Consider the following 61,338-nt stretch of genomic DNA (forward strand, 5'->3'; position numbering starts at 1 on the left):
CCTTAGCCACAGACTCAGGCTTCCGGGGTCGGGTGTACTTAGTCACTGCCATGACCCTGGGCCCGGGTCTCCAAGTCTCAGGCTCCCACTCCGTGAAGTATTTCCACATTGCCACGTACAGGTCTGGAGCTTGGGGTTGGGGAGGTTTATCTCCCTGCGCTACATGGACGATCATCAGTTCCTGTGCTTCAACAGCGCCAGGGTGAGTCTGAGGGATGTGGATGAAGCAAATGGACCCGTCGGACGACTGGTAGCAGAACACGTGGATCTCCAGGGAGAATGCACAGAATTACCTAGTGGTCCTGCTGAACCCGGGTGGCTACTTCAAACAGAGCGAGTGCGGTCTCCACACCATCCTGAGCATGTTCGGCTGCAAGGTTTCCCCCGAGCTCACCTTCAAGCGCAGGTTTGACAAATATGCCTATGAAGGCCACGACTACCTAGTCTTGGATATGGAGACCTCTACGTGGACTGCGTCGGTACCCCCAAGCTGTGAACACCAAGTGCAAGTAGGAGGAAGAGAGGAGCTACAGGGAGAGAAATAAACCATATCTGGAGGAGTGTGTGCTGTGGCTGAAGAAGTACCTGGAGATGGGGAAGGATACACTGAAGAAGGCAGACCCTCCTTCTAACCCAGTGACCCTCCACACTGCCCCTACGGTGCCAGGCCTAGGACTTTTACCAGGCAGAGATCTCCCTGACTTAGCTGAGAGGTGGGGAGGAATAGCTGCAGGACACGGAGTTCATTGAGACTAGGCCAGCAGGAGATATGACCTTCCAGAAGTGGGAAACTGTGGGCTTGAACTCTGGCCAGGAAGGGAAATATACGTGCTGAGTGCAGCACAAAGGACTGTCTGAGACCCTCACCCCGAAGTGGGAGCCACAGTCCACATCCACCTGGCTCATTGTGAGGGGCATTGCTGTTGTCCTCATCATCATCATTGCAGTCATTGCTGGAGTTGGGATCTGGAGGAAGAAGAATTCAGGTGGAAAACGAGGAGACTATGTTCAGAATGTAGGCAATGACATTGTGCAGGTGTCAGATGTGTCACAGCCAAAGTTTGAGAGAATTCCCTGGTATGGACCTGAGGAAGAAAACAGGTCTCTAGTCCTGGTGTTGTTCCTGTTGACCCCTGACTTCTCTCCCCACCATTGTCCTCTGGGATTCTCATTGGACCCAAGGGCCCAAGGCCAGGGAAGCATCATTAGGGCCCTTACCCTGTTCTCTAAGGCCACCCTCCTCACCTACTTTCTTTCTGCCTATCTCACTCTGCAGAGAGACAACCAGCAGTAAGGGCCATGGAAATGAGCCCTCCTTCACATTGGATGTTACACTGACCTCTGGGATCTTTGCCTGACTGCAAAAAGAGCCTAATGAATTATTGTTCTTGAATCTTCAGCTTTTCTCCACAATCTCAGCTGTTCTGCACATTTGGGTGGGGGATTATGGGAGACAGGATGACAAGGTGGAGATGTTCTGGACATATGAAGGGGAAAATAAATGAAAGTTTGGAGAAAAAAAATTAGTAGGACTACTTCTTCACCTATTTCCCCAAGTATTCTATATAGTATTGGAATTAATTTTTCTTTAAATGTTTTATAGAATTCACTTGTAAATCCATCTGGCCCTCGATATTTTTCCCTAGGGAGTTCAATGATGGCTTGTTTAATTTCTTTTTTTTTTTGAAATGGGGTTATTTAAGTATTGTATTTACTCTTCTGTTAATCTGGGCAATTTATATTTTTGTAAATATTCATCCATTTCACTAAGATTGTTAGATTTATTGGCATACAATAGGACAAAATGGTTCCTAATTTTTGTTTTAATGTCCTCTTCATTGGTGATGAATTCATGCTTTCCATTTTTGTTACTGGTAATTTGGTTTTCATTTTTCTTTTTTTCTTTAATCAAATTAACCAAAGGTTTATCTTTTTTCATATAGTTCAATAGTTTTCTTAATTTTAATTTTATTAATATCTCCTTTGGTTTTTAGTATTTCTAATTTGGTATTTAATTGGGGGTTTTTAATTTGTTCTTTTTCTAGCTTTTTTAGTTGCATGCCAATATATTGATCTCTTTTTCTATTTTATTCATGTAAGCATTTAGAGATATAAAACTCCCCTAAGAACTGCTGCTGCATCCCATGAGTTTTGCTATGTTGTGTCATTATTGCCATTCTCTTGGATGAAGTTATTGATTGTTTCTATGATTTTTTTCTTTGACCCATTCATTCTTTAGAATTAGATTTTTTTTTTTAGTTTCCAATTAATTTTAGTCATTCTTTTCATGGGCCTTTACTGCATATAATGTTTGTTGTATCATGATCTGAAAAGGATGTAATTAATATTTTTGCCTATCTGTGTTGTATTGTGAGGTTTTTATGCTCAAGTACATGATAAATTTTTGTGTAGGTGCCATGTACCACTGAGAAAAGGCATAATCCTTTCTATCCCCATCCAATTTTCTCTAGCAGTCTACCATGTCTAACTTTCAAAAATTTTATTCCCCTCCTTAACTTATTTCTTGCTTATTTTCTAATTAGATTCACCTAGTTCAGAGAAGGGGAGATTGAGGTCCCACACTAGTATAGTTTTGATATTTCTTCCTGTAACTCCCTGAACTTCTCCTCTAAGAATCTGGATGTCATACCACTTGATGCATATATGTTTAGTAATGATATTATAATGTCTTTTAGCAGGATGCAGTTTCATTCTTTATCTCTTTTGGTTAGATCAATTTTTGGTTTTTCTTTGTCTGAAATCAGGATTCTTACCCCTGCCTTTTTTTTATTTCAGCTGAAGCATAATATATTCTTCTACAGCCTTTTATCTCTACCCTGTGTATATCCCTCTGTTTCAAATGTGTTTCTTATAAACAACATATTGTAAGATAATTTTTTTTTTTGTAAAGCAATTGGAGTTAAGTGACTTGCCCAGGGTCACACAGCTAGTACGTGTCAAGTATCTGTTCTGAGACTGGATTTGAACTCAAGTCCTCCTGACTTCAGAGCCAGTGCTTTATCCACTGCACCACCTAGCTGCCCCAAGATTATGGTTTTTAATCTATTCTGCTATTCACTTCTATTTTATGGGAGAATTCATCCCATTCACAGCTGTGATTACTGTCTGCGTATTTCTCTCCATCCTATCCCCTCATTTTATGCTTTTCTTTGTCGTTTCTCCCTTTCCCTTCTCACTAAAATTTTACTTTTTACCACCACTTCCCTCAGTCAGCCCTCCCTTCTATTAGCCCCATACCTTTTCTTTCCCTTTTGCCTTACTCCTTCTTTCATCCCTTCTATCCCTCCTCCCTTTGAGAGTATATTTTCACCATGGTCAAATGACAGTGTGTTAGATATGTCTATGATTACAAACAGGCCAAAGTGAATGCTGACTAATATAGTCAATAAGATTACACAATTATTGCACAAGTCATTTCTTGATTACTTGACACATCAACTTTAGGAAAGTGCTGAGGAAGGCAGACAGCTTGTTCAGGGTGAGGCAGGTGAGGCAGAACATGTAGACCACCTCACTGAGGATGTAAAGCAATGAAAGGAGAGAAGAAGACACCCATTTGAAAAATCTGCTTCACATTACAATAGGTATTTCTCAGGTCTTAAATCATAAACAAAATTTCAAAAACTGAAAATCAAATATGTAGCTTCCTTTGAACAAAATTACATAAATTTTATATTAAAAATAAAAGCATATGAATTCTGAAAATCAGCCTCTCACCTTATATAAGCAGGAGTTCTTTACCTTTTGTGTATCATGGACCCCTTTGGCAGTCTGGTGAATTCTCTTTAATTCTCAGAATATTATTTTTAAATTAATAAAAGAAAAAACCTAGAGTTACAATGAAAACAAATTGTATTGAAATAAATTTATTTTCTTCCTCATCTAATATCTCAGTTCCCCTGAAATCTATCCATCTACATACAGAGCACAGGTTAGAAATTCACAGTACACATTAAAATAATGAAATATTTTATAAAAATATTTACTTTAACAATATTATATTAATGACAATAATAATATTTATGGCACCTACAATTGCTAGACATTGTTCTAAGCACTTTATAAATATCTCATTTGATCATCACAACAACATTGGGAGGTAGTAGGTATTAAAGTTGAGGAAACTGAGGCAAACAGAGGTTAAAATACCTTGCAAAAGATTATAGTTAAAAATTTCTGAGGAGTTATTTTTTTCATATTTTTCCAGTAAAGTATCAGATCCTCTACTTTATTTACACATTGTTCTTTGTACCTTAGTATATTTTCTTTTATCTGTTAATTTATTTAATTTTAGTTTTCAACATTCACTTCAAAAAGATTTTGAGTTCCAAATTTTCTCCCCTTCTCATCTCCTCTTATCCCAAGATGGTGTGCATTCTGAATACATCTTCCCCTAAACTCCCCTCCCTTCTATCTCCTCACCCCACTTTCTCTTGTCCTCTTCCCCTTTGATTTTCCTGTAGGGAAGGATAGATTTCTATACCCCATTGCTTGTATATCTTATTTCCCAGTTGCATGTGAAAACAATTTTTTTTAATATTTGTTTTTAAAATTTTGGGTTCCAAATTTTCTCGCTTCCTCCCTCCCCACCCACCCTCATTGAGAAGGCAAGCAACTTGATACAGGTTATACATGTGTCCTCATACAAAACACTTCCATAGCAGTCATGTTGTATGAAAAACTAAGTATATTTGCCTTCAACCTGTCCCGCCTCCCATTTATTCTGTTCTCACTTTTGACCTGTCCCTCCTTAGAAGTGTTTGCTTCTGATTATCCCCTCCCCAAATATGATGTCTCTGAATCTGCCCTCCCTGAATCTGCCCTCCCCTGTATCATCTCCCTGCTCTCTGCTCTCTTCTCCTCTCCAAGTCCCTGTAAGGTAACATAGATTTCTATACCCAATTGAGTGTGTATGTTATTCCCTCTTTAAGCCAAATCCAATGAGTATAAGATTCACTCATTCTGTCTCACCTTCCCCCACTTCCCCTCCACTGTAAAAGCCTTTTTTGTCTGTTTTATGTGAGAAAATTTACCCCATTCTACCCCTCCATTTCTCCTTCTCCCAGTATATTCCTCTCTCACTCCTTAATTTTGTTCTCCAGATATCACCCCTTCATCTTCAACTCACCCTGTGCCCTCTATTTATCTATCTATCTATCTATCTATCTATCTATCTATCTATCTATCTATCTATCAATCTATACATACATATACATTTTTTTCCTCCAACTACCCTAATACTGACAAAGGTCTCATGAGTTACAAATATTATCTTTCCATGCAGGAATGTAAACAGTTCAACTTTAATAAGTCCCTTATGTTTTCTCTTTCGTGTATACCTTTCCCATGTTTCACTTGAGTCTTGTATTTGAAAGTCAAATGTTCTATTCAGCTATAGTCTTTCAATCAAGAATGCTTGAAAGTCTTCTATTTCACTGAATGTCCATTTTTCCCCTGAAGAATTATACTCAGTTTTGCTGAGTAGGTGATTCTTGGTTGTAATCCTATCTCCTTTGCTCTCTGGAATATTATATTCCTAGCCCTATGGTCCCTCAATGTAGAAGCAGCTAAATCTTTGTTATCCTGATTGTGTTTTCACAATCCTTGAATTATTTCTTTCTGGTTCCTCACAATATTCTCCCCTTGACCTGGGAACTCTGGAATTTGGCTACAATATTCCTAGGAGTTTTTCTTTCAGGATCTGTTTCAGGAGGTGATCAGGGGATTCTTTCAGTTTCTATTTTGCCCTTTGGTTGTAAAATATCAGCGCAGTTTTCCTTGATAATTTCTTGAAAGATGATGTGTAGGCTGTTTTTTTTTTTTGATCATAGCTTTCAGGTAGTCCAATAATTTTAAAATGATCTCTCCTGGATCTATTTTCCAGGTCAGTTGTTTTTCCAATGAGATATTTCACATTGTTTTCTATTTTTTTCATTCTTTTGGTTTTGTTTTACAGTATCTTGATTTCTCATAAAGTCACTTGCTTCCAATTGCTCCATTCTAATTTTTAAGGAATTTTTTCTTCAGTGAGCTTTTGAACTTCCTTTTCCATTTGGCCAATTCTGCTATTTAAGGCATTCTTCTTCTCATTGGCTTTTTGGACCTCTCTTCATCATTTGGATTAGTCTGTTTTTAAGGTATTATTTTTTTTTTATTGTGCCTTATTTATTAAAGGACAAAAATGTACAGAAGCTCAGCTTGAAAACACTTACAGATCTTTAGTTGAAGGAACTGTACATAGTAGAAATTTAGTAAGATTTAATAACATTTAAAATGTGTCATAACTCAAAATTTTTCCTCTGTTTGACTTTCTTCCTCCCTGATCAATCCCAATTGATGAGTAAAGAGTTGCTTATTAATAAACTCACCCTCCTAAAATACTAGGCCACAGGTTCTTAACCTTTTCTGTGTCACAAACCTCCTCTAGCATTCTGGTGAAATCCATTGAGTAAATCCTTTCTCAAAATAATGCTTTTAAATGCATAAAATTTAAAAAGTATGTAAGATGACAAAGGAATCATTATATTAAAATATAATTATTCAAAAATAATTTTAAGTCCATAGAATCCCTAGGTTGAGATTTACCTTGTTAGACACTATATGAACAATTTTCATACCATTATTGCTATATCCCCAAAAAAAGGGAAAAAAAAGAAGCAGCTTTAGCCTTCTGGGACTGAGGAGCTTTAGACAGGAAATTATATAAATCCTACAGCTTCACTTTGTATTCACGTCTCTTGTCCTTCCCTATATATGCTCCTGGGCCTTTGATTTTCTTGGTAACTTCCCTGATCATTCCTTGAGTACTTATGTAGTGGTGATGGTTTCTTCTTTTTCAAGTTTTGGTACATATGGGGCATTACTTTTTCAATTCTTCTTATTCCTACATCTCTCAACCTTGTTCCACAACTGTATAGTCAAGTCAGCAAGGATTTACTAAGTGCCTACTATGTAGCATGCACTGTGGTAATTATTGGGGCTTCATATACACGTAGAGATATCCATTATGTGCAAGGATTCTGCTACTATCATCTCCGTTACTTGTATAACATGTAAGTAACATATGTACCATATATATGTTACATATATAATCTAAGATATTATTTTCTTCAGTATTTTGGGGGTGTCTTTTAGCAAGCTGTTGACTTGTTTTTCACTATTTTCTTGCATCACTCTCATTTCCCTTCCTGGGTTTTTTTTTATGTTTTAATGTATTTTTATTTATTTTTGTTAAATATTTCCCAATGACATTTTAAATTATTTTTTTATTTTTAACATGTGTTTTGAAAACTTTGGGTTACAAATTTTCTCCCTTCCTCCCTCCCCACCCACCCTCATTGAAAAGGCAAGCAATTCCACACAGGTTACAGGTATGTAGTCATGCAGAACACTTCCATAGTAGTCCTGTTGTGAAAAACTAAGTATATTTCCTTTCATCCTATTCTACACCCCATTTATTCTATTCTCTCTTTTGACCCTGTCCCACCTCAGAAGTATTTGATTTTGATTCTCCCCTCCCCCAATCTGCTCTCCCCTCTATCTACCCCCTGTTCTCTTGTCCCCTTCCCCCTTATTTTCCTGTAGGGTAAGATAGATTTCCATACCCCATTGTGTAATTTATTCCCTCCTTAAGCCAAATCCTATGAGAACAAGATTCACTCATTCCTGCTCACTTTCTCCCATTTCCCCTCCACTGTAAAATCCTTTTGATGTTTGTTTCATGTGAGATAATTTACCCCATTCTACTTCTCCCTTTCTCCTTCTCCCATTATAATCTTCTCTCACCCCATAATTTTATTTTCCAGATATCATTCTTCAATCTTTGACTCACCCTGTGCCCTCTATCTATCTATCTATCTATCTATCTATCCATACAGACATATAATTTTTTCCCTCCCACTACCCTAAGACTGACAAAGGACTCATGAGTTACAAATATCATCTTTCCCTGCAGGAATGTAAACAGTTCAGTCTTAATAAGTCTCTTAGGATTTCTCTTTCCTGTTTAACTCTTCCATGTTTCACTTGAGTCTTGTACTTGAAAGTCAACTTTTCTATCCAGCTCTGGTCTTTTCCTCAGAAATGCTTAAAAGTTTCCTATTTCACTGAATAACCATTTTTTACCCTGAAGCATTATACTCAGTTTGGCTGGGTAGGTTATTCTTGGTTGTAGTCCTATCTCCTTTGTCCTCTGGGATATCATACACCATGCCCCCTGTACCCTTAATGTAGAAACTGCTAAATCTTGTGTTATCCTGATTGTGTTTCCACAATACTTGAATTGTTTCTTTTTGACTGCTTTCAATATTTTCTCCTTGACCTAGGAATTCTGGAATTTGGCTATAGTATTCCTAGGAATTTTCTTTTGAGGATGTCTTTCAGGAGGTCATCAATGGATTCTTTCAATGTCTATTTTGCCCTCTGGTTCTAAAATATCAGGGCAGTTTTCCTTGATCATTTCCTGAAAGATGATGTCTAGGCTCTTTTTTTGATCATGGCTTTCAGATAGTCCAATAATTTTTAAATTTTCTCTCCTGGATCTATTTTCCAGGTTAGTTGTTCTTCCAATGAGATATTTAACACTGTTTTCTAATTTTTCATTCTTTTGGATTTGTTTTACAATGTCTTGATTTCTCATAAAGTCACTAGCTTTCAATTGCTCTATTCTAATTTTTAAGGAACTATTTTCTTCGGTAATCTTTTGGAGTTCCTTTTCCATTTGGCAATTTTACTTTTTAGGGCATTCTTTTCTTCATTGGCTTTTTGGACCTCTTTTGCCATTTGGGTTAAGCTATTTTATAAGGTGTTATTTTCTTCAGTATTTTTTTGGGTTTCCTTTAGCAAGCTGTTAACTTGCTTTTCATGATTTTCCTTCATCACTCTCATTTCTCTTCCCAGTTTTTCTTCTACTTCTCTTACTTGGTTTTCAAAATCCCTTTTGAGCTCTTCCAAGGCCTGGGATTGATTCATATTTTTCTTGGAAGCTTTGGATGTAGGAGCTTTCACTTTGTTTTCTTCTTCTGGTTGTATGTTTTGATCTTCTTTGTCACTAAAATAAGATAATATAGTCTGACTCTTTTTGCGCTGCTTACTCATGATCCCAACCAATTCCTTGAGATTTAAACTCTTTGTTAAGGTAAGAATCTGCTTCCAATGTGGAGAATGTACTGTCCCAAACTTCAGGGGTTTGTATAGCTGCTTTCAGAGATACTTCTAGGGATCTGAAAATTTTCAGTTCTTCCAAGGTGCTATGATAAAGGGTGGGGTGTTTCCTCTCCACAGCCACAACAAGCTCCACCACACCAGCATTCCTCCTCACCCCAGGACAGCCCCTAAGAACTGTGACCAAGAGATTCCTGCCTCAGCACTGGCAAAGAGATCCTTACAATCTCCCTCTGATCAGCCACTCGATTCCCCCTCAGTCTGTGGCCTGGAAGCTTAGGAGGCAGCCACTGCCCTAGGGGTGGCTGAGACCTAGCTTCTTCTCTCACAGCAGTCACAGACTTTTCCTACTGACCTTCTAAGTTGTCTTTGGCATTCATGGGTTGAGAAGTCTGGAAACCACCACAGCTGCCTGCAATTCTGTCCTCTGAGGCCTGCTCCAGGCTCTCTGTGGCCGGCACACCCATGCTTAACTGTGCTCCTCTCCCTGCCCAGTGAGGTATACCTTTCTAATTAGTCATCCAGGTTGTCTTGGGCTAGAAATTTGTTTTACTCTGTTTTTTTGTGGCTTCTACTGGTTTAGAATTTGTTTAGAACCATTTTTGTAGGTGTTTGAAGGGGCTTGAGGGAGATCTCCAGCAAGTCATTGCTTTCCCTCCACCATCTTGGCTCCGCACCCCTAGGGTATTTGTTAAGGTGGGTTTTTTTTTTCAGTATTTGTTTTGGGTCTCCTTTAGCATCACTCTCAGTTTTTCCTCTACTTCTGTTACTTGCTTCTCAAAATCCTTTTTGAGCTTTTCCATGGCCTGGGATCAAATCATGGATGTAGGATGTAGGATGTAGGATGTGGGATGTAGGATGTAGCATGTAGGAGATTTGGCTTTGTTGTTTTCTTCAGGTTGTATGTTTTGATCTTCTTTGTCACCAAAGTAAGAAAATATAGTCTGATTCTTTTTGCACTGCTTGCTCATGATCTCAGCCAATTACTTGAGTTATACACTCTTTGTTAAGGTAGGAGTTTGTTTCCAGTGTGGAGAATGTACTGTCCCAAGCTTCAGGGGTTTTGTGCAGCTGTTTTCAGAGATACTTCTCGGGACCTGTTAATTTTCAGTTCTTACAACGTGCTATGATCAAAGGTGAGGTGTTTATTCCTTTCCTGGCCTGTGCTCTAGTCTATAAGTAACCAGAAGCACTCTTTTCTGTCTTGGAACTGTGAGGAGAATTTCCTCTCCACCTCCACTACAAACTCCACCACACCAGTGCTCCTCCTCGCTTCAGGACTGCCACCCAGAACTGTGACCCAGATCCAAGCATGGGCAAAGCAAGAGAATCCAGCACCAACAGAGAGATCACTGCAATCTCCCTCTGATCAGTCACTTGATTCCCCCTCTGTCTGTGGACCAGAAGCTCTGGAAGCAGCCACCACACCAGGGTTGAGTTCTGGGAATGGGGTTGGAACCCCACTGTGCTTCTCTTTCAGCACTGCAGAAACAGACTTTTCCCACTGACCTTCTAAGTTGTCTTTGGCCTTCATGGGTTGAGAAGTCTGGAAACTGCCACAGCTGCCTGCGATTCCATCCTCTGAGGCTTGCTCCAGGTTTGCTGTGCCCTGTCCATGCTGAATTGCGCTCCTCTCCCTGCCCCACAGGATATACCTTTCTGATCAACCATTCAGGCTGTCTTTGGCTGGAAATTTGTTTCACTCTGTCTTTTTGTGGGTTCTTCTGCTTTAGAATTGTTTAGAGCCATTTTGTGTAGGTATTTGAAGGGGTTAGGGGGAGAGCTCAAGGAAGTCACTGCTTATTTGGACCTATGCCCAAAGGGCTATAAAAATGTGCATACCAGCAATAGTACTTCTAGGGTTATGTCCCAAAGAGATCACACAAATGGGAAAAGGACCTACATGTACAAAAGTATTCATAGCAGCTCTTTTTGTGGTGGTAAAGTATTGGAAATCGAGAGGATGTCCATCAATTGGAGAATGGCTGAGCAAGTTGTGGTATATGAATGTGATGGAATACTATTGTGCTATAAGAAATGATGAACAGGCTGACTTCAGAAAAATCTGGAAAGACTTGTATGGTCTGATGCTGAGTGAAGTGAGCAAAACCAAGAGAACATTGTACACAATAACAGCTATGTTGTGTGATGACTAATATTGATAAACTTAACCCTTCCTGGCAATACAAGGATCTAAGACATCTCCAGAGGCCTTGTGATGGAAAATGCTATCCACACCCAAAGAAAGAACTATATAAGCTGAATTGTTATTTTTTTTCTCTTCTGTTGAGTTTTGTTTGCTCTTTTTGATGGTTCCTCCTATTGTTTTTAATTTCTACTTACAACATCACTAATGTGAAAATATGTTTAATACAAATGTAAATGTATATCCTATATAAGATTGTGTGCCATCTTGGGGAGGGTGGTGGGGAGGAAGGGGGAGAAAATATTTTAAACTCAAAAGCATATGGAAGTGATTATTGATAAATCAAAATAAATTTACAAAAAAAGGAAGTCACTGCTTTTACTCTGCCATCTTGGCTCAGCCCCCTTCCCTTCCCAGTTTTTCCTCTACTTCTTTTACTTGCTTCTCAAAATCCTTTTTGAACTCTTCCATGGCCTGGGACTGATTCATATTTTTTTTGCAGGCTTTGGATGTAGGAGCTTTGACTTCATTGTCTTCTTCTGGTTGTATGTTTTGATCTTCTTTGTCACTAAAGAAAGATTCAATGGTCTGACTTTTTTTTGTGTGCAGCTTGTTCATGATCCAAGCCAATTACTTGAGTTATAAACTCTTTGTTAAGATAGGGATCTGCTTCCAGTGTGGAAAATGTACTGTTCCAAGCTTTGGAGGTTTTGTATAGCTGTTTTCAGAGATACTTCTAGGGACCTGTAAATTTTCAGTTCTTCCAAGGCGGTATGATCAAGGGCAAGGTGTTTACTCCTTTCCTGGCCAACCACTTTTTTCTGCCCTGGAAATGTGAGGAGAATTCCCTCTCTCCAGCCACCATAAGCTCCACCACTCCACTGCTCCTCCTTGCCCCAGCACCACCACCCAGAACTCTGACCCAGATCCAAGTATGGGCAAAACAAGAGAATCCTGCCTCAGCACCAAGAAAAGAGATGTCTGAAATCTCCCTGTGATCAGCCACTTGATTTCCCCTCAGTCTGTGGCCCAGAAGCTCTGGAGGCAGCTGCTTCCCTAGGGTTATGCCAGGAATCAGGGCTGGGACCAAGCTTCTTTCTCACCACAGTCACAGACTTTTCCTACTGACCTTCTAAGTTGTCTTTGGTGTTCATGGGTTGATAAGTCTGGAAACAGCCTCAGCTACCTGTAATTCAGTCCTCTGAGGCCCGTTCCAGGTTTGCTGAGGCTTGTTTTGCCTGTGCAACCACACTGAACTGCATCCCTCTTCCAGCCTGGTGCAATAAACTTTTCTGATCAACCATCCAGGTGGTCTTGGGCTGGAAATTTGTTTTACTCTGTCTTTTTGTGGGTTCAGCTGCTTTAGAATTTGTTTAGAGACATTTTTTACAGGAGTCTGGGGTAGAGCTCAAGGAAGTCACTGCTTTTACTCTGTTATATTGGCTCCACCCCTCTGTCTAAGGAGTTATTTGAACTCAGCTTTTCTGACCCCATGACCAGCACTATATCCACTGTGCCATTTAGCCACCTACTAACTTCATATGTGTGTGTGTGTGTGTATCACCAAAACATGATAATTTAACCGTATTTCTTCAAAAGTAGAACAAAGATAAGAGTTAAACACATATTCTAGGGATTTGTTCAATGTCAAAAGTCAATTTAAATTCTTCAAATTCTTCAAGGCCTGAATTATATAGATGATTACTCAGTTTTCTATGTCCCTTTGCCAATGTAGGCCTAGATTAAATTATTTACCCCAAACACACCTAACTATACACTAAATTGAAATTTAATAGTATCATTATTACATATTAATAAACAGAGACTTTAATGATTTTTAAAAGACATTTATAAGGGTATGGAAATATCTATCTATTATATGGTAGCTAACCTTAAGCTGATATATTTTTTTTATAATTGTATGATATTTTGTCAATACATATTTAAATTTTACACATATCCAGTTATAGTATACATAATTTGTTATCAAATATCAACTATTAAAATATATTTGGGGGAGCCTTAATAGTTTACCCATCAAAATATTATTGTCTTTGCTAACAATTGTCAGAAAGAAGTTGCATTAATAAGACAAATTCTTCAATGAATATTATAGAAATGTGAATAAATAACTTTATATTCTTCATATTTTTATATTATCCTTTTACATACATCACTTGAAATAAATGATTTAAAATAATTACTTTATTACTTAATAGTACAGAAATCATAGTAAATATATATTTTAAATTAACTCCTTTCATTTAAAATATACAGAGATACACATCTTTATATATTTAGAGTTACTCTTCATTAAAAAAACCTCCCACAACTACTTCCTATATCCTAACTAAACAACAAAAAGACTGCACTCTCTCCCAACTACAAACAATTAAAGTCCATCAAAATCCCCACATTACCCAAGCCCAAACTGCATTTGTAAAAAAAACATATTTTCAAAGACGTTTTGATTTCACCATTTTAAATTCATTATATTCAAACATTAAGCCAAAGATACTTCTACAAATAGCTGATCTAACTCTGCTATACTAATGAATAAAAGTGTTCAACATTGTCTGGATCTATTCATTTAACTGGATTAAACATACATAATCCAATTGATGCTGTGGTTGAATATGTGTGAAGGATTTACTTGAAGTAAAAACTTGTAGATCTGGTCATGAGCTACTTATTTAGATAACTACCCCTCCTACAACATTAGAACCCCAATGTGCTTCAAAAATACCATTAAAGAAAAAAGTGGAAAGAAAAAACATTAATACTTAAAACAAACAAACAAAAACTAGGGTTGTTCATGCTGCATATTTTTGTTACAATAACAACTATTGCTATAGATAATGACTAAAATATTCAAATTCCTTGCCCCAAAATATCTGTTGTTGAGTTTATATCCCAAGGATGTCAATGACAAAAGGAAATGCACCATATATGCCAAACTATTTATAACAGCATGTTATCTACTAGCAAAGATCTGGAAACCAAGTATATACCCATTGATTAACGAATGGCTAGAAAAAGTGTGGTACATGAATATAGTGGAGAATTTCTGTGCTGTAAAAAATAAGAACCTGGTGAATAGAGAGAAGTATGAGAAGACTTGTATGAACAAATATAAAATGAAATAAACAGAAGTAAGAAAATAGACATAATGAAAATAGAATAACAGCAGCAAAATAGATTAAACAGCAGACCAAACTTGGAAGAAGAGATATGAGAAGGCGTCTTTCTCACTTCTTTAGGAATTTGGGGGATTGACAAGTGTGGAACACTATATATCACATCAAAACTTCTCACTGTTTTGGTGGTTTGATTTAAATTTATCTGTCTCTGTCTCTTTGGCTATCTGTTGCTCTCTTTTTTTTCTTCATTACAAGTAAGAGTTCTCTAGGGAAAATACATTTGGAAATACTATTATCCCTTCCATAATCATGGGGGTTAGTGGTTCAGTGCCCCCATGAGCTTGAAAATCCACATAACATCCCTTTGTACCAGAGAATAAGTCTGAATTATTATAGTATTAAAAATAATATATGTTGACATTATATAATACTATACTTGGATTTTATACATTTCTGAGTTTCTAAATATTTTCTGTGTCATCAATGTGTTGTTTGCAGCTTCTACACAACCCCCTCAAAATTCACGTTTAATTTCTTATGTTGACCTGCAGTATATCGAAACCAGGATGGTGAAAGTCACTGTGTGGAAGAGATAACTGTATTGATGGTATTTTAAAAAGATATAAATAAAATATATCTAAGAGGAAAATAGATTAAAAAGAACTGCTGAGGCCACAGAAGTTGAGGCACTCACTCAATCATTCTCCACTAAAAGATTCTTCTCAGCTCTGGACTTGTGCTCATAGCCTGGATTCTGTCTTGATGTCCTAATACGATATGTCCTAAAATGAGGAGTCAGGTTTTTTTCTTTTCAAACTATTTGTCTCTTTATGCAACCACCCTATAATCCTGGGTAAAGTTACTTGATCATTTTTCTCATGTAAATGGTCTCTTCAAAAGGAGTGCTAGAAAATGGGCTAACCAGGTTAAGGGTAACCAACAGGCCTCAAACCCATCAGTGAGTTAGGGGGATGTGCACATGAAGACTTCCCCCTGCAGAATGTATAGATGAGAACAGTTTGTTACAAGGGCCATGCAGGTCATTAAAGCAGGTTCTAGGGAGTACTAAGAGCTTGGTCAGACATCAAAGACACCAAAGTCATCCCCTGCATCCCAGGCCATCTCCAAACATCTTGACTTTTATCCTGCTACTGGACTTCGATAAGTCTGGAAGAGAGAGTGAGGCTGATGACTTCATACAACTCTGCCTCACTTAAATCCAATTCATGCTCAAGTCAAAATACTATGCTATGATGTCATTGGTCTTCTTTAACAATGAATGATGAACAAGTAGAAAATGTACTTGATGTACAACATATATCAGGTTTAGAGCAGATATTCATTTCATTCACATACAATAAATCTTTAACCCAAGCGAATCACAAGTGTCCATTAGTAAATATGTAAACAAGGAGTAGTATAAAGTTATAACTATTGTTCCACTTCCCCCAGGAGACTGAAATGTAGGACATAAAAACATGAAACATTGCAGAATTGGCCAATTAATATTTCACATTAATTTTAGCTCTATCCTATCCCAAAAATTCCCCCTAGGTTCATGTCCTTTTTCAAACCAGGTTAAAGTTTAAGTTTATTTACCAGTGATCATCTCTAAAACATTCTATTGTAGAATACTTCTCATATTTCTAGTCACTCCAACTGAGGGAATCAGGGAATCCAGATTGTCTAAGCTTACAATGTTATATCAGAAGCTAGGCACATCCATCTTAAGATCACTGTTTAGTCACCTTGCTCAAGAAGAAAATGCAAAACTTAAGAGTCATTTGGGGTCCCAAAGGCCTGATTTCTGTCATGTGAAAGCAGCTACCATGCTGCCATGATTGGGGAAGGAAATTGTCAGACATCACTGACAGTTGTGAGAAGGAGAGACACTTCTCTCACCCTAATACCTTCTGGTAGAGATGAGATTCCACAAAGCTATACTCTACCTTCAATGGGCCCCAACTGCTTACAGAGATGGCAGGTATACTTTTAAAAATATAATTAGGCAGCGTACCTAATCCTTTGTCAACCAATGCTGAGCTCTTCTTCTAATTAAAAAGTATACTTCTTTACATTTCATCCCCCTGGTGTACAGGTAGAAAGGTGGGTTTAGATTTATTTTTGTATTTCATTTTAATACAGTAACACTTTCTCTCTAATAACTGACCCTTACTTTCTGTCATTACAACAGCAAGGCTGGAGCTACGAATACCATCCCCCCCCATATCACACACACATATGTGTGTGTGTAATAATTCTATTCTGTCTTAATACATTTTAATCCCTTACTAAGGTTAGTAGGGTAGGTTATATTGGAGTTATATAGGACTGTGACTTTTTCTCACCATAATAACTAATGGGAGAGACTGACAATCCCACTCACATGCATTCAGTTAAAGCTCAACACATATTGTTGTTTGTACCAATTCAAAACCCAAGAAGGTTGTTGTGAACCAAGTGGGAGGTCAGAATCCTTCATCACCTATTAAATTCCTTAGTCGTTGTTACAGGACTATGCCCCAAAACAGATTTTGTACATGTTTAGATTCTTGAGTTAATTGGTGCTTTGTGGTATACAGTAGGGTTTGTGGCTTTAGGCTACAGATTTGGTGCTTAGATGCTTCAGGCTATCAGAAAAAGGAAAACTATGTAATATAGTATTATATTCTCCTGAGCCTGAAACTAAAAATTGAATTGAGCATTTGGTTTACTCTAACTTCTCTGAAAATATATATATATATATATTTTTTTTTTTCTGTTGTGCTTCAACCTATTGGAGATAATTTGCTCTCATGCTCTGCATTGCAGACATCCAAATATCCCTGCCTTTGTTTACTTATCTAACTGTTATACTGTCATAAACAAGAATTTTTAGAATCCATCTGATTCATGAGTAGATTTTATACTACCCAAAAATGCTTTATAAATTTTAAAGTGCTATAAAAATGTGAGTTATTATTATTATCCATTTTATTATGGCAATTCAGCAAAAAAATTTCAGGCAATCTGGGTGTATTGCATCAGACAGATAAAATCAAAATGATAGGCTGAAATTTTTGCTTGTTGACATTTTATTTGGACATAAGCTAAATTTCTTTCCCTTGATTTTTAAAGACCTGTTTTGTTTTTTAACTTTACCTAGGTGGTTATTTATTTGTAAAATTCCAATTTATATTTTTCCATATCAGTTACTGGGGCCATAAATGAAGTATAATTTTAAAATACCTAGAGCTGCACTTAGATACATTACAGGTTTGCTATTAAATGGTATTCCTGGATTTATGTACAACTACTCTAATATAATCAGCCAGGTGGAACAGTGGATAGAATGAAGAGTCACAAAGACCTGAGTTCAAATTTGGCATTAACCACTTGCTGCCTTAATCTATGTCTGCTTCAATTTTCTAAGCTATAAAAGAGAAATAATAAGAGTACCTGCCTCACAGTGTTATTGTGAGGATAAAATGAAATTGTATCTGTAAATTACTTTGCAAATCTTAAAGTACTACATAAATACTATGGGGGCAGCTAGGTGGCACAGTGGATGGAGTGTTGAACTTGGAGGCAGGAAGATCTCAGTTCAAATCTGGTTTCATACACTTACCAACTATGTGACCCTGGGCAAGCCACTTGACCCTGTTTGTCTCAGTTTCCTCATCTGTAAAATGAGGTGGATAAAGAAATGGCAAACCATTCCCATATATTTTCCAATAAAACCTCAAATGGGGTCATGGAGAATCAGATATGAATAAAACAACTGAGCAAACAAATTATGTAGAAAATAGAGTTATTCCTCCCCTGCTGTTGCCCTCCAGCTTAAAGCTTTGCTTGTTCGTGATTCTTAAATATACTATGTTAGCTATTCTAACCAGGTCTATGCTCTTAAAATCTGAAAATCCTTCTTTCCTCTTCTTTTGTATTCAATATGTAAATCTTACCAATCTTTTTTTTTTTTTTTGAAGAGGGTGAGATGCAATTGACTTTTACTGGAATACAGAACTCTCAATTCAATGAGGTGACTACTCTGGGGCACTGAAAGGTTAAGTAGGTCAGAGGCAAGATTGAACCCAGTAATGTATGGATCTGGTGTGAGTTTTCTATCTTCTACACCATGCCATCTCTTGCCCTGTCTACTTTCTCAACTTCTCTTTTATAATCCCCATATTCCTAATCACAAGATCAGTATCCTAATTTAGTGTCCTTTATCATATCTCACTTGGACAAGTGCAATAAACATCTTGGCTTCCCTGCCTTCCCCTACTATGAACCCTCTTCACACAGCTGCTAAGATGATTTTTCTAAAGGTATGACTGTTATTCTCCATGCTCAATAAACTCTAGCATCTCCTTCTTATCCTTATGGAAGAAGGAAGACATATATGTATGTGTGTGTATGTCTGTGTGTGTGTGAGTGTGTAATAGTTTTAGTATCTAAAGCTTTTCACAGACAACCTGCTACTTACTTTTGCAATTTTCTTAGATGTTCATCCCCACCAGACACTCTGCACTCCAACTATACTGTATTACTTGTGTTTTCCCACACTCTATCTCCCATCTATATGCCTTTGCACTGGCTGTCCCTCGTGAGGAGAATGCTTTCACTCTTGACTTCTGCCTTTCACAATCTCTGGCTTCTTTTAAGACTCAGCTCAAATATTACTTCCTACTGGAGGTCTTTCCTTCCACACCTGCCTTATCTTATGTCACCCCAACATCCCTCTGCTATATCATTACTATCTAAGTATACCTCCCCTCTACTCTGAATTTATTTTGTATGAACTTAATTACTATCCAATGTGTCTGTATCATTGCATGTGGGTTCCTTTTTTGTATAAAGGACTATATTTTCCATGTGAGTTGGTGATCTTGGCTTCAACTTTACTAGAAGACATATCACCATCCTCCAAACAGATATTTAATAATAGCAGTAGAAATAATAATGAAAATAATAATTTAACAATAGTAATAGCTAACATTTATATGACACTTTTTAGGGTTTGCAAAATGATTTACACATCATTATATTTTAGTGAACCAGTCATTCAGCCAATAAACATTTATTGGCTGTGTGTCTACTATGTGCCAGGGAACTGTGCTAATCACTGGTCTCATAATCAGAGAATGAACTATCATAAAGGAAAAACCAATTGAACTCCTGTAAGGAGTTACTAATATTCAATTACTGCTATATTAACAGTAGCATAACCATCCATATACCCTCTGTGATACTTGGTTGAACCATCCAGTCCCATTCCTGGCAGTGGCAGTAGAACAAAACCTCTTCACTCTCTAATGACAGGGTTTCTAGATCAATATACTACATACAGATGTTTTAACAGCTACAAAAATGCAAATTGTGATTGATATGCATTTTTAGGTTTTGAAAGCATTTTACATATGTGAGTAGAAAAAGTACATTATGCAGAGCTAAAGAATCTGTTTTCAAATCAAAATAGCTCTTCCACTTATTACAGATGTGATTTTGGGCAAGTCACTTAACACTATAGACTTCAGTTTCCTCATCCATAAGGTGTGAGTGCTGTAATTGATGACCTTTAAGTTCTTTTCCAGATGGAAATCTATGTTTTTAAGATGTTTGATCTTGTAACAAACCAATGATGTTAGTCCAATAGGAATAATAAACTTATTTTACAGAAAAGAAAAACAGAAGTTCCTTTGAATTATTTGACCATAAAACTACAAGCACTAAGTGTCAGATAGCATATGACATCAAGCTTGAAATGACTTTTGTGGCACATATAGAAACACAATTAATCCCTGAGATATAAGCCCTGGAGTCTCACCATAGAGTTAATAACTACACCTTTTGGTTCAGAAATTTGATTACTAAGAAGAAATTTGAGTACCAATTACTACTCTGTAGCCTAATGAGAGGGGGGAATGTAAGCTTGGATACTTATAGTACTTAGCTCCATAGATTTTTGTTGTGATTGAATAGGAATCAATGAAGGAAAGTGACAGCAACTCTTAGCTCTGCCCTGTGTTCACCTTGGAACACATGATAGTAACCTTTCCTATGAAAGGAATAATAGAAGGAATTAAGCATTATTAAGTGCATGCTATGTGCCAGTTAGTGTGCTAAGTGCTTTACAATTATTATCTCAGTTGATCCTCACAATACCTCTAGGAGGCAGGTGCTATTGTTATCCTCATTTTGTAGTTGGAGAAATTGAGCCAGACAAAGATTAAGTAATTTGCTCAGAGTCAAATACTTATGTAAGTGTCTGAGACCACATTTGAACTCAGGTCTTCTTGGTTGTAGGCCCAGTCCTTAAACAACTGCACTACCTAGCTGCTTGTGTGGTATAATGGAAAGAACACTGAATCTCTTCTAGAAGGGCTGAGATTAAATCTCACCTCCAACTACTTACTATCTGTGTGACCTTAGCCAAATCACTTCATTTCTTAAATTGAAAATGAAGTATTTGGGGTAAGTGATCTGGGAGATCTCTTCTGATTCAAAAATCCTGTGAACTAACCATGGGGACAAGTTTTCCATGACCTATGAGAATGCTAGTGTCCTTTTAGTAGTCTGTTCCTCCTCAAAGAGGAACTTTCATTTTGAATATTTATGTAGCTTGTTACCATGGATGCAAATGAAACCACACCCTTGGAATATGCTTTTTATTCAAAAGATATGCTAGTTTGATATATATATATATATATGTATACAGAGATTCTTTTAATTCTTAAATGCAGTGAACTTTATAGTAGGCTGCAGTTCCTATATCACCATACAAGCTAATACTCCCTAATGCTTAAATATAGGAAATGAAAAAATAAAAAGCAAATAAGTGACTAAATCTATTCATCAGTTTTAAAGTCCCCACTGTGAATAAATATCAAGTGTAGAAAACTGTCTTTTAAAATTATGAACCTTTTCAGAATCACATTTTCCCTTTACTTTAAAAAAATATATTTTTAAGACCATTCTTTCCAAAAGGTCAGAAAAGAAAAGATCAGTGACTTTGCAAGAGCACTGAATTTACAATTAGTAAGATTTAGGTTGAAATGCCACATCTGGCACTTACTTAGCTGTCTGATCTGATCATAGGCAAATCACTTAAATTTCTCTGAGCCTCAATTTCCTCATTGGTAAAATGATTAATAATCCCCATTTCACCTACACACATTACTTTTTCAAGGATCAAATGATATAATATATACAAAAAACATTTTGCACATTATAAAAGGTTATAGAAATATCAGCTATTACTTTTTAAATCAGATCTGTGACTTATATTATTGAATAAAAACATTTATTAAGCACAGATTATGTGAAAAATACTACACTAAGTACTGAGTTTACAAATAGAAAAACAAGACATCCCCAGCTCTCAAGGAGTTCCCATTCTGATAGGGGAACTCCATGCATATGAAAAGTTTCAGATGGAAAGGCCCTATAACTGTTAGGGTTCAGCTACATCTTTGTTAGTGTTGTGTCCACTAAAACTCATATTTATTCATATATTACAGTGTTTTCTAGTACCAAAAACTTAAGTGGCAAGAATTTGCTTTTCTAGATACTCAATAACTGCTGAAGAGGCAAGAGCAGAATCAGTTGTCAGGTCATATCTCAACAAAGATTGCTTTCCTAAAAGACATCTAGGAGACTGTCCTGGAGACAGAGTTTGTGAGGGCTAAGGGACAAGAAAGGAGGCTGACATTTGAGACTAAACTGCCCATTGATAGCAGTTGGTCATGGTGGACATATCAGGTCCATCTTCTACAAGGGTTGATTGTGCCGGTCCAAACCGTGTACTCTCCTTCTAACAGGAGCAGGCAGCCAGGGTCATAGTCACCGGTCCTCGGAGCCCACCCGGATAAACACAGAGACGAGCCGATCAGGAGGTGCAAACACTCGAACTTTATTCAGAGACCATCACAGCAAGGCCAAGCAGGAAAGCACGAACACAGGAGCAGGAGCAAGCGCAAGCATGCTCCGATCCCTACCACCCCTTAAGTACCTTCCTCGCCCCTCCTCCTCAGCCCACCCACTAGTGACTGGTTGTAGGATCAGATACTGGAAGGGGATGTCTGGGGTTAGTGCTAGACAAAGGGAGAGTACATGACACAGGAAGCTAGACCTAGATACCGGAAGGAGGCATCTGGGGTTAGTGCTGCACAAAGGGAGAGTACATGACACAGGAAGCTAGGCCTAGATACAGGAAGGAGATGTCTGGGGTTAGCGCTGCACCTAGGGAGAGGACTAGACAAAGGGATCTCGTTCTCTGCCATCCCACTCCCACGTGGCACAGCCCCCTGCCTCAGGAGCACGTGCTCTGGCTACTTCCTTGTATCCTGTTCCTTCCCCAGTTCATCACAACTCCACATGGCACAGCCTCCTGCCTCGGGAGCGTGAGCTCCGGTTACTTCCCCATATCCAGTTCCCATCCCAGTTCACCACAACTCCACCTAGCACAGCCCCCTGCCTCAGGAGCATGAGCTCCGGTTACTTCCCTGTATCCAGTTCCTGCCCCATCTTGCCACAACCCCTACTTGGCAGTAGCCAACATCAGACAATGCCTCACAGTTGATAACCTCAATGATGGCTGTGGGGTCCAGGCTGGAAGCAAGGCCAGTGATCTGGGGGTCTTTGCTATTTCCAGAGCTATTAAGCACAAAGGGTTGTATTTCTCCAGACCAGACTAAGTGGACATGGTGATGGTTTGACCTTCCTGGATCTGTTGCTCCCTCAGGATTTCTTGTTGCATCAGCTGTGTTGGATTGACCATTCATGTCTACTGGAAAGGAATTCCCTCTACTAATATAAGTCAGGGTCTGTAATATGATATATAATATCAGAGATTGGCCTGGGACCACTGAGAGATTAATAAGTAATTTGCCAAGAGTCACATAGCCAGGATGTGGTAGAGGTCAGTTTTTATGACTGAAAAGCCAACTCTCAGTCCAATATGGAGGACTATTTTCTTGCTATTATTCTAATCACAGAAACATCAATTGTGCTGTCTTGTTTGAAATAGTTCACAAAGAATTGGTAGAGGGATAAGTTGTTACCTGTATATTATTCTTTAAAAACATTATTTATTTATTTAAAACATTCTTTTATTTTTAAATTTTGATTTCCAAATTCTGTTCTTCCCTCCTACCCCTCCCACATCTACTGAAGAGGCAAACAAATTTGCATAAATTAATTATACATGTGAAATTAAACAAAACATATTTCCATATTGACCATATTACATTTTTTAAGTGAGAAAATTATACTTCAATTGGCACTCCAAGTTCATCAGTTATCTCTGGAGGTGGTTAGCTTTTTTTTTTTTTTCATGTCAAGTCTTTCAGAATTAGCTTGGATCGCTGAATTGATCAAAGTAATCAAATTTTTCCCAGCTGATCATCACTATAATTTTGCTGTTAGTGTGTGCAACAATCTACTAATACTCATTTAACTTTTTATCAGTTCATATAGGTCTTGCCATGTTTTTCCTTTCTGAAACCACTCCCTTGTTATTTCTTATAGCACAATAGTACTCCATCACAATCATATACCACATCTTTTTCAGCCATTCTCCAGTTGAGTATCCCTTCAATATCCAATTGTTTAGCACCACAAAAAGATCAGCTAAAATAATTTTTGTAGATATAGGTGATTTTCCTTTTTCTATTTTCACTTTATGGTACAGACCTAGTAGTAGCATTGATGGATCAAAGGGTATGCAGTTTTATGACCCAAAGAATAGTTACAAATTGTTCTCCAGAATGGTTGGACAAGGAAGTTCTGCTTCTGAGAGCCAAGATGGCTCTCACCCTCCCTTATAGACCTCTGAAATTCCAGAAAATATTGCTCCTGGAAAAACCCTGGAACAGTGAAACAGCAGAAAGATGGGATGCAGCAGTCTTGTGGCCCAGGAAGCTTGGAGGATTAAAGGGAAAGGCTCCTTCCACTTTAAGAGAGAGGGGGCTGTACAGATTGGGAGGCATCCCAGAAAGCTAGGGGAAAGACCCACCTGAGCATATCAGGGAGAGATCCTGAGCAGTAGGTTGATGGAGCAGGCAAGTACCAAGCAGGGTCCCCAAGTGCCTCGGTATGGACAACAGAACCGGCGGACACCAGCTCAGAAATCACAACATACCATGGTGTTCTACAGCAGCCAAATCTCCATTGCCTCAGGAAAACTCTAGGAAGCACAACTCCAAGGGAGAAAGCTCCAGGCTGAGACACATGCTCCAGCAGTGAAACATCTCTGTGCAAGGCCCAAGTGAGCAGAAGCCAAAGAAAAAAGTGCAAGGTCTGGGTGAGCAGGCATCCTCCAGAAGTCCACACTCTCCACCCCTACTCCTGGAGCTCTAATGTTCCTGATTCCAGCCCAACACCAGGCAAGCTGCCAGAACCATACAGCCTCCAATTGCGAGCACCTGAGGCCCCAGTACACAAAGCTACTGACCAGATCACTGCCTCCCAGCACAAGAAGCTTGGGTCAGTGCCCACTGCCCTCCAGCAGGAGAGCTCGATTAAAAAAAAAGTCAGGAAATAAGCAAACGCCATGAGCAAAAAGAAACATACAATGACCATTGATTCTTATTGTGTGGACAGGGAAGATGAAGACAGAAATTCAAACGAGAACAACATGGTCAACGTGCCCACATCCAAAACCTCAAAAAGGAAATGAACTGCTCTCAAGACCAAAAATCCTTCTTGAAAAAACTCAAGAAAAATATGAAAAGTCAAATAAAAGAGGCAGAAGAAAAATTGAGAAAAGAAATGAGATGTATGCAGGACAGATTCAATAGCTTGGAAAAGGAAGGACAAAAATTAACTGCAGAAAACAAGTCCTTAAAAATACAATTGGGATAAACACAAAAACCCTAGATTCTGGGATAAAAGCTCACTATTGGACAAAAACTGCCAGGAAAACTTGAAAATAGTATGGCAGAAACTAGGCATAGACCAAAATCTCACACCATATACTAAAATAAAGTCAAAATGGGTTCATGATTAAGATATAAAGGCTGATACTGTAAGCAAACTGGGAGAGCAAGTAATAGTTAACCTGCCAGAATTATGTAGAACTGAAGAATTCATGACCAAACAGGAGACAGAGAACATTATGAAATGTAAAATCAATAATTTTGATTGTATTAAATTCAAAAAAAATTACACAAAGTCAATGCAACAAGGATTAGAAGGAATATAGAAAATTGGGAAAGAATTTTAACAACAAGTGTCTGTGATAAAGGCTGCATTTCTAAAATATATGGAGAACTAAGTCAAATTTATAAGAATACAAGTCATTCTCCAATTGATAAATGGTCCAAAGATATGAACAGGCAGTTCTCTGATGAAAAAATTAAAGCTATCTATGTCCTATGAAAAAATGCTCTAAATAACTATTGATTAGAGAAATACAGAACAAAACAACTCTGAGGTACCATACCACACCTATCAGATTGACCAACATGACAAAACAGGAAAATGGTACATGTTGGAAAACATGTGGGAAAATTGGAACACTAATGCATTGTTGGTGGAGTTTTGAAATTATCCAACCATTTTGGAGAACAATTTGCAACTATACTCAAAGGGTTATAAAAATCTGCACACCCTTTGACTCAGCATAATGCTTCTAGGGCTGTATCACAAAAACATCATACAAATGGGAAAAAGACCCACATGTACACAAATATTTCTAGCAGCTCTTTTTGTTGTTCAAAGAATTGGAAATTGAGGGAATGCCCATCAGTTGGGGAATGGCTGAACAACTTGTGGTATATGAAGGTAATGGAATACTATTATGCTATAAGAAATGATGAGCAATGGACTTTAGAAAAACCTAGAAATACTTGTATGGACTGATGTTGAGTGAAGTGAGCAGAACCAGGAGAACGTTGTATACAGTAACGTTGTGCTATGACTAATGTTGATAGACTTAGCCCTTCTCATCAATGGAAGGATCTAAGACATTTCTGTAGGTCTCATGATGGAAAATGTTATTCACATTCAAAGAAAGAACTATGGAGTTTGAATGCAGATCAAAACATACTATTTGCTATTTTTCTTCTGTTTTGTTTTCTCTTTTTGTGGTTCTTCCTATTGGTTCTAGTTCTTCCTTAAAACATCACTAATGTGAAAATATGCTTAATAAGAATGTATACATATATAGCCTATATCAGATTGCATGCCATCTTCAGAGGGAGGTGGGAGAGAAGGGAGAGAAAAATTTGAATCTCAAAAGCTTATGGAAGTGATTGTTCATAAATCAGAATAAATTAATAAAAAAACCTATAAAAGCTGTCTACACCTTGAAGCCATCATTGATCTTTAGCGATCAGTTCTTCAATGCTACCTTGAAGTACTCAAAATAAAATCCTTTAAAAAAATTACAATTGGCCAACTTGAAAAAAAAGTACACTGAAGAAAACAAATTAAAAGCAGAATTGGTCAAATGGAAAAGGAGGCACAAAACTCACTGAGGAGAAGACCTTAAAAAAATACAATGGGGCAAATGGAAAAGGAGGTACACAATCTAATAGAAGAAAACAATTTGTTAAAAATTAGAATTGGGCAAATGGAAGCTTATGACTCCGTGAGAAAATGAAAATCAGTCAAACAGAAACAAAAGAATGAAAAAAAAATTAGATGAAAATGGAAATGACCTGGAAAAGAGATCCAGGAGAATCAATTTAAAAATCATTGGTATATTTGAAAACCACAATAAAAAAAAAGAGCCTGGACAGCATCTCTTAGTAAATAACCAAGGAAAATTGCCCTCAGTTTCTAGAACCACTGGGTAAAAGAGGTAGAAAGAATCTACCGCCCAAGAATCACCTACCCAGCAAAACTGAGTATAATCCTTCAGGGTAAAAAACAGTCATTAAATGAAATAGGGGGCTTTCAAGCATTCCTAAGGAAAAGACCAGAGTTGAATAGAAAATATGACTTTCAAATACAAGGCCCAAGTGAAACACGGAAGAGGTAAACAGGAAAGAGAAATCATAAGAAACTTATTAAGGTTGAACTGTTTACATTCATTCAGGGAAATATGATATTTGTAACTCATGAGTCTTTTGTCAGTATTAGAGTAGTGGGAGGGGAAAAATTATATAGATAGATAGATAGATAGATAGATAGATAGATAGATAGATAGATAGATAGATGGATAGATAGAGGGGACAGGATGAGTCAAAGGTGAAGGGGTTATATCTGGAAAATAAAATTAAGGGGTGAGAGAGGATTATACTGGGAGAAGGAGAAAGGGAGAAGTAGAATGGGGTAAATTGTCTCACATGAAACAGACAAGAAAAGGCTTTTACAGTGGAGGGGAAACAGGGGAAGATGAGAAGGAATGAGTGAATCTTATTCTCATAGGATTTGACTTAAAATCTACCTTACTCTACAGGAAAATAAGGGGGGAAGGGGACAAGAGAGCAGGGGATTTTTAGAGGGGAGGGTAGATTGGGGGAGGGGATAATCACAAGCAAACACTTCTGAGGAGGGACAGGGTCAAAACAGAGAATAGAATAAATGAGGCATAGGATGAAGGGAAATACACTCAGTTTTTTACAACATGACTACTATGGAAGTGTTTTGCATGACTACACATCTATAGCCTGTACTGAGATGCTTGCCTTTTCAATGAGGGTGGGTGGTGAGGAAGGAAGGGAGAAAATTTGTAACCCAAAGTTTTAAAAACATATGTTAAAGTAAAAAAATAAAAAGAAAAAAAGAAAGAATCTACTGCTCACCTCCTGAAAGATATTCCAAATTGGAAACGCCAAGGAATATAGTAGCCAAATACCAAAATTACCCTTTCAAAGAGAAAATTCTATGAGCAACCAGAAAGAAACAATTTCATTATCATAGAACTACAGTCAGAATTACAGCAGACCTTGCAGCTTCTTCATGCATGATATATGACATTATATGAGGTAAAGGAGCTTGGATTACAACCAAGGATCAACTATCCATTGAAGCTGAGTGTAATCTTTCAGGGAAAGAGATGGTCATACAATTAAATAGGGGACTTGCAAACCTTCCTGATGAAAAGACTAAAGCTCAACAGAAAATTTAATCTTCAAATACAAGACTCAAGAGAGGCATAAAAACATAAACAGGACAAAAAAATTATGTTATTAATAAGGGCAAACTTTTTACATCCTGCAAGAGAAGGTGTCACTTGTAACTCTTTGAGAACTATATTGTTATTACAAAGAGGTATACATAGACAGAGGAGGTGTGTATAAATTGACTTTGATGTAATAGCAAAAAAATTTAATTAAGTGGGTTAAATTGATCTAAGTAAGTGGATTAAGTGGATCTAATTAAGTGATTGTAGTAAGACAAAAGGAAATGAGGAGGCAGAAAAGGGTAAATTCCATTACAGGAAAAGCCACACAAATTACAGTAGAGGGAAAAATGGGAGGGAGATGAACATTGTTTGAACCTTACTCTCATCAGATTTGGTTCAAAGAGGGAATAACATAATCAGGTATAGAAATCTAACTTTTCCTGAAAAAGTAGGAGAGGAAAGGAGAAAGAAAAGGGAGGGGGTGAATACAAGAGAAGGAAGAAGTAGTAAGGGGAAAGGGGGGGGAAAGGGAGGGATTTTTAAAGGCAAGGTTGACTGAGGGAGATGGCAGTAGAAAGAAAAACACTAATGAGGAGAGAAAGAAGGAAAGGAGAAAGAAAAGCATAAATAGGGAGAAATAGGATGGAGAGAAAGACACAGATAGTAATCATAAATGTGAATGTGAATGGGATGAACTCTCCCATAAAAAGGAAATGGATAACCAAATGGATTAAAAACAAAAATTCTTACAATATGTTGTTTACAAGAAACACACTTGAAACAGAGGGATATATACAGGGTAAAGGGAAAATGCTACGGTAGAATATATTATGATTCAGCTGAAGTTAGAAAAAAAAAAAGCAAGGGTAGCTATCCTGATCTCAGACAAAGCAAGAGCAAAAATAGATCTTTTTAAAAGAGAAAAGGAAGGTAACTACATCTTGCTAAAACACACCAGAGACAATGAAGTAATATCATTATAACAGTATCATTACTAAACATATATGCAACATGTGACATAGCATCCAGATTCATAGAGGAGATGTTCAGGGACTTAAAGGAATAGACAGCAAAACTATACTAGTGGGAGAGCTCAACTTTCCCTTTTCTCAACTAGATAAATTTAACCACAAAATAAAGAAGAAAGACATTAAGGAACTGAATAGAATTTTTAAAAAGTTAGATATGGTAGACTTCTGGAGGAAATTGAATGGGGCTAGAAAGGAATATACTTTTTTCCCAGTGCTACATGTTACTTTTACAAATGTTATCCATGTACTAGGGTATAAAAACCTCACAATTCAATGCAGAAAGGCAGATATTTAATGCATCCCTTTAAAATCATGATACAATAAAAATTATATGTAATAAAGGGCCATGGAAAGATAATTTAAAATTAATTGGAAAATAATCTAATCCTAAAGAATGAATGGGTAAAACAACGAATCATAGAAACAATCAAGAACATCATCCAAGAAAGTAACAATAATTAAACAACATACCAAAACTTATGGGATGCAGCAAATGCAGTTCCTAGGGGAAGTTTTATATCTCTAAATACTTACATGAATAAAATAGAGAAAGAAGAGATCAATGAATTGAGTATGCAACTAAAAAAAAACTAGAAAAAGAACAAATTTAAAATCCTCAATTAAGTACCAAATTAGAAATACTAAAAAATAAAGGAGAGATTAATAAAATTGAAACTAAGAAAACCATTGAACTAATAAATAAAACTAAGAGCTTGTTTTATGAAAAAAAGAAACAATAAAATGGATAAATCTTTGGTTAACTTAATTTCTAAAACGAGAAGGATGAAGGCCAAATTACCAGTATCAAAAATGAAAAAGGCAAATTCATCACCAATGAAGAGGAAATTAATACAATAATTAGGAACTATTTTGCCCAAGTGCATGCTAATAAATTTGACAATCTTAGTGAAATGGATAAATATTTACAAAAATATGTTTCCCAGATAAACAGAAGAGGAAGTAAAATACTTAAATAACCCCATCTCAGAAAAAGAAATTGAACAAGCCATCAATGAACTCCTTAGGAATAAATCTCTAGGCTTATATGGAATTACAAAAAAATTCTATTAAGTATTTAAAGAATATTTAATTCCAATACTATATAGACTATTTGGGTAAATAAACAAAGGAAAAGTCCTACCAAATTCTTTTTATGATATAAATATGGTGCTAATACCTAAAACAGGAAGAGTCAAAACAGAGAAAGAAAGTTATAAATCAATTTCCCTAGTGAATATAGATGCAGAAATTTTAAATAAAATATTAGCTAATAGATTACAGCAACTTATCATGAGCATAATACAGTGTGACCAGATAGGACTTATGCCTGGAATGCAGGGCTGGTTCAATATTAGAAAAACTATCAGCATAATTGATTATAAACCACGTGATCATCTCAATAGAAACAGAAAAAAAAGCTTTTGACAAAATACAACACCCATTCCTATTAAAAACACTAGAAAGCATAGGAATATATGGAGTCTTCCATAAAATAATAACTATAATTTATCTAAAACCTTCATGCTTGCTTATTTGCTTATTTAGCAATAAGAGAAGAAAAAGAAATTGAAGATATTAGAAAAAGCAAAGAAGAAACAAAGTTATCACTCTTTACAGATGATATGATCATATACTTAGAGAATCCTAGAAAATCAAGTTAAAAAATTACCTGAAATAATAAACAACTTTAGCAAAATTGTGGCTATAAAACAAATTCATGTAAATCATTGGCATTTCTATATATTACCAACAAAGCCCAACAGTAAGAAATAGAAAGAGAAATTCCATTTAAAGTTTCTGTAGACATTACAAAATATTTAGGAGTCTACCTCCCAAAACAAACATAGGAACTATGTGAACATAATTACAAAATGCTTTTCACATAAATAAAGTCAGATCTAAATAACTGGAAAAAAAATCAGCTGTTCATGGGTAGGCCAAGCTAATATAATAAAAATGACAATTCTACCTAAGCTAATTTACTTATTCAGTGTTATACCAATCAAACTACCAAAGCAAATTATTTTATAAAGCTACAAAAATAATAACAAGATACATTTGGAATAACAAAAGGTCAATAATATCAAGGGAACTAATGAAAAGAAATTCTGGGGAAGGTGGCTTAGCCTTTCAAGATCATTAATTGTATTATAAAGGAGAAATCATCAAAACTGCTTTGTACTGGCTAAGAAGGAGAGTGGTGGATCAGTGGAGTAGCTTAGGTATGCAAAACACAGCAGTCAAGTACTATAGTAATCTATTGTTTGATAAACCCAAAGACCCCAGCTTGTGGGGTAAGAACTCATCATTTGACAAAAGCTGCTGGGAAAACTGAAAAAGAACATTGTAGAAACTAGGCATAGACCAAAATTTCACACCATATACCAAAATAAAGTCAAAATGCATTCACAATTTAGATGAAAAGGGTGATACTATAAGCAAACTGGGAGAGCAAGGAATAGTTTATCTATCAGATTTATGGAGAACAGAAGAATTCATGGCCAAACAAGAGATAGAGAACATTATGAAATGTAAAATGGATAACTTTTATTACATGAAATTGAAAAGTGTTTGCACAAACAAAGTCAATGCAACCAAGATTAGAAGGAAGGTAGAAAATTGGGAAAGAATTTTTACAATCAGTGTCTCTGAAAAGGTCCTCATTTCTAAAATATATAGAGAAGTAAGTCAATTTCATAAGAATACGAGTCATCCCCCAATTGATGAATGGTCAAAGGATATGAAAAGACAGTTCTCAGATGAAGAAATTTTTCTAGACTGTTTTTTAAATTATTTTTTTCTAGGCTAATTTTTCTAGACTGTTTTTTACTTTAAATTTTATTTCAGGGAGCAGAGTCAAGATGAGGGTGTAAAAGTACTGACTTACTTAAGCTGTCCCCCATACCCCTCCAAATACCTGTAAAAAATTGTTCTAAACAAATTCCAAAGCAGCAGAACCCACAAAAAGACAATGTGAAACAAATTTCCAGTCCAAGGCAACCTGGATGGTTGATTAAGAAGGTACATTGCGTGGGGGGGTTGAGGGGTAGGGATGAATGCAGTTTGGTGTGGACACGCAGGCAAAACAAGCGTCAGGGAACCTGCAGTAGGCCTCAGAGGACTGAATCACGGGCAGCTGTGGCAGTTTCCAGACTTCTTAACCCATAAACACCAAAGACAACTTAGAAAAGTCTGTGACTGTGTTGAGAGAGAAACCAAGTCCCAGTCCCAGTCTCTGTGCAGGGCCTTGGGGCAGTGGCTCCTTCCAGAGCTTCTGGACCACAGACTGAGGGGAAGGGAGGAAGAGAGAAAAAAAGTTTTTAAAACAAATGCTAAAAATAATATTTTCACATACAACTGGGAAATAAGATATACAGGAAATGGGGTATAGAAATCTATCTGGCCCTACAGGAAAATTGAAAGGGAAGGGAATAAGAAAAGGGGGGAGAGAGATGGAAGGGAGGGCAGATTAGGGGAAGGGGTATTCAAAATGCATGCCATCTTAGGGTAGGGGGAGCGATGAGATGGGGAGAAAATTTGGAACTCAAAATTTTGTGGAAGTGAATGTTGAAAACTATAAATAAATATTTTTTTAAAAAAATTTAAAGGATAAAAAAAGAAAAAAAAATTAAAGTTAGGTTCTGTCCATAATAAGGGTAGGGAAGCACAATCTCAAGTTTCAGAGTTTGTTTGTTTTTTTTTTTCTGATGTTTTCATAGTTGGGTCTAGTGGTCTGCAAGTTCTTAGTACTTCCATGGTGGTACAATCCAGGGAGAGGTGTGGTCACTGCCCTCACCTTTATCCTATTCCCTGCAGCTGTAAATGCCAGCACATTTCTTTGCCCTGCAATTGTGACCAGGTCCTCTGCTCTCAAGCAAGCCACAAGCCCTAGTGGTCTTCTTTTACTTGAAACTGGAACAAGGTTCCCTGTTCCCTCCTAACCAAACATAAACACTCTTCTTTACTTTTGAATTGGAACCCAAAACAGAGTATTGGTAATAGAGTTGCAAATCATCACCATGTGCACCCAGTGCTAGTAAAGGGTCCACTGTAATCTCTTTCTGACCATTTGCACTACACCCTTATTGTCTCTAGGCTGAAAGCTTTCTTTCTTTCTTTTTAATGAATAAGTAGCTTTATTTTTTTTATTTTTTTTTTATTTTTAATATGTGGTTTTAAAGTTTTGTGTTACAAATTTTCTCTCTCCCTCCCCACTCACCTTCACTGAAAAGGCAAGCATCTCAGTACAGGTTATAGATGTGTAGTCATGCAAAACACTTCCATAGTAGTCCTGTTGTGAAGATCTAAGTGTATTTCCCTTCAACCTATCTTATCCCCCATTTAGTCTACTCTCTCTTTTGACCCTGTCCCTCCTCAGAAGTGTTTGCTTCTGATTATCCCCTCCCCCAATCTGCCCTCCCCTCTATCAACCCCCTGCTCTCTTGTCTCCTTCCCCCCTTATTTTCCTGTAGGGTAAGATAGATTTCCTATCCCATTGTGTATGTTATTCCCTCCTTCAGGCAAATCTTATGAGAATTAGATTCCCTCATTCCCTCTCACCTTCCCCCATTTCCCCTCCACTGTAAAAGCCTTTTCTTGTCTGTTTCATGTGAGATATTTTACCTCATTCTACTTCTCCCTTTCTCCTTCTCCACATATATTCCTCTCTCACCCCTTAATTTTATTTTCCAGATATCACCCCTTCATTTTCAACTCACCCTGTGCCCTCTATCTATCTATCTATACATACATATTTTTCCCTCCCACTACCCTAATAATGAAAAAGGACTCATGAGTTACAAATATCATCTTTCCCTGCAGGAATGTAAACAGTCCAACCTTAATAAGTCTCTTATGATTTCTCTTTCCTTTTTACCTCTTCCATGTTTCACTTGAGTCTTGTATTTGAAGGTCAAATTTTATATTCAGCTCTGGTCTTTTACACAGGAATGCTTGAAAGTCCCCTATTTCATTGAATGACCATTTTTTTTTACCCTGAAGGATTATACTGTTTGTCTGGGTAGATGATTCTAGGTTGTAGTCCTAATTCCTTTGTCCTCTGCAATATCATACTCCATGCCCTCCAGACCCTTAACGTAGAAGCTGCTAAATCTTGTGTTATCCTAATTGTGTTTCCACAGTACTTGAATTGTTTCCTTCTGGCTGCTTGCAATATCTTGTCCTTGACCTGGGAATTCTGGAATTTGACTACAACATTCCTAGTAGTTTTCCTTTGGGCATCTCTTTCAAGAGGTCATCAGTGGATTCTTTCAATGTCTATTTTGACCTCTGGTTCTAAAATATCAAGGAAGTTTTCCTTGATAATTTCTTAAAAGATGACATCTAGGCTTTTTTTTTTTTATCATGCCTTTCAGATAGTCCAATAATTTTTAAGTACTCTTTCTTGGATCTATTTTCCAAGTCAGTTGTTTTTCCAATGAGATATTTCAAATTCTATTCTATTTTTTCATTCCTTTGGATTAGTGTTACAGTGCTTTGATTTCTCAAATTGTCCCTAGTTTCCAATTTCTCCATTATAATTTTTAGGGAAGTATTTTCTTCAGTAATCTTTTGGTCTTCCTTTTCCATTTGGCCTATTTTGCTTTTTAGGGCATTCTTCTCCTCATTGGCTTTTTGGACCTCGTTTGCCATTTGGGTTAGGCTATTTTTTAAGGTGTTATTTTTTCAGTAATTTTTTTGGTTCTCCTTTGGCAAGCTATTGACTTGTTTTTCATGATTTTCTTGCAGCACTCTCATTTTTCTTCCCACTTTTTCCTCTACATCTCTTACTTGTTTCTCAAAATTGTTTTAGAGCTTTTCAATGGCCTGGGACTGATTCATAGTCCTGGGACAGATCTAAGCATGGGCAAAACAAGAGAATCCTGCACCAGCAGAGAGATCCTTGCAATCCCCCGCTGATCAGCCTCTTGATTCCCTCTCAGTCTGTGGGTCAAAAGCTCAGGAAGCAGCCGTTGCCTGAGGGAATGGGGCTGGGATCCTGAGCTCCTCTCTCACCACCACAGTCACAGACTTTTCCCACTGACCTTCTAATTTGTCTTTGGTGTTCATGGGTTGAGACTTCTGGAAACTGCCACAACTGCCCACGATTCAGTCCTCTGTGGCCTGTGCATCCATGCTAAACTGTGCTCCTCTCACTGCCCTGCATGATATACCTTTCTGATCAACCATCAAGGCTGTCTTTGGCTGGAAATTTGTTTCACTCTGTTTTTGTTTTTGTGGGTTCTGCTGCTTTAGAATTTGTTTAGAGCCATTTTTTATAGGTATTTTGAGGGGTTTGGGGGAGAGCTCAAGCAGGTCACTGCTTTCACTCTGCCATCTTGGCTCTGCCCTGGCTGAAATCTTTTGAAATAACTGCTACTGTTGTTGTTTTAGCTTCACCCAAGGTGCAGAGTTGGTGTTCTTACCATTCTTGGGGCTGACTCCCTCTCCAATATCACAGACCTCTCTTGCCAACACCCTAAATTGTCTTAGGCTGGAAAAGTCTGACCCTGATCTTTTGTTGGCTCTGCCATTCCAAAATTATTTGGAGGGGTATGTTGGGGGAGCTCAACTGGGATTCTACCTGTACTCTGTCACCTTGACTCTGCCTCGCTTGCATATTATTCTTTTAGTAACTCTAAATGAATGTTCAGCAGATTCTTGCAAAGGTGGTTAAAATAACTGCTTTTTTGTGTTTCTTTTTTGTTTTTTGTAATAGTACTAGGACATAAATTCATCTTTTCTAGATTCCCTGAAATCATTCTTGATACAAGTCTGGGAGCAGACAATATAATGGGGGATGATCAATCAATCCACAAACATTTAAATCATAAACATTTAAATTACCTACTATGTGCTAGACACTCTGAGAAGCACTGAATATGTACTTTATCCTATTATAACATGGTTTTGATTTTTTTTTCCTATGTGTCTATATTTGGAAAACTTTTCATTTCAGAGTTTGGAGATTATGACTGTTAGATATCATGAAATCTCCAAAAAATGTTATTCTAATTTTAAAAAGTTTTAACGTTATATGTCTAGAGAATTTTAGACAGAAGACTTAAGATTATAATCTAGCTCTAATACATTTAATTTGTTGAATTCTCAATAATAATTTTGGGTCTACATTTATTTGCTTCTTTATTAAAAAAACAAGTTTCTTATATACAAAATGCAAGATGCCAAGTTGTGTCTTACTGGCTATTGAGAGACAAAAAAGAACATTGGGCCTGAAGTCAAGTAGACCTGAGATAAAATTTGGTATCAAATGCTTCCTAGATTTAACTTCTGTCTGCCTCAGTTTCCTCAACTGTAAAATGGTGATAATAATAGCATCTACCTCCCCAGATTATTGTGAGGATCAAATTAGATCATATTCGTGAAGTGCTTGGCACAGAGTAGTTACTTAAATAGTTGTTTCCTTTCTTCTTATTTGGTTGGTGCTAAATTTTTGCAGCTTACACATTTTCTATTTTTTTCCTCCCCATAATCTACGCTGTTAATAAGTCCAGATTTCTAAAAAATAACAGATCTATAATGTGTATCTCGTGATGGTGCCCTAGTTTTGAACTGCCATCATAAACCTCTCTGTTTATATAAAAGAATACTTATCACAGCCATTTGCTTGATGATTTTTTTGTTGACAGATTGCTGGTTAACTTCATGTGGATGTAATCCTTTTGATTCTACTTTAGGATCTTAGCTATTTCATATACTCCATCTGGAAGTAAACCACTTAAATTTGCATGTCTGTATGTTTTAAAAATATTCCTATAAGTTTTTAGTCTATTTCTTTTGTGTGCTGAGAGTATTTTCTAATCCCATTTTTCCTTCTTTTGGACAAGGATATCTTTATCTTTCTATAGCAACCTTTGCATAATGGTTCCTGTGCTTTGTTATTATACTATGAGTTTTTGTTCAGATACTTCCCCAATCTGCTATAGTTTCAACAGTCCAAAAGTACATGTTAACTTATAGAACTTAATTGATTTAAATGTATTTTCCCATTCAAATTTAATTTCAAAGTACTCTGTTAAATATATAGCCATACTTTTTTTTTTCTCTGATAGCTTTATGCTCAATATATCTTGCCTGGAAGAGACCAATGTAAATATAAGTAGATCTTTCATCATTTTGGGTCTATTTGAACACTGAATTCAAAATTAGGAAGGCAGGTGGTTCAGTTTATAGAGCACTGGGCATGGAGTCAGGAGCACCTGAGTTCAAATCTGGCCTCAGACTCTTATTAGCTGTATAACCTTGGGCAAATTGCTTAACCTCTGTTTGGCTCAGTTTCCTCAATTTATCTTAATAAGGATAATGATAGCATATACCTCCTGGGGTTGTTGTAAGGATTAAATGAGATAATAATTGTAAAGCATTTAATACAGAGCTTGCTACATAGTAGGTACCATGTTACTTAATTATTATTATTATTATTATTATTAAATATTATATTCTTTACTTTCTCTCTTTCTTTGGTATCTTAAGCCAGATTTGAACTCAGGAAGATGACTCTTCCTGACTTCAAGCCTGGAGCTCTATCCACTGTACCTCCTGGCTGCCCCTTGGAATCCATACTTGATCATATTTTAGCAATATGTTAACGTCATATACAGGGAAAAAGTAGTGAGGCTGGTTTAACTGCAACAAAGAGTACTTAAAGGGGAATAACATGAAATAACTGGAAATGTTGAATAGAAAGATAGTGAAGAGTCTTGAATGTCAGGCTGAGGAATTCATTTTTACCCCTAGGGACAATAGATAGCCCTTAAAGATTTCTGCACTTAGTGGAGATATGGTCAGATCAGTGTTTTAAGAATATCTATTTGGAATCTATGTCAATGCTAGATTTGCAGAGGGAAATGGAAGGAAAGAGACCAATTTTGAGGCATATGTAATACTTCAGGTGAGGAGTTAATAAGTACCTAAACCACAAAATAGTAGATATGTGAATGAAGAAAAAAAATGATAGATAAAAAAGAAGCTATGGAGATAGAATGGACAAAATTTGGCAATTATTTGGATACGGGTGTATAGGAAAGAAGAAGAGTCAAGAAGAATGACTCCATTCTTCAGCAAATTAATAGAAAATTTATAGTGAAATCCATAGAAATCGGGAAGGAGAGTTGTTTTTGTTTTTCTTTTTTTTTGTTTTTGTTTTTTTTGCGGGGGATATATAACGTCTTCTGCATTGGACATGTTGAGTTTGAGGTATGTCCACCAGACAGTAAGATGCTACCAAATCATTTATTCAACTGATGTAGTCTTGAAGAACTGAGAAACATCTCTGTGTCACAATAAAGCATCTTAATAGAAGCATTAAACAAAATAGAGTTTTGATTTAATGAAGGTACATGAAACTGCAAAATCATAATACATTAGCTCTATTCTTTCTTTGAAGAAAATATCACTTGCTGGAGAACTTTCCTCCATTCTGCTTTTCCCCAAACCTATTTTTAATATTCAAATCTATATATTGATACACAAAATATTAAATTTCTTATCATAGCCCATGCCTATACACACAAAAGTGTGGGATTAAAAAAGTTTTGATTAGAAATGGCATAGGGACATCTTGATCAGTTACTCAATTTTTAAATCTCAGTCCATGAATGTTGGTTTAGGTCTGTAATCCTTGGCTGAAGGAGACAAAAACTCATAAATTGCTTGAATTTAGGAGTTCTGATCTTCAGTAGGCTTAGCTAATTGGGTATCATTAAGTTCCACACAATTATATCAAGCCAACCCAAGACAACTTGGAAGGTCAGCAGGAAAGGTCTATTACACCTGGGTGAGAGTGAAGTGCAGTCCAACAAAGGTTGTGCCAAAAAAACCCAGATCCAGCAAACCAGGAGGCCTTGGGAGCCACTGAATCTGCAGCATCAGGGGCAGCTGCTACTTCTGGAGCTCTCAGCCCACAGACAGTAAAGTGATTGAACAACTGGTCAGGAGGAGATCACAGGGGTCTTTTTGTTTGCACTGAGGCAGGACTCTATTGCTTTACCAATACCGAGGTCCAGGTCAAAGTCCTGGGTGGCATCTCAAGGGTTTGGGGAAATACTAACATAGCAAAGCTTCTAGCCACAGGGGATGGGGGACCCTCCTCACAGTTCTGAGAGAGAAAAGAGTGCTTTTGGTTGCTTACGGAGCAGAACACAGACCAGGAGAGTAGTAAACTCCTCTTCTTAGATCATGCCATCTTGGAAAAACTGAAAACTTACAAGTACCTTTAAAAGTATCTCTAAAAACATCTGCATAAAACCCCTGAAGCTTGGGAAAATGCACCCTTCACCCTATAAGCAAAGTCCTAATTTAACAAACAGCTAAAAGTCAAGTAATAGGCTAGGAAAATGAGTAAACAAGAAACAAAAATCTCTGACTATAGAAAATTATTACAGTGGCTAGGAAGATCAAAACACAGAAGAAGACAACAAAGTCAAAGCTCCTACATCCAAAGCCTCCATGAAAAATATGAACTAGTCTCATGCCATGGAAGAGCTCAAAAAAGATTTTGAAAATCAAGTAAGAGAGATAGAGAAAAAATGGGAAGAGAAATGAGAGTGATGCAAGAAAATTATGAGAAAAGATTCAACAACTTGGTAAAAGAGATACAAAAAATATTGAAGAAAATAGCACCTTAAAAATCAGATTAGGCCAAATGGCAAAAGAGGTCCAAAAAGCCAATGAGGTGAAGAATATATTAAAAAGCAGAATTGGCCACATGGAAAAGGAGGTCTAAAAGCTCACTGAAGAAAATAATTCATTAAAAATTAGCATGGAGCAAATGGAAGCTAATGACTTTATGAGAAATAAAGAAACAATAAAATAAAAACAAAATAATAATAATAATAATAACAACAAGAACAACAACAACGAACAGAAGACAATGTAAAATATCTCATTGGGAAAACAACTGACCTGGAAAATAGATCCAGGAGAGATAATTTTAAAATTATTGGAATACTTAAAAGCCATAATCTAAAAAAAGAGCCTATACATCATCTTTCAAGAAATTATCGAATATAACTACCCTGATATTCTAGAACCAAAGGGTAAAATAGAAATTGAAAGTATCCACTTATCACCTCCTGAAAGAGATCCCAAAATGAAAAATGTCAAGGACATTATAGTCAAATTCCAGAGCTCGCACGTCAAGGAGAAAATATTTCAAGCAGCCAGAAAGAAACAATTCAAGTATCTTGGAGTCATAATCAGGATAACTCAAGATTTAACAGCTTCTTCATTAAAGGATCAGAGAGCTTGGAATGTGATATTTCAGAGGGCAAAGGAGATAGGATTCTGGCCAAGAATCATCTGCTAAGCAAAACTGAGTATAATCCTTCAGGGGAAAAATACATATTTGATAACATAGTGGACTTTGAAGCATCCTGAATGAAAAAGAAACGAAGTTGAATAGAAAATTTGACTTCCAAACACAAGTCTCAAAAGAAGCATAAAAAGATAAACAGAAAAGGGAAATCATAAAGGACTTAATAAGTTTAAACTACTTGCATTTCTACAGAGAAAGATGATATTTGTAAATCATAAGACTTTTCTCATTGTTATGGTAGTTAGAAGACTATCATATATATATACAGAGGACACAGATGTGAGTTGAATATGAAGGGATAATATGTAAAAAAATAAAATTAAGTGATGAGAGAGGAATATACTGGGACAAAGAGAAAGGGAGAAGGAGAATGAGGTAAATTGTCTCATGTAAGAAAAGGCTTCTACAGTGGAGGGGAAGAGGCAGGAAATGAGGTGGAGTAAGTGAACCTTACTCTCATCAGAATTGGCTCAAAGAGGGAACATACACATTCAATTGGGTATAGAAATTTATCTTACCCTGCAGGAAAGTAGGAGGGAAAGGGGATAAGAGAAGGGGGTTGATAGCAGGGAGGGCATATTGGGGGATGGGGTAGCCAGAAGTAAAACACTTTTGAGTAGGGACAGGGTGGAAGGAGAGAGAGAATAGAATAAATGGTTGTTGGGGAATAGGATGGAGGGAAATACAGTTAGCAATAGTAACTGAAAAAAATAATCTGAAGCAAGTTTCTCTTATAAGGGCTTCATTTCTCAAACATATAGAGAACTGAGTCACATTTATAAAAATAAGAATCATTCCCCAATTGATAAGTGATTGAAAGATATAATCAGTCTTGAGGTTAAGTAATCAAAGTTATCCATAGCCATATGAAAAAAATATTCTAATTCATTACTGATTGGAGAATTTAAAACAATTTTAAAGTACTACTTCATATTTATTAAATTGGCTAAAGGGACAGAAGATATAAATAACAAATATTGAAGTGGATGTGGGGGAAAATGCCGCATTAATGCACTGTTGGTGGAGATGTGAACTGATTCAATCATTCTGCAGGGTAATTTGGAACTGTGCCCAAAGGGCTATAAAACCAGGCATGTCCTTTAAACTAACAATGCTTCTATTAGGTATATAGCCCAAAAGAGAGAAAAACATAAAGGAAAAGTATCTCTATGTACAAAAATATTTATAGTAGCTCTTTTCTGGGGGTAAAGAATTAGGAATTGAGGGGGCAGAGCCAAGATGGTGGAGTGAAAGCAGTAACTTGCTTGAGCTCTCCCCCAAACCCTTCCAAATACTTATAAAAAAGGCCTCTGAACAAATTCTAAAGCAGCAGGACCCATAAAAAGACAGAGTGAAACAAATTTCCAGCCCAAGACAACCTGGATGATTGATCTGAAAGGTATATCGCGCTGGCCTGGGAGAGGTGCACAGTATGGCATGGGCAAGCAAGCCACAGTGAACCTGGAGCAAGCCTCAGAGGACTTAATCACAGGCAGCTGTGGTGGTTTCCAGATCTCTCAACCCACAAACACCAAAGACAACATAGAATGTCGGTGGGGAAAGTCTGTTTCTGTGGTAAGAGAGAAGCTAGGTCTCAGCTCCAGTTCCTGAGCATGGCCCAGGGCAGCGGCTGCCTCCTGAGTTTCTGGCCCACAGACTGTGGGGGAATTGAGTGGCTGATCAGAGGGGGATTGCAGGGATCTCTTTGCCAGTGCTTAGGGAGGAATCTTTTGCTTTGCCCCTGCTTGGATCTGAGTCACAGTCCTGAGAGGCGGTCCTGGGGAGAGGAGGAGCAATGCTGGCATGATGGAGCTTATAGTGGTGATGGAGAGGAAATCCTCCTCACAGTTCCAAGACAGAAAAGAGGGTTTGTGGTCACTCATAGACCAGAGCACAGGCCAGGAAAGGAGTAAACACATCATCCCTTATCATACCACCTTGGAAGAACTGAAAATTTACAGTTCCCTAGAAGTATCTCTGAAAACAGTTGTACAAATCCCCAAGCTTGGGACAGTACATTCTCCACAATGGAAACAGACATCTAACTTTAATAAAGAGTTTATAAGTCAAGTAATTGGCTGGGATCATAACCAAACCTCACAAGAAGTGTAAAACCATAGAATCTTTTTTTTTGGTAACAAAGAAGATCAAAACATACAACCAGAAGACAACAAAGTCAAAGCTCCTACATCCAAAGCCTCCAAGAAAAATATGAATCAGTCTCAGGCCTTGGAAGAGCTCAAAAATGATTTTGAGAAGCAAGTAATAGAAGTAGAGGGAAAACTGGGAAGAGAAATGAGAGTGATGCAAGAAAATCATGAAAAACAAGTCAACAGTTTGCTAAAGGAGACCCCAAAAAATACTGAAGAAAATAACACTTTAAAAAATAACCTAACTCAAATGGCAAAAGAGGCCCAAAAAGCCAATGAGGAGAAGAATGCCTTAAAGCATAAAATAGGCCAAATTCAATAAGAAGTCCAAAAGTTTACTGAAGAAAATACTTCCTTAAAAATTAGAGTAGAGCAATTGGAAGCTGGTGACTTTATGAGAAATCAAGACATTGTAAAACAAATCCAAAAGAATGAAAAATTAGAATACAATGTGAAATATCTCATTGGAAAAACAATTGACCTGGAAAATAAACCCAGGAGAGATAATTTAAAAATTATTGGACTATCTGAAAGCCATGATCAAAAAAAGAGTCTAGACATTATCTTTCAAGAAATTATCAAGGAAAACTGCCCTGCTATTATAGAACCAGAGGGCAAAATAGAAATTGAAAGAATCCACCAATCTCCTCCTGAAAGAGATCCCCAAAGGAAAACTCCTAGGAATATTATAGCCAACTTCCAGAGTTCCCAGGAAAAGGAGAAAATATTACAAGCAGCCAGAAAGAAATAATTCAAGTATTGTGGAAACACAATCAGGAGAACACAAGATTTAGTAGCGTCTTCATTAAGGGACTGCAGGGCATAGAATGTAATATTCCAGAGGTCAAAGGAAATAGGATTACAACAAAGAATCACCTACCGAGGAAAACTGAGTATAATCTTTCAGGTGAAAAAAAAATGGTCATTCAGTGAAATAGAGGACTTTCAAGCATTCTTGCTGAAAAGACCAGAGCTGAATAGAAAATTTGACTTTCAAATTTAAGACTCAAGTGAAACATGAAGAGGTTAACAGGAAAGAGTTCAAATCTGACCTCAGACACATAACACTTAGCACTAGCTGTGTGATCCTGGGGAAGTCACTTAAACCCATTTGCCTAAAAATAAAAGAAAAAAAGGAAAAAGAGAAAAAAAGAAAAAAAGAAATATTTTGTAACATGCAGTTCAAAATCTGAGGGCTCTTAAAAAAGTACAATGAAGTACTGTTGCCAAATGCATGAGCCATTTTTTTCAAAAGAATATTTCATAAAATTCCTTGGCAATATTAAGAAATTGCTGTTGAATATGGCCTAACAGATATATTCTGAACCATATGATAGTTATTTTTGTAGTGATTTCAAAATTACAGTACTATATATATATATGTGTATGTGTGTATACATACATATATATGCATATGTATGTGTGTATATTTGTATATATACATATATATACACACACACATACATATATGTGTATATATGGCTTCACAATAATCTTCTGAGGTAAGTATTATGGATGCTATTATCCCTATTTTAAAATGAGGAAACAGTTTCAGAAAAGCAAAATTTTTTTTTCCATAGTTGCACATCCACATTAGTGATAACTAGACATGGGATTTGTATGTAGTCTTTTAAACTAAAGGTTTGTTCAGCACTTTATACAATATACCATGTTGCCTCTCACTATAGCAGAGTCCTGTTTTCTCTTTAAAAAAAGATTTCTATGAAACAACAAAATGAACTAAACAAAGGATAGTTCTGCTATAACAGTAGTTGAGTGGTACAGTGGAGAAGAGTGTTGAGCCTGAGGTGAGGAAGATCTGAGTTCAAATTCAGTCTCATATTCTTAATAGCTTTTTATCTATGGGCAACTCACTAAAGCTTTGTGTACCTCAGTTTAGTCAGTTGTAAACATATGGATAATAACAGCACCTACCTCCTAGAATTGTCTTGAGGATCAATGAGATAATCTTTTTAAATTGTTTAGCACAGTACCTAGGAGATAGGAGGTACTTAATGTAAACTAGTTTCCTTCCTTCCTGGGTTTTGGATCATCACATATTACATGTTTATTTTCATCCTCAGAACTGTTTTCTTTTGGAGGAGGGGACAGCAGGGGGAATGTGATACTGGAGCACTCCATGATTCCCCACTCATAATTACATCACTTCTCACTTCCATTATGTTGAGTATCAGCTGATCACTTTAGATATGATAGAATTTGCTTCCTCTCCATAAGTGAGAGACTATCTGATGTCATTTGTATTCACCTCGGGCAGACATTGAGCCTCTGCTCATTTCATCAAAGAACTATTTATGAGGCTGTAAAAAAGATGAGTTTCTCCGAATAGTCTCCAAATTAAACTTTTTAAAGTTTAATGTTGGCACACAAGAATAATTACAGTTATAAACCATTAAACATTTAGAGAAAATTTATAGGACTGGAAGGAGAAAATTTACAGCTGTGGCCTAATATAATAAATTTTCACTGTAAAAGCAGTTCCATAGAAACATTTCTATTCAGGACTTTAGAAAAAGAAAATACCTTATTAAGATCACCCAAATACCCATGCAATATACTTGGACATTATTTATATAGAAAGATGAATACCTTTGTAAGATACTGTTAATTAACCTTATAGGAAAGAAGTATTTTATTTTTTTAACATCAGTAAATAAAGTGCTATGAATTCATTTGTAAGGATAAACTACAGACACTGTGGTATCCTAGAAGGCATTTCAGTGCCTTATAATTCCCTGTCTGTTCCTCTTTCCCCCAATTTAAAATGTAGTGAGTATTAAAAATGACAGGGCCAAGTATATCTCTGAACTAAAATCAGAATTTCATTTTATTTTTCTTAGAAAAGCTCTTGCAGTTTAATACTTGAATACTCCAATGAATCTGTGACTTCAAGCATGTAAGTATTCCCTCCAGCTATATAAATTGCAACCCTTCCCTGCCTGCCTATCTTGTATTGCTTTTGTCTATCCTCTCATAATTTCCCCAGAGGAGATCCATCCCAGAGGAGATGCTGGGACTATCCTCACTTTATTTCTGCATGAGGATGTTTATTGCCTGTTCTTCCATTTACTCTTGTTCTTACATTCACCGTTGTTCTTCCATGTGAGCAAATAATTTTTTCCATGTGTATTTCTTTGATGATATTCCTGACAATTATTTTCACAATTCCTCATTTATGTTATGTTACAGACTGCTCATAACTCAAAATATGCCTCTTCACTCTCCATTATGTGTCCTTCAACTTAAAATTTTCAAATATAATAGTGTCAGGAGACATTTTCTTAGTAAACTTCCAAAGCTCTCTCACATCTAAAAGTATATTTGTTGGAGAAGCTTTATGTCTTATTGAACCTAAACCTAGGCCATTTGTCTTAACAGTCAATAGTCATAATCATTCTTTGCAGGTGTCAAGTGATGGGTCATCTAACTTGAAGGTCTAATTGATGCAGTTATTAGGGTCCCTGGGGAAAAATAAAGAAGAAAATAGGTTTTGGATGGTTGTAAGTTGCTTTTTAACAATCCAACCAAAATTACTTTTTTATCTAACTGACTGACTGATCATTTTTTTTCACTTTCCACAAAAGCTTACCTGAGTGTTATGTTTTCTATAAGGTGTGACTATTCCCTTTAGATCAGCTTTGTCCAGACACATAACTAGAGATACCACTAACGGATGTAGTGCATGGAGCATTGGACTTGGAGGCAGAAAGACCTGGATTTAAATCTTCATTAGACATTTATTAGATGGGTGACTTGGGGCAAATGATTTAACCTCTTTGTGTCTCATCTTCTTCATCTGCATAATGAAAAGGTTGGACTTCATGACCTCTAACATCCCTTCTTGCTATAAATAGATGATCCTCTCAACTAAATAGAAGATATACCTCATAATGGAAGAAGTTTTTCAGTCTACTTTCCTTTATTGTTTACATCAGCAAGATCAAATTTAGGCCCATGTCCAAAAACAAATGGAAATTCTTTTGGCAGGCCTGCATAAGAATGCCAAGTAAGACACGAATTAGTGTCTATGTGTATTATGCCACTTAGTGGAATTTTTAAAATCTCCTTAAGAATTCATCATAGAAGAAATAAACATTAGGGAAAACAGAGAACCATGTTTCACATTCAGCAAAGTCAGAATGAACATGACAGGATGTCATCATGTACACTATAAACATAATATCAATATAGGATAGAGATTGGCACTGGATCTGTTACTTCATAGTGTAGGGAACTCCTGAGTAGGGAACCTTCCTCTACCAATATAGATAGACACGTTCTCTGCAACTTACAGTCTTAGAGAGTTACTTAAAATACTCAGAGATTAAATGACTTGTCCACAATCACATAGCCATTTTGTTTTAGAGGCAGGACTTGAACCCAGGTCTTCCTGGCTTTGAGGTCAATCCTTTAACCACTATACTACTCTGCCAGTATAAGAACAAGAACAAGTTGTTTTATTAGATATAAATAGATAAGAAACAAAATAGATAGATAATTAATAGATAGGATAGATAGATAGATAGATAGATAGATAGATAGATAGATAGATAGATAGATAGATAGATAGATAGATAGATAGATAGATAGATAGATTGGTAGATAGATTGGTAGATAGGAAAATAGGTGCAATAGTGTCATGGCAAGACAGTGATTGAATAGTAAGAGAGTTTGGGTTCAAATCTTAGCTTTTGTGCTTATAACCTGTATGACCTTGAACAACTCATTTAATGTATATTGTTCTCCCTAGTTTTCTTATCTATAAATGAATATTTTGGACTTGTTAGCCTTAGAAGCCCCTTCTGTGTCTAGATTTATGGTTCTATGACCATGTTGTCAGAGTATTAATTATAATTTCCTCTTTGGATTTCACTTGTTGTTTGTCCTTCATTCTCAAAGAGGACCAAGACATCAGGAATGTGATGTCATGGCTTGCAAATAATCCCCATATAAAGGACAGTAATCCTAACAGAGCTTTTATCTCTCAGGTATCTGTCAACAACTAACCCCCCCCCCCCACCAGACAGAGTTCCATAACTCAGTATACTTTCACATAAATGAGTTAGACTTAGAGAGTCAGGAGAAATATGGGTTCACATTCCATCCCTGACTCTTGCTAGTTAAATGAACATAGCTGCATAGAATAATAGTTTCATATGGAAGGATTCTTAGGAGCTATGTGGTTTACCTCATACTTGTTTGAGAAACTTGTCTACAACATACCAAATAAGTGAACATAGACTTTGTTAGGATGAACTCACTTTCTCCTTAATCAGTCCATTTCCATTTTGGATACTTCTAGTTTGCAGGGAAAAAAAATACACACACATAAACATATATACATATACATATATATGCATATATATTTACAACAAACCAAATTCTGTTTCTCTGAAACTTTTAATAATTTCTCCTGTTTATGTCCTCTTGGGTCAAGCAAAAGAGGATCATAGCTTCTCTGACTTGAAATCAACTAACCTAACCTTATTATTTTACAGATGAGGAAATTGATTTTCCCAAATTCACACAGTTGAGTTTCAGAATCATAATTCAATATGATTCAAACTTTTTTGACTATATCCATTTCATGTTTTTCTGGAGGATAAGATTGTCTCTTATACAAAATGAGAACAATCCCTCAGATGGTGGGACAGGACTTGCTCCAAGATGTACAGTTGAATGCCAAACTTAGCTGTTACTTCTTGGCCCCAGAATAGAAAGGACACAGGGGAAGCTCTATCTCTCTCTTTCTCTCTCTCTCTCTCTGTCTGTCTCTCCATTGTGTGTGCATGTGTGCCTGTGTGTCTGTGTGTGTGTATGTGTGTGTGTGTGTGCTTGTGTGTAGGTGGGGCATTGGACTGGAGGAGACCCTGACATGCGTTTTCAGTATTTTCCATTGTGGTAACAGACGCTGTAGAAGGTTGTTACTATATCTTTTAAAATTCTCAACCAGTACACTGTACACAATAGTTTTGGTTGCCTGACTCATGGAAAACTTCACAGTGAGGCATATTATAGCTGTTGACCATCATGGCACTAAACAAATGTTAGAAAGGCAGTGGGAGAAGAGAGAAAATTAATGCATTTTTGATAAAGCTATGAATTAATACAACCATTCTGGAAAGTAATTTGGAACTCAGCCCAAAATGTTCCTAAATTTTGAATACTCTGACCCAGTGCTACTCCAAAGAGATCAAATAAAGGAAAAGGATAGAGATATAGTGTATATATGTATGTGTATATACATATACCTACATATATAATTGTAAAACATAACATATGCATATATGTATGTGACATCCATATCCTTATCCATATCTTTATATAATCTATATCTAAATCTATTAAAATATAGATACAAAACAGCTCATTTTGTTGTGTTCAAAAACTAGAAAAGAGGGGGCTGCTTATGAATTAGTGAATGGTTATTGAACAAATTATAGTATATGATATATGAATATAATAGAATGCCATAAGAAATTATGAAGGATGATGGTTTCAGAGCAACCTGGGAAAATTTGTATGAACTCACATAGAGTGAATTGAGCAGAAACAGGAGAACAATTTATACAGTAACAATATTATAAAGACAAACAACTTAGAAAGACCTGAGACACTCAATACAATAACCAAACACAATTCCACAAAACCCATGATGAAATATGTTATACACCTTTTGACAAAGAAGTGAAGGATTCAGAGAGACAGATTAAGACGTATAATTTTGTACATGTCCAATGTTTTGCTTGACTATGCAAATTTGTCACAAGGTTTTGTTTTGTTTTTCCACTGCAGGTGGGGACATAAAAGGAAGAAAGAAATATAGTTTTTTTTTTTTACTTAAAAATTAAATAAAAACAGTGATCTTTCTCCCATATAAAGATTTTTAAAATAAGGATAGGTATTATATACTCACTCCTGTTATGATGTTAGGCAGATCACTTACCTAAGAGCTACTATTATCAATGGCTTCTCTCAGGGTAACTTTAGTTCTTTTGGTGTCATCCCAACTGATTTTTATAATGGGGTTAGACCTTTGTTTTCCCCTTAATGATCCCACTTTAGAGAAGAGTAAGGAAATCTGTATTAAGTACCAACTATGTTCTACACACTGTGCTACATTCTTTACAAATATTAACTATTTTTTTATCACTTTAGCTGTCATGCAGTGTCATACTATATTGAAAGATGTTTGTGGATTTAGCAATATTCAAAGAAGTTTTTGACTCACCAGTAATGCTAAAGCAGTAGACCTTTTTCATAAGTACACATTGACTTACACAGAGGATTGCAGAAGCTGTAGTTTGAAATATCTAGTCACATGAGGAAGAAAGAGGAATCTACAAAAACAGAATCTACAATTTCTCAATGACTGTCTCCTGAGTCAGCGACAATCAGATTTTAATCCCCAGAAGACAAGGAAGACACATATGTATCTCAGTTTGTGGATGATGTTTTTAGACCTTAGATGCTATCATCTTAGGGTCCCAGGAGGAGAAAGAGAATAGATTGACCTTGTGAATGAGCAATCTCTGCATAACTCATGTTACAGTATCTCATAATTCTTTGTAGGTTTTTTTATGGAGAGACCTCAAACAGTGATGTCAAAAACAGAAATATGGTCAAATAATCTGTATATAAGGATTCCGGCAGGCTGCATCTTGACTAAGTTTTAAAATGTAAAATTATCTATGTTTTATTGTATTTTATGTATTTTGTTACATTTTTCCTAATTATATTTAAATCTGGTTTGAGCTGTGTTTTGGAGTGTCACTGGCTGCAGAGTGGTATCTTTGAAACTTCTGTTCTAGAGTATGTTTCCCACTCAAAAAAGTAGCTAAGCAACATGTGAGAAGGTCAGGGAGTTTATTGAAAGGAAAAGGTCTTGGTCGTGTATGTCTGATTAGTTTTCAAACTCATAACAATCAAGTATGTTCTAGGAACTGGTCAATAGTCTCTTCCGTACCTTGGAAATGTCTAGAGGTAGAGGGGCCCGGGAAAAAAAAGAGATCATGTATGTCAGACAGAATGATTATTTGGATAAAAAAACAGAAATGGCTTTTTCTTAATGTCTGGCTCCTGGACTGCCATGAGGCCAAAAACCATTAAGTTATGCCCGAGTTCACTTCCAGATCATGTTACTCAAATCGAGTACAAGAAGGTCAATTCTATGTTTATTCATGAATAAGTCACACGTAATTATGGCAATTTGTTTTCTCATGTATTTGTCCATCTAAGACTTCTTATGCAAAAACAAAACATAACTCAGATTTGTTTCACCTATTCCATTTCTACTGTTGATCTTGAACACTCTCTTTTTCTCAGTATAGATTTACTACTGATAACTGCCTTTAAAAAAACAAAAGCAAACAAAAACCCCCAAAAAACAAAAACAAAATTGATTTTACATCCACAAAGAGAAATATTTTACTTTGGTATTAGTAAGAGTAGAAATTATTAGAATTTTATGTGATTTTTTTTTCTTTTTGTCTTATAGAAACCCTGAAAGGGGTTATGGTGTTCTTTTCATATGATAAAAGAATTTATAAGAGCTAATATCATTGTGAAGAAACTTATGTATTTTTGTTTTATCGATAGTTTTGGTTGACTTGTAGTTTTAATTGAACAGTTTTAGTGTTCTATATTTCACAATGAGTTTGATGATAGTGAGCATGGGTCACTCTGTAACCTAATCCTCACATTCTCTCTTCAAACAAACAATCTTATATCAGTGAGTCAATAAATATTTATTAACCCTCTACTATATGTGGGCAATAAGCTGCTGAAATTTGCATCATCATTCCACCCTTTCATGTCTAACTTTGCTTTACCAATTATCTTTTTCCTCTATCATCAATCTCCTGTATCATCAATTTCCTGTATCATCAATCTCTCCATGTCCATTTGCAATAATATATCAATATGTCTGGATCTTTCCTATCTTTAAAATAAAATAAATCGTTCACTCAAACCTAATTCACTTTTAAGCCTCTGTTGTATATTTTTTTTTACAAAATAACCAAACTTATTAAAAACTAGGCTATTTGAAGAGATTGTCCTTTATCTTTATAACAAGTTTAGTACCTAATTTACATGAGGCACTTATGTATTTTTAATATTGAATAAATGTATAGTAATTCCACCTCTTGTGTCAAGCTTATTAAAAGCTTATTGTCTGCATTTTCTGTCTGTATTCTGTCAGATTCACTCATCCCATTTTCTCTGCCCACTCCCCCCACCCCCAAGGGTCCCTCTGGATGCACACAGAGGTCCAGGCCAGGGCAGCGCTAGCTCAGCTGCTGCTGTCTCCCTCCTTCTGCCACCATCATCTACTTGGACATCATCAACTATGATGAGATGTTCTCTGACATTTAAAAGATTCAGGAGATCCCAAATGGGCTGTGCCTGGAGGTGTAGGGGAAGATGGTCAGTAGGACAGAGGCTACTATTGATGATTCTCTCATTGGTGAAAATATCTCTGCTGAAGGCCCTGAGGGTGAAGGAATAGATGCCACTGTAATCACTGGAGTTGACATAGTAATAAACTATCATCTGCAAGAAAGTAGTTTCACAAAAGAATCCTACAGAAAGTACATCAAAGACTACATGAGATCAATCAAAGGCAGGCTTAAAGAATACAAGCCAGATAGATTAAAACCTTTTATGACAGGAGCCGTGGAACATATTTTTGCTAATTTTAAAAACAATCAGTTCTTCATAGGCAAAAACATGAATCCAGATGGCATGGTGGTTCTTTTGGACTTCCATGAGGATAGTGTGATGCCATATATGATTTTCTTTAAGAATGGTTTAGAAATGGGGAAATGTTAACAAATTCAGTTGATTACTTTAAATCATCTGTCATCATAACTGGCTGCTGCTTTTTGTCATCTACACAACACCAGAACTTGGACCAACTTGAACTGATGTCATATTGAACTTTATTCATTTATTTTTTACCTTAATTTATTTGGAGTGGAGGCATTGCTTTTCAGAACATGTCATGTAGGTTGTCTAAAATAAAACACATTTAAACACCCACTCAAAAAAGTCACTCATCCACTAATCCTTTGAACACTTGGGATTTGCTACTCTATCTAAACTGTACTCTACATCACTTAATTGACAAAAACAATAATACCCTTTTATGTCCTTCATCCTCTTTGACCACACTCTAATATTTGATCATGTCTTCCTTCTCAAAACTCTTCTTTCTTATGACACTGATTTTTCTTGGTTTTCCTTTAATATTTCTACTTCCCTTTCATTTTTATTTTAATACTTTACATTCTTCAAGTTCTTAAATTTTCCCTTTCATTCTTCCTGTCATTCCCCCTTCTCTCTCGGTCATTTCATTTGTTCCTACATCTTCCATTTTCTCCTTTAGATCAGATCACTCCCAAATCTGTATTTTTATTTACTTCTCTTCAAAACTTATAATGAATATTTTCACTATTTTTGGTCACTGCCACAAAGATATTTACTCAAAGCTTCAGATAAATTATACTATTTACCATTTCTCAGCCAAAGACCCATCATTTCTAACCTTTATACCTTTATTTATACAACTTCGTCTCCCTTGGATATCCTCACTACCCTTTCCCTCTCCCAAATCCCAACTTGTTCTTTAAATTCCAGTTCAAAATATACTTCCTCTATGAAGTCTTCCATGTCCTTTCAGTCATAGTGGAATTTATTTGCATATTCTCTGACCCTCTCCTTTTTTCTATATTCCTTTCATGACACACATTGCATTCTATCTTTTGCTCTATTTTTTTTGACATTTGATGTCCCCCCATTGGCAGATTATAATAATAACTCACATAGATATAGCACTTTTAAGTTAAGCCCCACAATAACTGTCAAGTAGGTAATTTGATCTCAATTTAAATTTGAATAAACCAAAGAATAAAAATATTATATGACTTACTCATGGTTACCCAAGACCTAAATGTTAGAAGTTGGATTTAAACCAAGTCCTCCCTGACACCAAGTCCAATATTCTATTTACTAAACCATACACACTATCATATAAACTACATAATGGAAAAATAATTGTCATGCATCTTTGTACCGTTTGCAGTGCATAGCATATCTAGTAGGCACTCAGTAAATGTTATTTTTTATGTTAAGCGACTGTGTCTTAATTCAATCCTGTTGCTTTTCAGTTGGCAAAGAAAAAAATGTATTGTAATTTCTCAGCAATTCTGATGGACTTTGTAAGATGATTTGACTTTGATTTTAATACTAGTGATTTCACTGATAATGGAAAGAAAAGCTAGAAACTCTAATGTTACAAGGTTGTTGTTTTTTAAAGTAGGCATTTTCTATAAAGTGTTCATAGACATCAGTTATTAGAATGCATTTCTGTAAAGAAGTGGTACACTGATTTAAGATAAAAAAGAAGATATTAAAAAATTCATTTGCCCATTATGTATTACAAGACTACTCAGTATTATAGAAAGGAAGAAAAATAGACTGTTAAATAAGATTCACTGGAGCAAAGGCACGAATGAGTAAAGTGTTGAGTATGTGGATAAATGTTACTACTCACCAAGAATCAAACAGAAATTTTATATGTCAACTATCTGAGAAAAATGTTCTCTTAGGTAATGTAGAAATTGATTACCATCTAATACTTTTGTTAGTGATGTTTTGTTTAATAACTGTGTAGAAGTAGGGATTAGCATGATTATAGTTGCTAAGAAGCAGGAAGAGGATAGAAGAACAGGAGAGAAAAGGAAATGAGTTATGGAGTCAGAAAAAAAGAAACATTTCTTTGGTGGATTGGACTCTTAATGCTTGATATTTTACTGTCTGCAGGCCCAGAATCTGTTGACTTGTGTAATCAAGTGAAGAAACGATAGTGATAGATGTTGGATGATTATAATTTCTATGTTGTTTTTCCAGCCATCAGAAGTCTGAAATGTTTTCAGAATTGCTGCAGCTGCAAACTGATGCCATTTCTGAGCAATGATCATAACGATTTGAAAATATATGTGGATTACTAAGTTGCTAATGTGAAGCTTGGAAACCAGCAAGTTGTGCAGCTGTTCACCTACAGCTTGTAAATGTCCAGTCCTCTGGGAATGGGACCTTTTGTATGTGAATGTAGTGGCTGCCAGCAGCCTTTCAGGACAGCACCAATAGAAATTATAAATCATGTGTTCACCTGACAGTCCTATTCTTCCACCCTCATCACTAGTAAGTGGAAAAGTAAAATTTGAATTTCAATGTCCACGTGCTTATCTCGTGTGTTATGTGTGCATGAAACTGCTTATTGATTCAAATAACTAAAGATAATAATCAGAACTTTTCTTGGGTTTTATGTTGCCAAAAAGTTTCCAAAAAATCTGTCCCATAAAAAAAATTTTTGTAGTTTACCTCTCAGTGCTTAGTCAGCATCAAAGTGTAATGACCCTAATTCATTTAATTCAGTAATCTCCAATTACTACTAGTGAAATGAGTATTAATATGAACACTAAAGATTATATCTATTTTTATATCTATCTGTCCTAAAGATTACATATATAAATGCATATATACAAACACACATGTGTGTATTTGTTTCTTCAACTATGTATTTTATGTGTATCTGCCTCTTTTATACAACTATTTTCATGATGGATGAATGAAATTGCATATATTACCTTCTCTAATGATCTCTTTAGAAATTTGTCACATTTTTGGTGGTACATGTTTTTAAATGTATTAGGGTTTTGATGTTCAACTTTTAGATTATTCTTCTCATTAGACAAACATGACTATATTAATTTCAAAGTTATTCAAAGGACTTTGGAGATGATTATTTCTTTACTCATTGTATCCTTCCTTTGATTTTCTTTTTATTTGTATCCTAAATTTTGCAAAGTCACATTGTGGAAACTGAATAACAAATCTTGTTCTCTTTGCTATTAAATATATAAGTCATTTATTCTAAAAATAATATTCAAAATATTTGATAGATGGAAAAACATTTTCTTTTTTGATGCTCATTAAATTCTAATGATATGAAAAGCAAGGGAGCAAGAAAATACATTTCAATTCCTGGCCATTTTAGAAAACATTTGAGGCATAGAAGACATTCCTTATTCTTAAGAATCTTACATGTGAAACAATAATGATAAATACTTTGCATGCTACATGATCTAACACTGACAGTACTACAGTATTTGTCAAGTGCTAGACTATGAAGACCTATAGAGATAGCAGTAGTTACGGAAAGCTTCATGAAGACAGCATTTGAGCTCTGCTTTGAATAATAATATTCATTTAGGCATAAGGGAATACATTGAAAGTGAGAACAATTTGAATGGAAGACAAAAAGGCAGGAAAAAGGAGAACAGGTCATGTTTGTGTGAAACTAACCTTATTGAATTATGTGAGTTGGTCAGAAATGAGAAGTAAACAAAGATATGAAGGTTAGCTAAATGTGAATTTTTAATTTAAATAAAGTAGTTTGAACTTTTAATCAATCCTGAGTTTCTCAACAGTCATTTGTAAGGGGAATCTGCTATACTGTTAGGAAAGCATGGCAGTAACATGGTACTGGTATACGACTGTGGTGTGGTGGTGGTTATGGGTGTTAGAAGAGGGATGGGGAACAACTCCATAGTTTAATAAACTATTTAATATGTCTAGCCAAGATATTATCTTCCCTTCCTTTCCCTTTCCTTCCCTTCCTTTCCCTTCCCTTTCCTTTTCCTCCCCTTTCTTTCCTTTTCTTTCCTTTTTTTTCCTCTCTCCTTTCCTTTTCCATTGATCTCCTTTGAGGTCATGTCTATCAATGTGTTATCCATATCAAAAGATTAAGGATGTGATAGTGATAGTCACTTTCTTTACAGAATAAAGTCTTTCTGAAATAGATGGTACACATCAAAAAGTGTATTAATGGTCCTATCTTTCCATAATGCTAACACTTACTATTCTGATTTTTTTGGCATTTTTTGCTAACATGCTGCTTTTTGAATGAAACATCAATTTTTATTTAAATTTATTTTATTCCTTGGCATGTGGAACATGCTTTCATTTTTATAGTTTTTAATAGTTTGTATTATTCCTTTGAAAACTGTTTGTTTATGTATTTTACCCATTTACATATTGGTGAATGGCCTTTAGTTTTATATATTTTTGTTAGTTACCTCTGTATCTTGAATATTACATCTTTATCTGAGATATTTGATATAAAAGTTTTTCTCACTCGACCAGCTGCAGTCTCTTCTTTTCCTACTTGCTTTTATTACATTCATGAAGAAAAGTTTCAATTTCACCAAATTAATGTGTTTTGTGTTTTATAATTATCTTCATCCCTTACTGGGTTAAGAATTTTTCCCTAACCTGTAGTCATAGCTATGAAAGGGTAACTGATATGATACTCTAGCTTTAATATTCAGGTCATGTTTTTATTTTGAGTTTCTTGTGGTATGTGATAGAAAATGTTAGTCTAAACATGTTTTCTACCAGTTTTCTTTCTAGTTTTCCCAGAAATTGTTGTCAAGTAGGGAGTTATTTCCTATGTAATTTATGTTTTCTGGTTTATTGAGTTCAGCTTAATTCACCAACCCAAAAGCCTCAGAAAAAAAAAGAATTATTTTCTAAATATAGAGTAATTACAGCTGAATCCACATGAAAAGACACAAGCACAGTGTAAAAGTATAAATATAATTTAAAAATTTAAATACTTAGCATTTGTATTCAATGATTTCATTCCCCAAATCACTCCTTCAAAGGAAGTACTCAGTGCTAGCAATTTCACACACTTATGACTCAGGGTCCAGCTGTTGACATCCTGCTCACTTCCCCCATGGGAGTGCCCTGACCAGTTCCAACCAAGAGGTGAGGGACACTGATTCAGACCAGTCATGGGAAAGAAAGGATCATTTATTAGGGAGAGGATAATCAGACAAGAAGATTTGGAAGGATAGAAGCTATACATACATACATACATACATACATACATACACACACATACATACAAGTTTATGTGTGTACATATGTATGTGTGTGTATATATGTATTTATGTATGTATGTATATGTATGTGTATATATACATATATACATAAACACATATATATCACAAAGCATAGCACAGTGACACAACCTAGAGGGGAAAATGGTCCATCCAAGGGAAAGAAATGGAAATTAAATTGAAGTCTACATTCTCTCTCTCAAATTTAAGTCTTAGTAGACACCTGAAAGTGGTCCACCTCCAGATCCTATACTGGAGGAGACTGAAGATATCTAGTAAGCCTATCTTTGAGAGTTGTTAGAAGAATAAAAAGGGGAGAAACCAAAGAGTGAAAATTGATTAAAATAAATCAACTAATTGAATCTGCAAATCGTCACCAAGAAACAAATAAGCAAACAAACAAAAAACAAAAACAAAAGCAAAAGCAAACACAAAATCAGAACCATTATTCCAATTTTGTGGCATGTATTAGTTAAAATTTACAAGTCCAAAATCAATAAAATTTCAAGGACCAAGGAGGAAGTCCTTTAAATATGAAAGAAAGACAACTTGAATAATTCAAGATTATCAAAATTATGAAAAACTGGAAAAGAGAATGGAGCAGTTTATTCCAAAAAAGCAAAGGACCTCAAACTATAACCCAAAAGAAGTTATATTATAATCCTGAGTGAAAGTATAAAAAAGGGCATTCAACAAAGGAGACTATTGAATCATTACTGCAAAAGTAGAGGTTAACAGATTATTCTACTTGCAAACATTTTGAAAAAGGAAAATACGAAAAAAAAGCGAAATACATTATTAATTCTTTTATGGTTAGGGGTAAATTTTTTAGAAATTTTTTTTACATAAAAGACAGGATGGAGAGGAATAATCAAGGGTCAAAAAGATCTTAAAGAAGTAAAGACAATCTTTTTAAGGGTTATAGACTTCAACAGAAATAAAGACTGATCATAGCATGTATTTCTTTTTTTTTTCTTTCCATTTTTTTGCCTTAGAATATGTGACACAGATGGCAGCTACAAATATGGGCATAAACATGAACAGAAGAATGCATACATACAAAGTACCCCCCTTGTTGTGTCTCATAGATTTATTTTTTTTCAGTCAAATTTTGTAAATTTGCCAGGGGACAATAGCTAGACAGCTCCCCTTTAAAAAGTCCTATTAAAGATTTCAGCTTGGAGCCAAGATGGCAGAGTAAAAGCAGTGATTTACTTGCACACTCTCCCAAACCCCTCCAAACACCAGTAAAAAGTTGCTCTAAACAAATTCTAAAGCAGCAGAACCCACAAAAAGACAGAGTGAAACAAATTTCCAGGCCAAGACAACCTGGATGGTTGATCTGAAAGGTATATCACACTGGGCAGGGGAGAAGAATGCAGTTCAGAGTGACTGTACAGCCTCAGCGAACCTGGAACAGGCCTCAGGAGACTGAATTACAAGCATCTGAGGCAGTTTCCAGACTTCCCAACCCATGAACGCCTAAGACAACTTAGAGGGTCAGTAGGAAAAGTATGTGACCATAGTGAGAGAGAAGCTAGGTCTCAGCCCTAGTCCCTATGCATTGCCCCCAGGGTGGTGGTTGCTTCTGTAGCTTCTGGCTCAAAGATGGAGGGGGAATTGAGTGACTGATCAGAGTGGGATTGCAAGGATCTCTTTGCTGGTACAGGATTCTCTTGCTTTGCCCATGCTTGGATCTGGGTCACAGTTCTGAGTAGCAGTCCTGGGGCAAAGAGGAGTGCTGGCATGGTGGAGCTTGCAGTGGTGGTGGAGGGGAAATTCTCCTCACATTTCCAAGGCAGAAAAGAGTGTTTGTGGTCACTCATAGACTACAGCACAGGCCAGGAAAGGAGTAAACACCTCACCCCTTATCATACCACTTTGGAAGAACTGAAAATTTACAGGATCCTAGAAGTATCTCTGAAAACAGCTGCATAAAACCCCCAAAGCTTAGGTCAGTACATTCTCCACGCTGGAAACAGACCCCTACCTTAACAAAGAGTTTATAACTCAAGTAATTGGCAGAGATCATTAGAAAATTTCACAAAAAGGTCAGACCACAGAATCTTTCTCTGGTGACAAAGAAAAGCAAAAAATACAATTATAAGAAGACAACAAGTCAAAACTCTTACATCCAAAGCCTCCAAGAAAAAATGTGAATTGGTCCCAGGGCATGGAAGAGCTCAAAAAGGATTTGGAGAAGCAAGTAAGAGAAGTAGAAGAAAAATTTGGAAAAGAAATGAGAGTGATGCAAGAAAATCATGAAAAACAAGTCAACAGTTTGCTAAAGGAGACCCCAAAAATACTGAAGTAAATAGTGCCTTAAAATTAGCCTAACCCAAATGGCATAAGAGGTTCAAAAAGCCAATGAGGAGAAGAATGTCTTAAAAAGTAAAATTGTCCAAATGAAAAAGGAAGTCCAAAAACTTACTGAAGAAAATACTTCCTTAAAAATGAGAATGGAGCAATTGGAATATAGTGACTTTATGAGAAATCAAGATATTTGAAAAGAAAACCAAAAGAATGAAAAAAATAGAAAAACAATATGAAATATCTCAGTGGAAAAACAACTGACCTGGAAAATAGATCCAAGAGAAAGAATTTTAAAATTATTGGACTATCTGAAAGTCATGATCAAAAAAAAAAAAAGCCTAGACATCATCTTTCAAGAAATTATCAAGGAAAACTGCCCTGATATTTTAGAACCAGAGGGCAAAATAGATATTGAAATAATCCACCAATCACCTCCTGAAAAAGATCCTCAAAGGAAAACTCCTAGGAATATTGTAACCAAATTCCAGAGTTCCCAGGTCAAGGAGAAAATATTGCAAGCAGCCAGAAAGAAACAATTCAAGTATTGTGGAAACACAATCAGGGTAACACAAGATTTAGCAGCTTCTACATTAAGGGATCCAAGGGCTTGGAATATGATATTTTGGAGGACAAAGGAGATAGGATTACAACCAAGAATCACCTACCCAGAAAAACTGAGTACAGTCCTTCAGGAGAAAATGGATATTCAGTGAAATAGAAGACATTCAAACATTCTTGCTAAAAAGACCAGAGCTGAATAGAAAATTTGACTTTCAAATACAAGATTCAAGGGAAACATGAAGAGATAAACAGGAAAGAGAAATCACAAGAAACTTGTTAAGATGGAACTGTTTACATTTCTGCATGGAAAAATGATATTTGTAGTTCTTGAGACCTTTGTCAGTATTAGGGTAGTTGGAGCGAAAACAAATTATATGTATGTAGATAGAGGGGGGGGAGAGAGAGAGAGAGAGAGAGAGAGAGAGAGAGAGAGAGA

General features: G+C 36.2%; 2 pseudogenes; both read left to right on the forward strand.

The window, feature by feature from the left end:
- Positions 1-50: 50 nt before the first annotated feature.
- Positions 51-1,294, forward strand: LOC114025832 (annotated as a pseudogene).
- A 23,206-nt stretch (positions 1,295-24,500) lies between these two features.
- On the forward strand, positions 24,501-52,890 carry LOC114025833 (annotated as a pseudogene).
- The last annotated feature ends 8,448 nt before the right edge of the window (positions 52,891-61,338 follow it).

Source organism: Vombatus ursinus, unplaced genomic scaffold, assembly GCF_900497805.2.
Source record: "Vombatus ursinus unplaced genomic scaffold, bare-nosed wombat genome assembly UNPS02014832.1, whole genome shotgun sequence".
Taxonomy (NCBI): domain Eukaryota; kingdom Metazoa; phylum Chordata; class Mammalia; order Diprotodontia; family Vombatidae; genus Vombatus; species Vombatus ursinus.